Source organism: Jatropha curcas, chromosome 10 (assembly GCF_041381405.1).
Source record: "Jatropha curcas cultivar XTBG-Jc1 chromosome 10, XTBG_Jcur_1.0, whole genome shotgun sequence".
NCBI lineage: Eukaryota > Viridiplantae > Streptophyta > Magnoliopsida > Malpighiales > Euphorbiaceae > Jatropha > Jatropha curcas.
This window is the reverse complement of record NC_143160.1, coordinates 25,437,151-25,509,239: the sequence shown is the minus strand read 5'-3', so window position 1 is coordinate 25,509,239 and position 72,089 is coordinate 25,437,151. Positions and strand designations below refer to the sequence as shown.

The 72,089-nt window shown below is 34.1% G+C and overlaps 1 protein-coding gene and 1 long non-coding RNA gene across 3 annotated transcripts in view; one reads left to right on the top strand and one right to left on the bottom strand.

Annotated features, from left to right (window-relative positions):
* Positions 1 to 19,977: 19,977 nt before the first annotated feature.
* UNG (uracil dna glycosylase) lies at positions 19,978 to 39,869 on the bottom strand. 2 transcript variants are annotated; one of them, XM_012220701.4, is made up of 6 exons: positions 39,469 to 39,861; positions 39,010 to 39,392; positions 35,430 to 35,460; positions 33,323 to 33,458; positions 32,651 to 32,734; positions 19,978 to 20,302 (listed from the first exon to the last, which is right to left on the bottom strand). In XM_012220701.4, the coding sequence occupies exons 1-6, from the start codon at positions 39,749 to 39,751 to the stop codon at positions 20,221 to 20,223; spliced, it is 999 nt and encodes a 332-aa protein (XP_012076091.1). In that variant the 5' UTR covers positions 39,752 to 39,861; the 3' UTR covers positions 19,978 to 20,220. The 2 variants fall into 2 exon arrangements, 1 of the variants encoding a protein (XP_012076091.1); XR_002284751.3 differs by lacking the exon at positions 35,430 to 35,460 and having other exon boundaries at positions 20,249 to 20,302; positions 39,469 to 39,869.
* A 30,500-nt stretch (positions 39,870 to 70,369) lies between these two features.
* Positions 70,370 to 72,089, top strand: part of LOC110010487 (uncharacterized) — a 2,583-nt gene continuing 863 nt past the window's right edge. Inside the window, exon 1 of the long non-coding RNA XR_002285484.3 lies at positions 70,370 to 71,255. This is a non-coding gene — a long non-coding RNA (uncharacterized LOC110010487). The remainder of the gene's footprint in view (positions 71,256 to 72,089) is intronic.

Below are 72,089 nucleotides of genomic sequence, written 5' to 3'. Positions count from 1 at the left end.
TATCTCTAAGTAAACTTCCTTAAAAAGGAATTTGAAAAATGGAGTCACCATAGTTAAGAAGGTTTTCACTTGAATTCTATCTGAAATTCGAGTATGATAACACGTCAATTTTTTTGTAAAAAAATAAATTTATCAAACAAATTATACAAAATAAAAATATAAACAGAAAGTTACTTTATAATTTTTAATTTTATAATTTCTTTTATGGTTTCAAATTGCTAGTTCCAAATCCAAACTACCGATTTTGGTTCCTTTTTTGGTCTATAATCAAAAACTGTTAAATAAAAATTAATTTTAGTTTTGACTAGGAATGGAAGTGAGACGGGTATTTTAGGACACCTGCTCCGCTCCAATCCATTTAATGAGCGTATGAATAGTTATGAATAGTTTTAGATGGATAGGGATAGCGAAATTAATATCCGTAATGGATATGGGTATTAGACTCTGAGTACCCGCTATAATAAATGATTTTGTCCATGGGTACTCGCGGGTACCCTATCAATTTATTAGTAAAACATACTTTTAAATAAATTCGGATTTGAACAGTTTAAAATGTGTAGATACCTTACCCATTTAAGGGTACTTTAAATGGGTTTGAAGTAGATAAGGATAGTAAAATTTTAAACGGATTTGGATACGAGTACTTATATAGATATTTAAACGGGTTTGAGACGAGTATGAGTAGTAAATTTTAAACAAATAAGGTTATGGGTAGTTCAAAATTCGCGGATATCCGTCCTGCTTCCATTCCTAGTCTTGACCAATGTGATTCGATTTAATTTTATTTGAAGAGGAGTAATCTAAGTCTGAAACGGAAAATGAAGGGTGCAATGAGCATTATAATGAAAGGGGTGAGTTCATTAATCCTTCTAAGAAAGAGTATTATGACTAAGTGACGATACGTGAAAAAATATTGGTTGAGAAGAAAATTGGGTTCGATGAGTTCAAGAGTGGGCTTAGACTTAGAAAAATATTTTGATTTTAGCATGAAGCACTTTATGCAATTGGACAATGATGTTTATTTCGGATTGGTTAAGCTTTTTTATGCAAATATGTTGGTGGAGAAGAAAAAGGACAAAGATAGAAAAAAAATTGCTCTATTTTCTATGGATAAAGGATGTGAAGTAGAGATTAATAGCGGCTCAATATATAAATTCACTCATGAATTTTACAACTTTAATCTTGTGGCACCCTGAATTTTATGGATGACCTATCATGAACTTGAATTTTAAATTTTAGTAATATTACACACCTTTCGACATTAACATTAATAATTTTTAGAATTTTGGCTTTTATCTTCAAAATATCATCTTAATATGTAGTTAGCATAACTTTTGCAATAATAATTTGCATAAATTTTAATTTTTTAATGAGTGTGTAATTGATCTAATTTTGAAAGTTGAAGTGCTCAATAAAATAAATTCGAAATTGAAGTATTTAATATGTGTAATTTTATAAGCTAAAGTGTTTGATGTGTCGAAATAAAAGTTGAGGGTGCTATAATATTAAAAATAAGAAAGTTCAAGGGTAAGTTTATTTATTCGGCGAATTAATAAATCTGTACTTCATAGGGTAGCTAGGATACCACAATTGCTTTTGACTCAATTATGAAAGATCATGTAATCTTTAAAGGATTGAAACTTAAAGCTTTTGAGAAAAGTCAATTAGCAGAAGACTATGCAAGTGGAGAATTAGCTAGTACTAGAATGAAAGCATATCTTAGGCTTTTGCATTTGATAGTATAGTTTGTTCGAGCATACTACCAAAATCAGGAACAATTGTAATGAGACCCTAATTCTGTAGCATTTGATGCACAACAATCATATAAGTTTAGCTTCTACAATTTTGAAAAATATTACAAACAACAATAGCATAATGAGTGAAGATATATATAATCTAAGGAAGAATTCCTTTATTAACCATACATCGTTGATTTCTAAGTGCATGAAGCTTTTATTGATTTAGGGGAAGAGCGCAAAAGAATTAAAGCAATTGAGAAAATAAGGGTCAAATATTTGAACTAAAGCAATATAATGAGGACTAAAAATAGGGCATTATTGAAATATGAGAAAGACAATGATGTCACAGAGTGAGGAAGCAAGGATGTGAATAGGACAGTGAAGCATGAAAAGTTTCAAAGCAGGATTTTCAGTTAGATCTGAATACATATATTCTGAAAAAACTGGATGAAATGAATACTTCAGTCTAGACACTGATCACTAAGGTTGATGAAAGATATGCCCAGATTGCTAAAACAAAAAAAAAACAAAAAAAAAAAAAAAATGATGAACGAAATAAAGCACTATTAGAAATCAAATATGCACCTCACTGAAATTTCTGACACACCTGGAAATATGGAAGTAGATAAGAGCCGTGATAAGGTTTTGAAGAAATAAAGTGAAGATAAAAATGGAGAAAAAGAGCAGATTGTGCACAAAAATAATGAGGAAAGGAATGGTGAAGAAAATGCAACTGAAACGAAGCTGCTCATGATGATGAGACACGGGCCCAGATGATGATCCAATATGTGGACAGAGTTTGAAAACTCTGGTTATGTTGAGCTCTTTGAATTGTGCAGGAAACACTTGAAGATGTCAATGCAGAAGATAAGTGAACCTGTGCTAGAGTTGTCCACCTTTTTTATTTATGCCTGTTTATATGCTAGTTTGGTTTTAGTTTGTATCCATTTTAAATTTTTTCATGTTATCCAGTTTAAACAGCATGTCCAGTTTGTGTAACTTTTTGTCCAATTTTTAATTTTAGCGCCAATTTATTCAAACATATAATTAACTATATTAGTTAGTTAAGCACTTTTAAGTAAGTGTATTTGTTAAATATTTTCAATTGCAAATGTTCATATATTTTGATTGTCTATTGTCAATTTTTAATTTTCACCTCTATGAATTGCCTTGGATTATCAAACCAGGTTAATATGAACGATGTGATAACTTTGAAATGCTAAACTGAATTCTTCATAAACATTTAAATTCGGACATATTTGACATTTGAACACTTTTTTTAAACTACATATCCACTTTTTAACAACTTATCCACCATAAAATATCCTCGTATAATGGAAAAAAAAACAAAGCACATATTTATAAAATTGAGATAGTAATCATCAAACAGTGGACATATTTGAAAGTGGATGATGCATTGCCGCTGCTGCTTCCTTTATAATTTCAGTTTCTACCTCAATGATAGTAGGCAACTTTCCATTCCTAATTAAGTTGTTCTTGGATGTGTGTTTGATTCTGTAGTTATTGTCACTATGACACCTTAGGATTTCTATCATGCAAGTTTGTAACGTCAAAAAAACTTTATCCATTCAATTGGGGAGAAAAAAACATGTCTATAAGACTGTTTCAACTAATTGGTCAATGTTTATTAGAGCCTCTTTGTGTTTGATTGAGTCTATTCCTCTGAAAAAACTAAGGTCTAAAAAAATATTTAAATCAGGACTATTTGGTGTTGACAAAGTAAACTTATATTTGGACATAATTGAGATGAAAATTGTGCAAATTCAACATACCACATCTATTTATGGCTTAGCATTATCTTGCTGGATTAAAATGGTGTTTGAACCCCCTAATGGTCAATTTTCTCTAATTGCAGGTACATCTTTCTAATTAGAATAGCACCTTTGGAGGTTGAATGTATTGCTTTGTTTCCATTATACCTGTTGAGCGGTTCTTGCTATTCTTTTTAGCAAGCTCCGCATAAACAAAAGTCCAAATCTTAATCTTACCATTGAAAAAAGTTGTGTATTTGAATTAAACCTTGGTCGAGTGACAACTGCAAAAACATTATCTTTGGAATAAAGCGTTTGCTCTTATATTTGTACAAAGGTTCCTCCTCATCAGGTGCAAGGTAAAACTTTTGTGTTTCTTTACACATATAAAACCATTTTTCATTTGTGAATCACATTTTGCATGTTAAGAATGAGAGTTTGTTGTTAATTGTACCTGCAACGAGCATTGATATATAAATTGAACTTTGCTCTTCTTATTTTCATTCTTCAAAAGTGGCTTGATTGCATTAGAATGTGCTCTAATATTGTCATTTTTTACGAGTCTGTGCACACATGATAATGAATGACCTAGTTTACATGACTATGAATAAATGATGTTTCTTTTACTTAGAGTGATTTATTTTATCCTTTTACAAGGTATTTCAACTCATTTTTTACCTTTATTCCAATGATGTTTCACTCCCAAAGTATCTTCTGACCCATCCCTTGCATTGCGCTTTTGTAGATTGACTTCATAGAAATAGAAAAGATGTCCAATAACTTGTTGAATATTGCATACATTTGACACACCATTTTAGATGTCAGTAACAATATTTCACGAGCATAATTTTTAACTTCTTGAGTAATTTTTTCTCTTCAGAAAAATTATTATTTTGTATTTGTGTTTTGACCAAATAACAACTTTGTCTATGCATTTTAGTCGAATTATTATAACATCTCTAAGGTTTGGTTCCGTCTAATGTTTTAATCCTTTCGTCTCACCTGTTTCTTCCGTCAAAATCACTTAAAAAGATGATAATACCTTGAAATTGTAACAACTGTGGTGATTGTGTAATCAATTAAAAATTTAATTTTAGAAATCATAATGAACATTTTTCTTTTCTTCATTCTTTTTATACTTTGTCCAATGTTTTCAAAAGGGATGTTTGTTTATAGAAAAATTGATATATCACATTATTGTCCAATTTTAATCACAAAACTTATGAAAATACATTCACACGCAATTTCAAGAATCATTATTGTCTAAGAAGCATTATAACAAACACCTTGTAGGCAAATTATAAAATAATCTCCAGTCTTATTGAAAACATCTGAATTAATCACAGAACAAAGTTAGAACCTAATTAAAGGAAGGAACTCTAAGTTGTGATGGACAATTATACTTAATAACCAATTAAGAAAAATTAAACCTTAGCGAGATGGACATTAAAGAATAGAGGTTTCTTGGTGTTGGACTCTTGAATCTAGCTCTTTTTCTGTTGTGCCTGTGCTGTGGTGACCATCTCAATGGTTGTTGCTACGGGTGTTGGTGCAAGTGTAGGTGTTAATGCTTGTACTACTGCCCCCACAAGCATTTTCTCTCTCTCTTTCTCGATTTCTAGTTTCTAATGTCAAGTTTCTATGTTTATAGAGCTGGAAAGTTGAGTTATCAAAGAGAAACGACTGTTGGATTAATAAAAGTAGAGAAGAATGTTATAGCAAATGACTTTAAAGAAGAAATTCAAGTCATAAAGCACTGAACCTTACATACGTAACTAAGGTCCTTATTCTTGTTGAACAATACTATTTTGATTTGGTCCTCGGACGCAGTACCCAAATCAAAGTTTTGCGCTTGTGAACTTTTTTTAACTTAACCTAAAGAATTATTAATGAGTTATCATTAAAACAAATGGGTTTTGCAAAAGGGGCAAACAGGTCTTTGCAATTATTCATGGATTTTCTTCTTTAACTGCATACAACACTGAAGAAGAAAGGTTTCTGAGAGATTTTTCTGCCGATGAGAAATTGCAAGGCCTTACATGCGGATCGTCCTTGATAAGCGAATCTTCCATTGCAGGTGGATATGCAAATCATGGATCTCCTGATGGCCGATAGTAGCTTTTGGCTCTCCTGATCGTCAGATCAAATATATATCAGAATACCCGCCTTTAACTGCTAGAGGTGGATTAGATGAGAGGGTGTTATTTGCTTGCTAGGCTTTAGATGAGGATCGAATAATCCTCTTAGCAGCGGATTCCTAATTAATGGTTATCACTTGGACATCTGGTTTTTCAAGAGTTATCACTTGGACATCTGGTTTTTGCAAGAGGCTAATGGGTCTTTGAAATTATTGATGATAGAGCTATTAGAAAGTGAATTTTAACCTTTTGACTTTTTTTTTTTTTTTTTTTTTTTTTTGAGAAAAGTGGCTCTTTAAATAACAAATATTTTAGGTACATAGGCATCAAATATCATTTTAACATTAATCTCTCACTTTTTATACAATGTTAACGGAGGATTTGATTTAACATAAACGAATGACTAAAATAGTAGATATAATTAAACCTTAAAGACGTCATAATAGTTTCATTGAAATGCACGACCGAAGCCGTTAATTTGGTCAAAATACAAAGAAAAACAATAGTTATTCCCTTATTGTTTCTAGAACACTATTGAAGGGTGTATAATTGGATTGTCTATAGAAGCTAGCTGTTTTAACATAAATAGGTGTTGTGGCCCTGTTGATGAACTTCCACATTCAACGAGGACATGCTTGCAGAAGTAGAGGTCTTTCGCTTATGAGTTGTGGGGAGATGAGAGTATTTTTTTCCAAGGCTAGGGTTTTGGTTGCCTAAGACATGTAGTGGGTAAAGATTTCAGATCTAAGGACACACTGATTTATAAGGGCACATCTACTTCAGTTGTAGGCAAATTTACAAGGACAATGTTGAGATCAAAGTGCATTGGTGGATTCTTCTTAATCTTTGGATGATTGAATTGAAGTTGTGAGATCTTCATTTATATGAGACCGTTTTGTGGAAGTTAAGGGAGCTCTTTATTGTTTCAAAAATTTTGGCCCCAAATTCATTAAAATAGTGCCCAAATTTCTTTCACAAGGCGTAAGAAGAATTTTTGCGAGAATTCAAATTTTTATCCTAATTTTGTTTTTTAATTAGTTTCAAATTTTCAATTTCAATTATTCCTTCCATAATTAACACCTAATTCCATACATTAAGCATCCCTCTTTTTTTTCATGCACGTGTGGATTTGTTTAGAAACTTAGGTATGAATTAATGGTGTCTTACGAACAAATTAGAAAAGAAAAGGGAAAAAAAATTACAGTTAAACTATCTTCTTAATCCTTGTGAAATTTCAATTTCCTCTATTTAAACAGAACAAAGAGAATATCTATTAAAATACTAGTTATGATTATAATAATAGTTAAAAATATAATCATGCTTTGTGTTAAGTTATAATTACATAAAATCATTATGTAATAGAAAAGAAATACAATCTATGTTATAATATATAATAATATTAGATATGATTATAATACTAGCTATTAGAATACTAGTTATTATTATATTATAATTATCATTATTAGTACAAAATAAATCGTGATATTATTAATATTATTTAAAAATTATATAATGATTTTACCGTTATCAATTATAGTAGTTATTTAAATTATCGTTTTACATAAATTTTTATATAATTAGTAGTATCAAATATTTAAGGTATTACATAATTAAACATGTGCAAATGCAATCTAATAATTAGTTTTATAATTATAATAAAATTAATTCATATTAATTATTAATTATTAATTATTTTGAAATTGAGAATTCGTGCTCTTTCCAGGATTAATTATATATATATATATATATATATATATTAGAAGAGTAATAATTATATTTGGATAAAGATAGAAAGAATCCTATCTTATCTGTTAGTTAGAGTTCATTTAGTAATCTAATCTATCAATATATGTATATATTTATATATTATTCTTTTATATTTTATTATTGTGTATTATTATTAATAAATATATTAACTAAAAATTTAATTAATTTATCTAAAATGAATTATTAAATTCATTTTACAATTAGGACAAATGTATGAGTCTATTCACAAACTAGTTTATGAGCCAAATATACGAGTTGGTTTACGATCTTGTTTGCGAGCTTATTGAACGAGCCTGTGCAACGAGTCTATTCTTAAACTTATTCTGCCGAACTCCCTTATACTCAAGTTTGGTTCTTTTATTTTAATGAGCCTAAAATTTTATTCAAATTTGGTGCAATTAAAAATTGAACTTAGACTCAGCCAAGCCTCAAATAGTTTGCAAACGCTTTGGTTCGTTTACAGTCTTATATATTGTGGCTTAATGGGATTTTATATAGGTGTTATTTATTAAATTAATATTTTTAAAAATTTATGGCCACATTTGTGTTTTACTATTTAGTCTGATAGTCATTTAAAATTTTTAAATAAAAGAAAATGTCGCAATTAATATTTTATATGTGGAAAAATATAAGAAATTTTAAGGCAGACTGTTATCATTATGGGCTATTTTGATTTGATGGAATAAATAAATGCAATTTAAGGATATGTGTTTAGAGTCCTATTTATATTTATTTGATCCCTGTAATGGATTTATACATCTTTTATTTTTTTTTTTTTTGGTAAAAAGGAGAGCAAATCTCAAGGGATTTCACACATAATCTAGGATGACGTTGTTAGATTATTTTAATAATCTATGTGGCACATGCAATTAAAAGGCTAGTTCTAATTAAGGTGGCCCAAAATGATAGTTATTGGGTTTAATGGAATGAGGACCGGTTAGGGTTTTCATACCTTTCCTCTGCCTTATAAAATAGATCAAGGAAATCAACAACGTGTGAAAAGAGAGAGTGACGACTACCTGAAACACATAGCGGTGATAGGTTGTTTGAGAGAACATGAAAAGATAACTCTCATTGCTGTTGCTAATTCTCTGACCATTAAGAGAGAACTTACTGACAGAAGGTCAGAGTGAAAAAACATAGATCTACTGTTACGGTGAGAATCGAATTGCTGCAATGAGGTAATCAATAGCTATGGATCAAGGTACACTTCTGTTTATTGTGTAATTTTATTAAGCAAATTCTATGAACAATAAGATCTAGGCTACATCAAAGTATATATAACATGTGGTATCAGAGCCTGTTCTTGTTCTAGGTTTGTTTGATAGATTTTTTATTTGGCTTAATTAATGGAAATTAATTTCATATTATGAAGTTGATTTTAATCTGGTATAAACTAAGCCAAAATTATAGAAATTGAAAAATTTTTTGTTTTCTTTATGCTTCATAAATTATTCTGCTGTGTTCTTTATAAAAGAATGGTCATAGCATCTTATTGTATAATGTCATCAAAGTTTTGAGATCTTAATTCAGTCTCATAAAGTTTAGCATAAATCAATGTTTAATAAATGGAAAACATGTTAGTCACCAAAGTGGCCTTGTTTGGATCAGTTTAGACATTTGATTATGCGGCTTTCAATTGTTCATATTTGTGTGATGCCGTTAAATGACATGAAAATAAAATTGAACAATTGAGATAATTGATTATAACGTTGTGAGGTTACCCAAAGGTAGGCCATTACTTATAATCAATAGCATTAAAGAGAGTTATCATTATACTTGGTAAATATGAATGTATATCCAAAGATAACATGCATATTGTATGGAGCATTATTGAATAATTAAAGAGTAAAAAAGTAATTGGATTCCAGAGAGCAGCACGGGGTGTGCTACAATAAGCACGGGTGTACTATGGACTCCAAAGAGCAGCACGGGGCACGTTGTAATAAGCACGGGTGTGCTGTGGGCTCCAAAGAGTAGCATGAGTGTGCTGAAATGAAGCATGGGCGTGCCCTGAGTTCTAGAGAGAAGCACGAGCGTGCTGTAGTGAAGCACGAGCATGTCACTGCTCTTGACTTGCATAAAGATTCACAAGTTGCTCCGCATCAATGAAAGTCTATTAAAGTATGATATTCTTGGCATCATTATTGTTTAAAGCTATGTATTTAAGTATTACCCAAAGGTGAATTTAAATGCATAATTTAAGATTGTTATTTTTTTTTTTTTGAATCCATTCATATTTTCTCAAAGTATTAATGTATGAGAATATGTATAATTTTGCAACTTCTTCTAATATGTTCGCTATGGGCCTTGGGTTGAGTAAGTTCAATGGATTGAACTATGCTGATTGGTCTGAACAAATCCATTATCAGTTAGGAGTTTTGGACTTGGATCTAGCATTAGTCTCTGAAAAGCCAGCAGCCATTACAGAGACTAGTACTGAAGCTGACAAGTCCCATTATGAGGCTTAGGAGTGGTTTAATAGGCTGAGCTTGAACTTAATGAGGATGACAATGGTTGAAAATGTTAAGCCATCAATGCTCAGAACATACAATGCTAGAGAGTACATGTTGAAAATTAAGGAATACTCCCAATTTGACATAGTTGACCAGTCCATCGTAGGATCCTTGATGAGTGAGCTAATGACCAAGAAGTTTGATTGGTCACAATCCATTCATGATCATGTGACTGGCATGCATAATTTGGTAGCCAAATTGAAATCGATGGGAATGGATGTGAGTGAATCCTTTTTAGTTTAATTTATTATTAACTCACTTCCTCTTGAGTTTGGTCAGTTCCAGGTGAATTAAAACACCCTTAAGGAAAAATGGAATATTCAGGAAATTAAGGCCATGTTGATACAAGAGAAAGGGAGATTAAACAAATTGAAGAACACTCTGTCAATCTCACATTTCATAATGGAGCTAGTAGCAGCAACAACAAATCAGGTAAAAAAGGCAAGAAAAAGGATAAAGGCCAATGAAGATCAATGAGGGCCAAATCCATAAAGAGTTGAGCTACTACTTCTATAGGAATAATGGTCACTTCAAGAAGGATTGTCCTAAAAGGAAGATTTGGTTCGAAAAGAAAGGTATACCTTATGTATTAGTATGTTTTGAATCAAATCTTATTGAAGTGCCTAATAATACCTAGTGGTTAGATTTTGGTGCAACTACTCATGTATCTCACTTATACAGGGATTTCTTTCGATCCAACCTATAAATGAAACCGAAAAGTTCCTATATGTGGGAAATAAAATGAAGGCACGAATAGAGGGAATTGAGACTTATAGATTGATCCTCAACACTGGTTGTTATTTGGATCTTGAAAAGTGTCTCTATGTTCTTGAATGTGCCAGAAATTTGGTTTCTATAAGGAGGTTGGACAATATTGGTTTTAATTTTAAGATTTGTAATGGTGTTTCATTGTACAAAAATAAGTACTATTATGGTTCTGATACTTTGATTGATAGTTTGTATCGTTTTAATCTTGATGTTGAATTTGTTGAATCCCTGTTTAATGTTGAGCACAATATAGGTAATAAACGTAGTGCACATAATGAATGTTCTGCTTTCTTGTGGCATTAAAGGCTAGGTCACATATCTAAAGAAAGGATTTTGAGGTTAGTGAAAAGTGAAATCTTACCTCAATTGGATTTTACTGAATGGGACTTCTGTATAGATTGCATTAAAGGTAAGCAAACTAAGTACACATTAAAGAATTCAGCCATAAGAAGCAATGAATTCTTGATAGTATACGCATTGATATATGTGGTCCTTTTGGTGTTCCCTCTTCGGACGGAGAAAAATATTTTATCACTTTTATCCATGATTTCTCATGGTATGGTTATGTTTATTTGCCGCATCAAAAGTCTCAATCAGTGGATATCCTTGAGATATTCATTAATGAGGTAGAGAGGCAGTTAAATAGAAAAGTTAAAGTTGTGAGATCTGATAGAGGTGGTGAATATATGTTAAATTTAATGAAAATGGACAATGTCCAAGTCCATTTGCAAAGTTCCTTGAAAATCATGGCATTTGTGCGCAATACACAATGCCGAGTACACCTTAACAGAATGGTGTAGCTGAAAAGCGGAATCGTACTCTTATAGAAATGGTTAGGAGTATGTTAAGTAACAGTACTGTACCTTTATTATTATGGATGCATGCATTAAAGACTGCTGCATATTTACTTAATAGGGTTCCTAGTAAGGTAGTTCCTGAGACCCCTTATGAACTGTGGACATGAAGGAAACCTAGTATAAGGCATCTTCATGTTTGGGGTCGCCCAACAGAAGTTAGGATATATAATCCACATAAAAAGAAGCTTGATGCTAGAACTGTTAGTGGATTTTTCATAGGATATCCTGAAAAGTCAAAAGGGTATAGATTTTATTGTCCTAACCATAGTACAAGAATTGTTGAGTCTGGTAATGCTCGGTTTATTGAAAATGGCCAATTTAGTGAAGCACGTAAGGTGGATGTGCAAGAGATTCAGATTCGAAGACCAACTTAGGTGGATTCTCCTAATGTCTCTTCTTCAGTTGTTATTACTCTTGTTGTATCACGGTTTAACAACATGGTTGAACAACAAAACAACATTCCAAACCCATAAAATGACCAAATAAATAATGAACCAGTTAATATGAACAAGTCACGAATGAGCAAGTGGTGCCACCAGAAATAACATTACGGAAGTCAGAAAGGCAAAGAGGGTCAGCTATTTCTAGTGATTATGTGGTGTATTCACTTGAGCATGAATGTGAATTGAGCATTGATAAGGATCTAGTCTCTTTCCAGAAAGCCATGGAATGTGATATTTCTGAAAAGTGGTTTAATGCTATGAAAGAAGAGATGCAATCAATGAGTGATAATCAAGTCTAGGACTTAGTTGAGTTGCCTAAGTGTTCAAAATAAGTTGGTTGTAAATGGGTCTTCAAAACCAAACAGGACTCTAAGGGTAATATTGAAAGATAAAAGGCCCGACTTGTTGCTAAGAGTTACAATCAGAAGAATGGCATTGACTATAAAGAGACCTTTTCTTCAGTTTCCAAAAAGGACTCTTTAAGAATTATTTTGGCTTTGATGGCTCATTATGATCTAAAGATTCATCAAATGGATGTAAAGACAGCCTTTCTTAATGGTGAATTAGAGGAGGAAGTATATATGGACCAACTAGAGGGATTTATGGTCACAGGAAATAAAAATTTGGTGTGTAAGTTAAAGAAGTCAATATATGGACTGAAGCAAGTTTCTCGTCAATGGTATCTTAAGTTCAATAATACCATCACTTCATATGGATTTATAGAAAACACTGTTGATCGGTGTATTTATATGAAGGTCAGTGGGAGCAAGTTCATTATGTTAGTCCTATATGTTGACGACATTCTTCTTGCTGCGAATGATGTTGGGTTGTTAGATGATGTAAAGGATTTTCTCTCTAAGAACTTTGAAATGAAACATATGGGTGAGGCATCCTATGTGATAGGAATAGAAATATTCTATAATAGATCACAAGGATTGTTAGGATTATCTCAAAAAGCTTACATTGATAAGGTATTAGAGAGATTCAGAATGGAAAAATGCTCCGCATGAATAGTTCCATTCAAAAAGGAGATAGGTTTAGCGAAATGCAATGTCCTAAGAATGATTTTGGAACATAAAGAGATGGAGTCTTTTCCCTATGCGTCAGTAGTCGAGAGCTTAATGTATGTTCAAACATGTACTGGACTGGATATTAGTTTCGCCGTAGGAATGTTAGTGCGATATCAAAGTAATCCCGAGATGGACCATTGGAAAGTTGCAAAGAAAATACTTAGGTATTTATAAGGCACTAAGGATCATATACTCACCTATAGAAAGTCCAACGATTTAGAAATTGTGGGATACTCGAATTCAGACTATGCTGATTGTGTGGATTCGAGAAAATCTACATTTGGCTACTTGTTTCTCCCAGCTGGAGGAGCAGTTTCATGGAAAATTGGAAAGCAGTCTGTCATTGCTACTTCCATAATGGAGGCTGAATTTGTGGCATGCTTTGAGGTCACTGTTCACGCATTGTGGTTGTGGAACTTTGTCTTAGGTCTAGGTATTGTCGACAGTATAGCTAGACTGTTGAGAATTTACTGTGATAATTCTGCAGCTGTTTTCTTCTCTAAGAACGATAGATATTCTATGGGTGCAAAGCACTTGGATTTAAAGTACCTATATGTAAAAGAAGAAGCGCAAAAATACAAGGTGTCAATCGAGCATATAGGTACTAATCTGATGATAGTGGATCCACTAACTAAAGGCTTACCGCCCAGAATCTTCATTGGCTATGTTGATAGGATGGGCATTATAGATAAGTCCTTGTTAGCATGATGTTCAAACTTGTATATATATATACACATATGTTTATTTTGCTCATATTATTCTGACACTTAGGAATTCAATTAAAGACGTGTTTTTGCTTATTTATGTGTTATCCACATTATAGATGTATACAGTTTTGGTTTGAGTGAGATAACAATAATGTTGATTGTAACAATGTATTTTTGGTTGAATCATTTCTCGATTAAAGTTCTTATGAATTGAGATGGTCTGTGATGTATGGAAGGAATCACGTTGATTCATAACTGGTGACCACCATAATCCGATCACTTTAATTCTAATTAAGTTAACATGATAAATTCAAAAAATGCACATGGGTCAAGTGGGAGATTGTTAGATTATTTTAATAATCTATGTGGCCCATGTAATTAAAGGGTTGGTTCTAATTAAGGAGGCCCAAAATTTGTTAGATTATTTTAATAATCTATGTGGTCCATGTAAGTAAAGACCTGGTTCTAATTAAGGCAGCCCAAAATGGTGGTTATTGGACTTAATGGAATGAGGACCAGTTAGGGTTTTAATACCCTTCCTCTGCCTTATAAAATAGATCAAGGAAATCAACAGCGTATGAAAAGAGAGAGTGATGGTTACCTCAAACACATAGTGGTGATAAGTTGTTTGAGAGAACGTGAAAAGATAACTCCCGTTGCTAGTGATAGTTCTCTGACCATTAAGAGAGAACTTACAGATAGAAGGCCAGAGTGAAGAAATACAAATCTACTGTTACGGTGAGAATCGAATTGCTGCAACTAGGTAATCAATAGCTATGGACTAAGGTACGCTTCCATTTATTTTGTAATCTTATTAAGCAATTCTATGAACAATAAGATCTAGGTTATATAAAGTATATATAACAGGCGTACACCATACAAATCATGGTTAAGCTAATAAACAAGAACCCGAGGAGGCTCAACCAAAACATGAGAACCCAAATTGAAATTTCTAGCTAATTTTGATAGAAAATTAGCACTATAATTATCCTCTCTAAACATATGATGGATACTACATGTCCAACTTTGTTGCATGAGATTCCTAATGGCAATAACAAGCTGATGAAGAGCACCACTTGACATAAAATGTCCTTTAATAAGCTATACAACCACAACGTTATCACATTCGACAAGGTGAGAAATTTGCAAATGCCAAGCTAACTTCAAACCCTCAAACACTACACATAATTTACCGCAAACTCTCTTATCCAATTATTAGAGACATCATAGATTAATCCACCTACACAAGTAGAATTCCTTACAAGTGATCCATCTGTGTTTAGCTTATAAAATGGAGGAGAGTGAGGAACTCAAGCAACTCAAGTTTCTCTTGTCCCTGGTTCCGAGCTTCTCACACCATGTACCATGAGCTCAGTATGAAGTTTCATTTTAATATCTAGAATTTTAAATAGAGAGAATTATCTATGGGCAAATTTGTTGATTGTTATGGATCTCAATATTAAAGGGAGAGAATAAACAATTGGAGATGCTAATTAGTAGAATATAATTATTATTATCAAGTTTTGATCCTCTCACAAGGCAGTATGAGCTAGAAGGCCAAAAGATTTGTTCTTTTGAAAAATATTGTAAATCAGTTGCGAAAATCCTATTATAATTGAAGTTCTTGAATAATAAACTATTTATGTTAATAAATTTATTGCACACCTGAAGCATGGTAGATCAATCAGTTCCAAGGATAAGATTTGAAAATGAAAAGGAGCAAATATGTTATATGTACAAATTCTAAAAAGAAAAACTCTAAAAGAGTAACTCCAGAAGAGTAACTCCAGTAAATTTCCAAAAGAAACTCAGATACCCGAAATCAGTGAATTCGATGAAAATAATGAGATATCAATGAGTTAAAGAAATCGTCTTTCTTTTTTCCTATATTTGATAGGCGGGGCTTAGCTCTAGCGGGCTGGGCTTTTTGACCCTCAACAGCAGCTTCTTCGAGAACAGCCAATGAGTGCACAAGAGCTGATGTCATGTTAAAAAAAAGATGGAATCGATATATAAATAATACATTTAAATATTCATGCAAAAATGAAATGAAAAAATGGGCTTGAGATATAATCCACAACTTTTTACATATATCCTTTTGCAAAGAACTAGTATTCATTATGAAAAAAAAATTCTTATATGGTGAAGGCAGTTATATTTTGATATTTGATTAGTCTGACAATTTCGATGATTGCCAATTTATATGGCTCATTTGATATAGATATCTATGTGAAAATCCTTGAAGGATTTAAGTTGCTTGAAGCACAAAAATCTAATTCTCGAGCAATTATATAGAATTCTATATGAATTACTTGATAGTGATAGTCCTTGAAGGATTAAAATATACTTGAAGCATGTAAATTGAAACCCTGAACACTTGTTCAAGTAAATTATAAAGATTTCTAGATGGATTATATGTACTAATAAATAGTAATCGCCTTAAAGATATATATGACTAAGCAAATATCATGATATATATATATATATGGTTGAGAAAATATTATGTGATTTATGGTAGAAACAAACATTTGATACGATTCTATCATGTTTCTGCTCTTCTTTGGCAAAGTATTGATATTTGTTTTATATGCTATTCTATTTAAAGGTAAATTGGCCTATTAATTAGTGAATATTAATTAATAGAATATGTTCATAAAACATAATTAATTAAATATAATTTACTATTATTTTGATTTATGGATATTATTAAAACTCCTAAAAAGCTTTCTAAAATTATTAATTCTTCAAAGAAGGAATCTGAGATGAAAGAATTTGAAAATACAAAATTTTGTCTTGTCCTAAAGACTAAATATTTTATAAATGAAATTTTTGTCCATTAAGTAGTACATATAATACAAGGGATTAAAATAATTTATATGGACAAAACTCATCCAATAATTATAAAGATAGTTTTGAGGTCATTTAATAAGATAAAGAACTAATTTCGACCTCTAAAAAAATGATAAAAGACTCTTTGATCATGAAGTACCGTATCTTTGTGCAATAAAGAAAATACTATGTAATGAAGTATCATAGTTCCATACCGAGTTTATATCTTGATGAGCATTATACTTACATGACATTTTCTTTAAACTTATTAGCAAATTGAAGTTCTTCTTAAATATAAAAATTGAGTGAAATTGAAAATGTATTTTAATGAATATGATTTTATATTATACTCATATTAGTTTTGATTGGCTATGAAAATATAGACCACTTATTTGCTTCACCTTTCATTATATGGAAGAATTTCATAATTCATAAAGCAAGCCAGTAATATTTCTAGTTGAAATTGATAATTTGATAGGTTGAAATTGATAAGTTTCATAATATTGTATGAAGATAATATTAAATGTATTATATTTCCTGAAGAACTGATACACTATAAGAAAAGACAAATGTATTTTTGAAAAAGTTCTTTTTAACTCATAATCTACGAAGAAATAAAGATTTTAATATTTAAACATATTCACTCAAGTGATAATTTTGTTGATTTGCCTATCAAACCACTTCCTACAACAAATTTTGAATTTGATAAACTCATGATTTCTAAGTGTTATTTTTATAAAAGTGAATACCCATTGTATTCTCTGTCCCTTTAACTAAAGTTTTTTACCCCTGGATTTTTTTGCTAAAAGTTTTAATGAGACAGTATATTATTACGTATTTTAGAAAAAAAATAATGTACTCTTTTGCTTTTACTAAGATTTTTTTCCCAAAAGATTGTTTTAGTAAAGTTTTAATGAGACATGTTATTTATAATAGATATAAAGGGGAGTCTTATAATAGATATCCAAGGGAGAGCATTATAAATATTATAAAAAAATTACAGTGTGATTTAAAAAATAACTAAACAAAATATTTGATTTAAAAAAATTGTGGAATTAGAAAATATATGATTATATGAATATTTGGCGTAAAAAATTTTATCATTTTTTTAAATTATTTTTTAGTTGTATTTTATTTAAATGAAATATTTCGTTATTTTTTAATTATATTTTGACTTAAATTAATTTTTTTTTTTAAAGTAATAAATTGGTATTTTTGTTCTTTTGTTGTAAGTTAGAGAGTAAATTGTACAAAAAGTTATCTTTGAGCAAAATATTGCTCCCAAATTCGGGTAGATTGAGCTTTATTTTTATTTATAAAGGTTGTATGTATATATTCCGAAAGAGACAATGCCTCTTTCCAAGGGGAGTTTCAAACAACAGTAGCAGTAGCCCGCTCAATTCCAGAAGAAAAAGGCCCTCATCAGTGAGGGCATCTTTTGATATAGAAGTGCTTGATTGTCCCATTTGCTTTGAACCCTTTCACATTTCAGTCTTTCAGGTTTTGCTTTCATCAGCTTATGTCTTTCGACTTTATATAAAGTTTTGTGCAAAGTATCTTAATGTTTGATTAGATAAACATTTTTTCCCATTTTATTTTGGAAATTTTACTCCTTAACTCAAAAGCATTATTCTGGTCAATCCAGAAATTAACCTAAAAATTGTTCAAATTGTAGTTTTTTTGTTGAACGTATTGAAATTCGGTAAAGGTTATTTAAATGTGAAAATTATCTGTCCCTTACAGTTTCTTGGTCCTGATGCTTCCAATGGTGATAATAGAAAGACCTTGGATATCTGCATAGCAACGTACTTGAGTCCTGCAGATATCCCGAAGTAGTACAAGAGAAGTTTGCAGTTGTTAAATGGAGGCTTGTAACCTGGATATGCTCTAGACAATGTCGGGGTTACGAAACTGTTTTGGTTTTTATTCGTTTTGTTGTTGAGTAACATACTAACATATGTAGCTTATAGTTCATTGAGTAAAGCGGAATTCACTGATGTGTTCTGTTTTCTATTTCTCTTCTTCTTCTTCTTCTTATATATTTATTTACCTCTGCAACCTGTGATAGGGAAAATGATGAAAAAAAAAAAACAAAACGATGTTGAAGAATTTGAATTTGATTGAATATGAATTTAACATGATAAATTAGTTGCATCAACCACATCATATTTGATGAATTGCTATCACATTAATCCCAAAGTTCAACACTGCTTATAATTTTCTTTTCTACTACAAGCCTGCAAAGTTTTATCATGGAGAATATGCTAACAACTCTCCCGCTCCACTTTTTACTGCCCAAGGCTTCAATACATTTCGAGTTTCTACAGGAGCTGGTGCTATCTGAGAACATTAGCTGATTTGGATTTGTTAATTATTGTATATTATTGTAGGCATGGCCATCGATTCAAAGTTTTGAATCAAAACCGCCGGTTCAAGGGCCGGTTACATAAATATTAGAATTTAAATTTGAATTGGCCTGAAATCAGCGGTTCCAATTCGGTTCAAATAAGATATTTTCTATTTTTATTTTTAAAATGATAATCACTTAACCTATTTTATACATATCTAAAAGTCTCAATAATATTTTACTACATGATATACTTTACTTAAGATTTTTTTTTTTTTTTTTGAAAATACACTTTACTTTAAAAGTTAAAAATTTGAAAAAAAAAAGTAAAATGATAAAAAAAAAAGAGAAATATTTAGTCTAAAATTATATTGTTTTTAACTTTTTTTCCTTTTAAATTATTTACTGAATTCAAAATTATATTCTTTGAAGTATCTTTCAAAATTTTCTTATAATTTATTTACTTAATAATATTTAGACAAAATAAAGTGATAATTTATTTGATTATTTTGTAAAATTAATTAATTTTATTCTTATATGAGTATAAGCATTCTAAATTTATTTAAAATAAAATTTACCAATTATTTTTAAACTCATATTAATATTTTTGAAAGAAAGATGTAACATTAAAATCTTTTTTTTTTTGAAAAAAAAAAAAATATATCGTAGGAAACTTTAACCGAAACTGCACTGGCAAATCAAGAGCCGGTTCAAGTTTGATATTTTAAAAATTTCGACGCGATTCAATGAACTGTTCAAGTTTGACATTTTAAAAATTTCGACGCGATTCAATGAACCGGCCATGCCTAGATTATTGGTTTCAAATATCATATTAAAAACTTATATTTTGAAAAATGGAATTGATAAAGACAAGTAATGGTATTTGCTTACAAGTCGTAGAAACAAATTAAGAATGAGACCATTTGTTCTGACTAATTCTTGGTTAAACCATTTGTTCTTTAGTAAACTATATTTTTACATTGATAGTATTGGGTTAAATTTATTTACAAGTTGAGTAGATTAATTAATTAATATTAATTAATTATTATTGAGGAGTAGACTGTAATAGTAGGCAACACAAAAATATATGTCAAAGGATGAAATTTCTTAATTCCTAGCAATAAAGGCTAATAACAACGTAACCGAACCGTATGGCAAACAACCTCAAATGCCAGAAAATGAGTGCAAGTGCAGCCCCAAAAAAAACTTGACCTACAAGAACATTCATACACAAAATATGACCCATACTATAAATGAAGACCAGTGGTTAATTGTCCAATGAAGTTAGTTGCCAATCTATTGGAAGATTTCCCATTTTCTCCAAAAGCTTGTTTGTCTGAGAGAAATGCCTGACCATATCACAGTGTAGAATAGTTAATAGATGTGTGAATTGTGAATTTCAATATTTTAACACAAGGAAAACAAAAGGATTTGGATATATAAATATCCATTATTTTAACTACTTCATTGCCAACAAAAAATATATATATATATATATATATATTATGAAGATATCCCACTGAGATGGTGTGATTCTCTATCCATGATAGTCTACATTTTTGAACCCTTGTTTGATGTTTTGACTCGCTAATGACCCAAAAATTTTAAGGGCATTGTAAATTGGAGTTGACTGATTTCTAAAAGCACTAAAAGTTGATATTTAGAGTTAAAGGTTAGATTGATGAATTACAGTATTTATAGTATGAGCATCCTCTTTCATTGACAAGCTTGTTTTTTTATTCAGGCCCAAATCAAATCTACTCATTCGATTCATTGTGCCAACTCAAAATTTGCAATTGCAAGCAAAAGAAGAGTTATATGTTTCAACAAATAAGCTTTATTGAAATTACACTAACATTGTGAGACCTTCAAATTGTTTCAAGTAGTTCAACAGTAACTCGTGAAGGACCAATGCAAGAATCTCATCAATCATCATGAAGAGCACGAAGAAAAATTTGGAAAATCAAAGCTTTTGATTGTTAATATTTCAAAGAAAGTGTATGACAGAGACATCAACCAAGCTAAGGATAAGCATGAAGAATTCAAGGAAACTTTTCCAAAATGAAGACGAAAAAGATATGGAGTCAAAATTGGCAACATGACCAATTTTCTAGTTAGACAACAAATGCAAAGAAGTTGATATTATCGCAGGATAATTGATTTCTTATATAGTGCTGACGAATATAACAAAGGAAAGAATGATTCCGTAACTTAAGTTTCATTGATTTCTTAACTCCAATTGCTTATTCTTCGGCACTGAAAAACAGGATGGGTTTTCTTTTACTAGGAGAGCATGATGTAGTCAAGGAAAGAAATTAGGTTATTTACTTTTGATGTATGAGATTCAGATTTTCATGTAAAACTTTCTAGCGCAGAACGGTTTTACTATTTAGAAGTTAGTTTGCTCCCTATTAAAATAGGCTAAACATTTAGCCAAACTTTTGAGTAAATGAGGACAATAAATAGTCCTTCCCTATAAATACCTATATAACCTAGTTATTTTTCAAGGCTTTTAATAATGGAATTTGATTTCACATTATATATCACATGCACATTTATTAAAAAACATATCAGGCTAGTATTTGAGGAAAAAAGAAAAATATTGAGTATTAAATAGTGTATATCCAAACACAAACAAGTACTCGCACATTTATACAAGTCACTATTATTATTGCAAAAACATAATTTCCTCAAAACCATGGTGGTGAAGCACAAACCCATATCCACCCAAATACCTTTGGGAGGGTGAGCATTCCCTACCGAGTTTGAGAAGTTTGCCAATAAAACCTGATGTGGCAGAGTGAAATTGTGGATACATTGCACTAGTGTCACTCAAATAATCAATATTCCGGTCATAAAAGGTCAATTTATTGCAATTTTGCTAATCTTTAATTTTTTGGGTAGAAGCTAATCTTTAATTTTGTGTCAATTTTTTGGGTAGAAGCTAATCTATTAGGAGTTAGATTCCTCATTAGTTTATGATTTGTATTCCTAAATAGCTAGGTAGCAAAGGAATTCTTTATATATAGACCTATTGTTTTCGTCAAATATCCCCCCAGGACCCGAAAACATCCTTTTTCTGATTTTTGATGAAACAAAATATTTTTATTTTAGATGCGGTGCTGATAAATCGGTCTTATAAACAATTTTGAGTCGCCACCCATTGTTTAGGCAATGGGACCGTTTTTATAAAAATGACTTCATTTTAAACCCAATTTTGTTTTAAGGCCAAATTATTTTAAAAGACTGGTCAGGCGCACCAATGCGATTCTGGGTAAGGGAATTGGGTACATCGGCCCGTTGGAAGCCGACGCCCGAAAAAACCGGCCTCTATTATTAACCTATGATTTCTAATTTATTTTAGTTAGAAAAGCCAAATTATTTGTTTATTTAAACCCAGCCCAAATAAATCGGACTGAGTTCCTATTTGGAAAATTATTTAATCGTCCCAAGCAAATCTAATTATCACATAACAATTATTCAAATTAAAGCAATTAAACCAAATAAATAAAAAACCCGCTCTTGCCTTATGGTTTAAGGCGGGCGACAAACCGAATCAAAAATATTAAATGGAATAAATAAATGACCCGCTCTTGCCTTATGGTTAAAGGCGGGCAACAAACCGAAGAATAAATCAAATAAATAAAAGACCCGCTCTTGCCTTATGGTTCAAGGCGGGTAACAAACCGGATCCAAAAATATATATAAATCAAATCAAAAATTAAATCCATAAACTAATAAAAATAAAGCCATACATAATTTTAATATTTGAATCACATTTTAATTTTTTATTTTTAGTTTAATTTCATTTTTGCATTCAACCAAAAATACTAAAATTCATACAAATAAATATATATAATCACATTTTAGTATTTTAAGCTTAATTAAACTGTGATCTGTTCATAATTGGCCATTTTCATATTTATTGAAGAAATCAAACTTTATTTATATGTAAAATTTATTATTATATATTTTTTTATTTTTTCGGATGAATAGTGCGTGAACAGTGTGTTAATAGTGTGTGTACAGTGCATGAATAGTGCGTGAACAGTATGTGAACAGTGAATTTCTGTAAAATTAAGAACATTTACTGTTCATCGATGAACAATTACTGTTCATTGATGAACAACTATTTATTTTTTTTTTTTTTTAAGAATTGATTTTTACATTATTTCTTGTTTAAATGTGATTTAAGGGCATATAAAATGGCCAAATATAAACAGAATACAATTAAAAAAAAAAGCTTAAATTACTAAAATCACAAAAATATGTAAAAAAAAATAAAATATGTAACAAATACAAAAATATATAAAAGATACAAAAATGTTAAGGGAGTTACCTGATCCTCAGATTGAAGATTGTAAATAGATCAGCTGTCTTTTTAGATCTCCTAGAAGATTTATTTCCAAGGTTTTAAGTGAATTTTCTTTATATTTATTTTTTTTGTTATTTTCTCTCTTTTTATATTTTAATTCACCTAAAATTAATATCTAATAGTAATTTCTCTTCAAAATTAATTCACAAGAATTTTTTGGAGAGAAATTTGAAGATTGTGAAGTGCAGTAGAAATTGTAGTTGTAGATTGTAGTGTGAAAATTGTGAGAGAGAGGGGTATTTATAGAGGTTTGGGGGTACTGTAGCAGTGCAGTACAATACTGTAGCATGAGCACTGTAGCACACAGTACAGGTATTGTAGCATAGTTACTGTAGCACGCAGTTCAAACTACAGACCGCTTTTCTTAAGCATTTTAAGACCGATGAGAGTGACGAGTTCGGATTGCGTGATTTGGAGAGTTTGAGACAAGGGAAGGATGAAGGCTTTTCTGATTACTATAGGAGGTGGAGAACAAAGCTATACAGGGTTCAGACGAGACCAAAGGATAAAGAGTTGATCAGAATCTTTATTAGGAGCCTGTTGCCCTTCTTTAAGGAGAGGATGTTAACCCAACCTTTCACTGATTTTTCTCTAGTTCAAAGCGCTGGTTTGAATATAGAGGAGTTGTACAAGGAGGAAAAGAAGAAGAACAGAGGATTTGGCAATTATCGGACCTCCTATGGTGACAGAAATGTCGGAAGTAGCAATCAGAATCAATCAAGAAGCAGTAATACAGTGGGGGCAGTTAATGAAAGGGTCAGAAGAGAATTCATTGACTTGGGAAGACCCTTGAGTACAGTGCTGAGATCATGTATCAAGAATGGGGTACTTTCAAAGCTGCCAGTCGATCCAACTAAACCTATTCGGGGGAGGTATATGGATCGGAACTGCGACTACCATCAGTGCAATGGGCACTCTACTGATGAATGTTTCAAGCTAAGACATGACATTCAAAACCTGATCGACAGCGGGAAAATAACCAAACCTTCCGAGAGAAACAAACCAAGTACGAAGAACAACTCGCTCCCTCAGTACCAGTACATCTGTCCGCCTCACAAGTCTCAATCGGGTGGATCAGTTAATGCAATCGAAAGTGGATTGCCGGAAGAAGTTGTGTTAGCAGAAGCTGAGTATGAAGAAAGGATGTGCGCAATGCTTAATATATGGGATGATTGCAGTAGCGAAGATGAAGCCGAGAAGCCCGTGAAGATAGAAATTGAGAAGAACATCACTGTAAAAGTGGGCGATGTGCTAGAGGATGAAGACGAGCAGATACAGCTCGCAATCCAAAAGAGTCTAGCTGACCAGGAAGAGCAATGGTATTATAGCAGTGAAGAAGATGTGAATGAGATAGGCATCCAGAGCTTGACTCGAAGTGGACGGGTGTATAATCCTAACAGTAGTGCTCAGATCAAAGGGAAGGAAGTTGCCACTGATAGTGCAAAGGAGAAGACAACAGAAAAGGGCAGAGAAGAGACAAAAGAAAAGAAAAAAGAAGAGGAAGTGGTAAAAGTGCAGAAGAAGACTGTTGAAGTAGGCGAGAGCAGCCAGAACAGGGCACCCAGTGGCTTGACAGCTAATTCAGTGTTGAGCCAGTTGCAAAGGACAAAAGCTGATATTTCTTTATGGGATCTACTAATAGCCTCCAAAGAGCATAGGGAGTCCTTGTTGGAAGCAATGACATTTGTCAGAGTCCCAGCCCGGATCCAGAGTATTGACATGATCAATGTGCTGCAACGAAGAATTGGGGAGATTACCTTTTTCGATTCTGACCTTTCGCCAGAAGGAAGAAACCACTTCAAGCCATTATACATCCAGATTGCCGTTAACGGGCGTGACACCCGGAATGTAATGGTGGATAACGGATCAGCCCTGTGTGTGTGCCCATTGAAGATGCTATCCAAGTTTAAAATCGAAGAGTCAGAACTTGAACCATCAAACATGGTGGTCAAAGCTTATGACAACACCATGCGGAGTGCAAAAGGAACTTTTAGAGCGAAGATATCTACAGGGGCTGTAGAAAGCTGGGTAGATGTGGTTGTGCTTGATATTTTAGCCAATTATGCTCTTTTGTTGGGAAGGCCCTGGCTCCATCCTCTAGGCGCAGTTCCATCTACCCTGCACAGGAAAGTAAAAATTCCATGGGGCACAGATGTGGTGACAGTTAATGCGCAAGAAGACCTGAATGTGGCAACAGTAGAAGGCCTGGAGATGGCAGTACCGTTGTCTGGCTTCCAAGTGGCAGTGGTTGACGCGCCAGTTAATGAGGAGAATAGTGTTGTGAACAGAATGAGTCCTTTTTCAAGGAAAATGATGAAGAAAATGCAGTGGCAGTATGGTAGAGGTTTAGGCCGGGAGCTGTAAGGAAGGTTTGAGCCTCTCTCATCGGCATGCGGACAACAAGATAAGCGTGGATTGGGATATACTGAAAGTAGAAAGAAAGAAAAGTATGAGATCCAGTCTCCAGTCAGAGAATCAGGCCTGAACCAGATTTTCTTTGTCCCTGAGGCTTCAGGAGAATTCGAGAGCAGAGGGAAGATTTATCCTGGGTTAGAGATTTTCATGACAGATTTTGAAGAAAAATTGATCAAATCTCCTGAGCCTTCTTTTGAACAGCTGGTTGAAGGCACCGAATTTATGGTGGGCATGGTGCAACCAAGCAATGGCACTGAGTGGTCGAAGAAGGTATCTGAGTTTGAAGACTTCTTGGGGATTGGGGATGAAGTTGCCAAGATGGTGCAAGAGCGAAAAGCCAAGGCAAGGATCCTCCAGTCGGTATTAGCCGCTGAAGATGCTGAGGAGGCAGAGAGGAAGGTGCTGAAGATGAAGCTAGAAGAGGCCAAAGCAGAAGACGCCCCAGAAACAGAAGAAATACCAGAGGCTGATGAAGTGATCAAGGCAATAAAGAACACTTGTAATGAATGTATTGAGCAGGCAATTAATCCTGTATTTTGCTTCTCTGATGTTTGTTTTGAGAACAATATGGATGATTTTTCTCTTTTATTTCAATCAATGGAACTAAATTTTGATTATTTGTTCTCTTATTTTCCTGATTGTCACATTCATGGCATTGATTATACCACGCGCATATTTGACATAAATGCATTGCATAATTTTGCATTTAATTTAAGCACCACCGAAGATCCTAAAATAATCGAAATCGGATCAGACTTTAAACCTGAACTCAGACAGGATCTTCAAGAATGCATCAGAAGAAATCCAGAGGTATTTGCCTGGAGCTACGCAGACATGCCAGGAATCGACAGGTCAATAGCAGAGCACTTCATTCCTACTGATCCGAGTGTTAAACCGGTAAAGCAGAAAAGGAGAAGGGTCAGACCAGAATGGCAGGATAAGATCAAAGCAGAAGTCCAGAAGCAATTGAATGCAGGGTTCTTGGAAGTAGTACATTATCCGGAATGGTTGGCCAATATAGTCCCTGTGCTGAAGAAAGATGGGAGGATAAGGGTATGTGTTGACTACTGGGATCTGAACAAAGCCTCGCCCAAGGATGACTTTCCACTTCCGCACATAGACGTTTTGATTGACAGCGCTGCTGGAATGGGTTGTTATTCCATCATGGACGGATTCTCCAGATACAACCAAATACTGATGGCCTTAGTTGACAAGCATAAGACTACTTTCACCACAGACTTTGGTACCTTCTGCTATAGAGTAATGCCATTTGGACTGAAGAATGCCGGGGCGACATATCAGAGAATGACTACAACATTATTTCATGATATGATCCATAAAGGGCTAGAAGTGTACGTGGATGACATGGTGATCATGACAAGAACACAGGAAGAGCACGTAGAAATGCTAGAAAAGTTCTTTGCACGGGTCAAGCAGTACAACTTAAGACTCAATCCCAAAAAGTGCGTATTCGGAGTAACGAAAGGGAAGTTGTTAGGTTTTGTTGTAGGACCTAACGAGATTGAGGTAGACCCCGACAAAATAAAAACCATTCAGAATATAGAACCACCAAGAACAGAGCGTCAGGTAAGAAGCTTCTTAGGTAAAATTCAGTACATCAGCAGATTTATTTCGAGGTTATCCATCACTTGTGCTCCAATTTTCAAGCTACTTAAGAAGAATCAGCCTGTTAAATGGAACGAGGACTGCCAGAAAGCCTTGGATCGCATAAAGAAGTATTTGATGAATCCACCAATATTGAGTTCGCCTAGACCAGGAGAACCTCTGATTCTATATTTATCTATAGAGGATGCAGGAGTGGGAGCCATGTTGGTACAGCCGGACGCCGCCGGTGTGGAAAAGGCCATTTACTACATTAGCAAGAAACTACTGCCTATTGAGGAGAAGTACAATCCGGTGGAGAAAACGTGTATGGCAGTAGTATGGTTGATAAAGAAGTTGAGGCCTTACTTTGATTCCTTCAAGGTCACTTTCGTTTCCAAAATTGATCCTATGAAGTATTTGCAGAGAACGCCTACTCTAGAAGGATGGTTGTCCAAGTGGTTAATTCAGATGTCTAGTGTGGATGCAGAGTTTGTAACAAAGAAAACGGTCAAAGGTCGGGTTGTGGCAGAGTTCCTAGCTAAAAACCCAACTACAGATGACGAACCATGGGAATTAGAATTTCCAGATGAGCACTTGCTGTGTGTCGAAACAAGAGCCTGGAAATTATACTTTGATGGATCAGCCAACAGAAATGGAGCTGGAGCTGGTATTGTAATTGAAGCACCTAATGGCGAGGTCATCACAATGTGCAAAAGACTGTTGTTTCCGGTCACTAACAATATGGCTGAGTATGAAGCATGCATCATGGGAATGGAAGCTCTTCTCGCATCCGGTGCTAAGGAAGTCGAGGTGATAGGAGATTCGTTATTGGTTATTGAACATGCAAACGAGAGATGGAAAGTAGAAAAGGAGAGATTGAAGCCCTATGTCGAGTACTTGTTAAAGAAGGCAGCACTTTTCGATAAAATCACCTTCACTCACATAGGAAGAACCTATAACAAAATTCCGGATGCCTTGGCAAACTTAGCATCAGCTTGGCAGGATTTGAGTAAAGTGCCGAAAAAGCCATTCATTACAACCACAGCCAATATCCTGTGCTATCAAGAACATTTTGTGAACCAGGTAGAATCATCCCATATATTAAGCATTGCGCACATCCTTTCTTCATACTCAGCTTCTGCTAACACAACTTCTTCCGGCAATCCACTCTCGATTGCATTAACTGATCCACCCGACTGAGACTTGTGGGGCAGACAGTTGCACTGGTACTGAGGGAGCGGGTTGTTCTTCGTACTTGGTTTGTTTCTCTCGGAAGGTTTGGTTATCTTCCCGATCAGGTTTTGAATGTCATGTCTTAGCTTGAAACATTCATCAGTAGAGTGCCCTTTGCACTGATAGTAGTCGCAGTTCTGATCCATATACCTCCCCCGAATAGGTTTCGTTGGATCGACTGGCAGCTTTGAAAGTACCCCATTCTTGATACATGATCTCAGCACTGTACTCAAGGGTCTTCCCAAGTCAGTGAATTCTCTTCTGACCCTTTCATTAACTGCCCCCACTGTATTACTGCTTCCTGACTGATTCTGATTGCTACTTCCGACATTTCTGTCACCATAGGAGGTCTGATAATTGCCAAACCCCCTGTTCTTCTTCTTTTCCTCCTTGTACAACTCCTCTATATTCAAACCAGCGCTTTGAACTAGAGAAAAATCGATGAGAGGTTGGGTTAACATCCTCTCCTTAAAGAAGGGCAACAGGCTCCTACTAAAGATTCTGATCAACTCTTTATCCTTTGGTCTTGTCTGAACCCTGTATAGCTTTGTTCTCCACTTCCTATAATAATCAGAAAAGCTTTCATCCTTCCCTTGTCTCAAACTCTCCAAATCACGCAACCCGAACTCGTCACTCTCATCGGTCTTAAAGTGCTTAAGAAAAGCGGTCTGTAGTTTGAACTGCGTGCTACAGTAACTATACTACAGTACCTGTACTGCGTGCTACGATGCTCATGCTACAGTACCTGTACTGCGTGCTACAGTACTGTACTACACTGCTACAGTATCCCCAAACCTCTATAAATACCCCTCTCTCACAATTTTCACACTACAATCTACAACTACAATTTCTACTACACTTCACAATCTTCAAATTTCTCTCCAAAAAATTCTTGTGAATTAATTTTGAAGAGAAATTACTATTAAATATTAATTTTAGGTGAATTAAAATATAAAAAGAGAGAAAATAACAAAAAAAATAAATATAAAGAAAATTCACTTAAATCCTTGGAAATAAATCTTCTAGGAGATCTAAAAAGACAGTTGATCCATTTACAATCTTCAATCTGAGGATCAGGTAACTCCCTTAACATTTTTGTATCTTTTATATATTTTTGTATTTGTTACATATTTTATTTTTTTTTACATATTTTTGTGATTTTAGTAATTTAAGCTTCTTTTTTTTTAATTGTATTCTGTTTATATTTGACCATTTTATATGCCCTTAAATCACATTTAAACAAGAAATAATGTAAAAATCACTTAAAAATCAATTCTTAAAAAAATAATAAATAAAATAAATAAATAGTTGTTCATCAATGAACAGTAATTGTTCATCGATGAACAGTAAATGTTCTTAATTTGATCATGCACTATTCACACACTATTCATGCACTGTACACACACTGTTCACACACCATTCACACACTGTTCACGCACTATTCATCCGAAAAAATAAAAAAAAAATATAATAATAAAAATAATAAATTTTACATATAAATAAAGTTTGATTTCTTCAATAAATCTGAAAATGGCCAATTATGAACAGATCACAGTTTAATTAAACTTAAAATACTAAAATGTGATTATATGTATTTATTTGTATGAATTTTATTATTTTTGGTTGAATGCAAAAATGAAATTAAACTAAAAATAAAAAATTAAGATGTGATTCAGATATTAAAATTATGTATGGCTTTATTTTTATTAGTTTATGGATTTAATTTTTGATTTGATTTATATATATTTTTGGATTCGGTTTGTTAATGGATTTAATTTTTTATTTGATTTATATATATTTTTGGATCCGGTTTGTTACCCGCCTTGAACCATAAGGCAAGAGCGAGTCTTTTATTTATTTGATTTATTCTTCGGTTTGTTGCCCACCTTTAACCATAAGGCAAGAGCGGGTCATTTATTTATTCCATTTAATATTTTTTATTCGATTTGTCGCCCGCCTTGAACCATAAGGCAAGAGCGGGTCTTTTATTTATTTGGTTTAATTGCTTTGATTTAATTGCTTTAATTTGAATAATTGTTATGTGATAATTAGATTTGTTTAGGACGATTAAATAATTTTCCAAATAGGAACTCGGTCCGATTTATTTGAGTTGGGTTTAAATAAACAAATAATTTGGCTTTTCTAACTAAAATAAATTAGAAATCATAGGTTTATAATAGAGGCCGGTTTTTTCGGGCGTCTGCTTCCAACGGGCCAACGTACCCAATTCCCTTACCCAGAATCGCATTGGTGCACCTGACCAGTCTTTTAAAATAATTTGGCCTTAAAACAAAATTGGATTTAAAATGAAGTCATTTTTATAAAGACGGTCTCATTGCCTAAACAATGGGTAGCGACTCAAAATTGTTTATAAGACCGATTTATTGGCACCGCATCCAAAATAAAAATATTTTGTTTCATCAAAAATCACAAAAAGGATGTTTTCGGGTCCTCTGGGGGATATTCGACGAAAACAATAGGTCTATATATAAAGAATTCCAATGCTACCTAGCTATTTAGGAATACAAATCATAAACTAATGAGGAATCTAACTCTTAATAGAACTCTATTTACAACTAATCCTTAACACTCCCCCTCAAGTTGGAGCATAGATGTTAATCATGCTCAACTTGTTACAAACTACTACTTTCCGCAATGCACAATACCATACTCAACAACTGTACCCACTTCATTATAGCAATATAGAATCCCAAACCAAATAGTAGCAGCAGAATTAAGACAACACACTTAGGTTGTCGAAACAAATCTCACTGAACCAGAAAACAACTCACAGGGCTGTTTCAAGCTTCCATAATCAATGCCTCAAAGAGGAAACCTAGTAGCACAGATATTCAGAAACGCAGCAAAGGAAAATATGGCAAACGGAGCACACCACTAAAGGCCAAGAACACAATGCAACTCACTGGGGTTACACTGCTCTCGACAAAGGAGAAGGTTCAAAAGCAGAATACCCGTACTTGCAGCAAAGGTGCAGTACTAAACCCTAATGCAAAAAGGAATTACTAGAAAATCACCGAAAATTACCTAAACCAATTGTCATAGCAAAGGAAAAATATGTTTCCTCAGCAAATTAAAGCAACAACAGTAGCAGAGGACTGCTCGACACAGCTGCAACAGAATTACAGCAAACAAACCTATTGAATAAACCCAAGAATGTCGATGCAACTCACTTGGTTGCACGTCTCTCTTCAAGCCAACGTCGAAGAGAGGAACCAGAGTGAAAAAGACCATTGGACATGCGCCAGCACATGAACCAGAGCAGGAAAAAAGAGGTGGCGAGTGGTGGCCATTCGCTTGGAATCCGGCGACCGGATTCTGGGGAGTCGCTGATCGGCGGCTGGAGAATATCCTGGGGTAGGCGGTGAGGCAAAATACTAACCCTAGAAAGGCTTACTAGGGAGGCAGTGGCTTCTCGTAAGGGAAGTTTCAGGAAACTTCTTTTTTTTTTTTTTTTTTTTTTTTTTGAATGGAAGGCTATGATACCATATTGAGAGATTATATTGTAATTGTATTTCTTGTATCTCGTCAATCGATTACATAGGTCTATATATAAAGAATTCTTATGCTACCTAGCTATTTAGGAATACAAATCATAAACTAATGAGAAATCTAACTCCTAATAGAACTCTATTTACAACTAATCCTTAACACCTCAACTAGTTTGGGACTAAAGCTTGATTATTGTTATCAAATGATTTTAAATTCCTCTTCCAAACTTTTTCTACAAAAAGTATTTCAAAATTTTTTTGGACGTATACTTTGCTTTGCATTGATATTAATTTGGCAAGAGCGAATATTTGAAACAAAAGATTCATATAGCTGGCCCCAACTAGTTTGGAACTAAACCTTGGTTGTTGTTGTTTGATTAGGATGGGGATCCATTTGTTGACTTCATTAGTAAGTGGATCCTAAAAGGAATTGAGTGGTATAGAATATGATGCCAGAAATATCTTTTAAATGCCACATCAACAATCCAAGACAACATTCTAATGTCTAACTTCCTGAAAAGTATTCATTCATTGAACAAGAAAAATAAGTAAAGACTCACCTGCAACCAAAGTACCCTCTATTTGCAGATAAACCAGAAGGATGTGCTGCCTTCAGAATGTAATGCTTTGTTCCATCAATTAACCTGTGCAGCTCCATTCTTATAAGCAGATCAAGTACTCGAGCCATTTAAAAAAAAATGCCAAGCATTCTTCTAAATTTATTAAGTGAATAGAACCCAAGTAAATCTGGGTCATAGTGTAATTGATGATATGATCCTAATTTACACTTCTGAATCTTTGCCATCCTGTATTAAATTTCAAATTATTCTGGCTCAAATAATTCCTTAACTTTAGAACCTTCAAAAGAATGGAAAGGCATAACTGAAGATAAGAAATTTGTCAAACATAGTGGAGTATTGTACAACAAGTTAGAAGAAAATGAATTAATCTTGATAGTTGGAATTTGAGTTGAAAAATGACAGTTTCACGGACATTGATGGCTAGGAAAACTTGAATTAAATAATTGAAGTTTTAAATTGCGTAAGTTGTAAGAAAATCAAGGATAAAACATAAGTGGAGTTTTAAAGCACACTGTGGCACAGAAAGATATAACACAATTAGAAAGGATCATACCCTGCAGAAAACTCTTTACAAACAAGCATCACATCATACAGAGAATTGCATAATACTCTCTATATTCAGTTAGTACTGAATATACTGAATGAAAATACCTGGATTTCTCTTGAGCAGAGTTTCCCCAAAGGAGAAAAACAACTCCTTCTTTATTCTGTGAAATTGTTTTGATAACAGAATCTGTAAATTGTTCCCATCCTTTTTTAGCATGAGAGTTTGCTTGATGACTCCTAACTGAACAAAATAAAGACAAGTTAAAAAAGCAACATTCTGTTTTGACTAAAATAAATGAAGAGAAACAAGTGCTTAGAATACATTCTTAAGGTTGAACTGAATTAAAAGACTAGCAGAACAGGTTCATGTGTTAAGTTGTCCACCAATAAGTTTTCAAACAGTAGCACCAAAATGAAATACTATACATGTACATATGAAAATACAGATATTCAAACATATATGAGATAGTAAAAGTACAAGAAAAGAAACATATTTTTAGCCATAGGAAAATTTGACATGCATATAGGGGGCGCTTGTTTTAGCTCTTGGGGGCCAATTGATAGCTGTTTGACCCCAGCCGGCAGGCCAACCAGTTTGTTAATGAAAAGGATCAGCAATTTGTTAGTTTTTTAGTGTCCCTTCAATTTAGATTCTAAAAACTTCATTCCCTGTTAGTTGATAGCTGATTTGATTTTAAACATGCATTGCTCTCACAAAATTTATCAATAAAAAGCCATCATTTTGTTCTGCAAATTAATTTTTACATGATCAATTTGTTTATAATTCATTGAAAATCAGATACAATATGTCGAATATTACTATCTTTATATTTACATTCACAAAAAAAAAAGAATATTTATTACAAACATATACAACAACTAATTACGATTGCTTGAATTAATTTTTTATTATTTTTTTACATGTAATATCAAATAATAAATTTAACAATAAAAGTAGCCAATGCCATCATTTAGAAGAGGTATCATTAACAGGAGAACTCGATTGATTATAAAAATAAATCAAAGGCTTAATTTAGAAATTCAAATAAAATTTGAAGACTTACAATGTAACAGTTTCATACTAATAAAGTAAAGCCACCAAAATGAGGTATCAAAATGTTAAGTCAAGCCCAATGTTTCAAGCTTGCGTCAGTTAATTTTCAAAATGAACTTTATCCCAAATTTTATTTTTGTGCTTTGTCTCAAGTTCATGCAAAATTTGATGAAATAACGAGGTCTAAGCCCAAACAAGAGTTTCTAGTCATTCTTAAGTAATTTGATCAAAATTTTGGCATTGAACTAATATAAACAATTTGTTTAACTCTAACAAACCCCAATGCAAGAGGGTTCAAACCTGGACCGTCAAATGGCTTCAGATTTGTGAATGAAAGTAATTGTTGATTCCTCTTTATATAGAGGCAAATCTCTTCTCATGTTAGTTGAGGTTTAAGAGCTCCAACATTCCAAATCTTTCAGAAAGTCTTCAAGTTAGACTGCCTTTTTGTTCAAATCTCAAGTGAAAGGAAAAAGAATAAGAGAATAAGCTATGAAAAGGTTTATAGGAGGAAGCAGCAGACGACTAAAAGCAATTATTAATATCTTAAACTTTGGTTACGACTTCAACCACCACTCTCCTTTTGCTTTTCTGCTTCAAGCATCACCATCACCATCACCATCACCATCAACTCTACCACTACCTCTTCTTCCACTGAAAAACTCAGTTGATAGATCCAACTCTCAACTATAACTCACCACTTCAAGTTTCACCATTTTTTTTCTCTCTTACATTTAGTTTACTTCTTTTGAATTGATTTAGAACTATTATTATGGCAGATGTGATGCCCATGCCAGTTTTTTTATGGCATATTCTATACCACATGAGCATCAACAGACAAACATTAAGCTGGTCCCGAAATAATAGTGAAGCAATTTACAAGGTACCACAATTTCACAGGAAAAAAAAAAAAAAAAAAAAGACACAGAGAGTGACAAAAACCTTAGGGCTTTTTTGTATTTGTTCCTTTCTTGAAAAAATAAGAAATGATGCACTTTCTCTTGATATTGGTTTATTAAAAGAAAAAGTTTTGACAAATCACATATTGCATTGGTAGGTTTGAGAGTTCTTAAACAGAAGCCAAATTTCTGTCCCACCATGCAAAAAATTGGAAAATTAGCAAGTAATGAACTCATTTACATAATTTAGAAACTTTACCTGTAAGAACAGTATTGAGCAATAGAACACCCTGCAATTTCCAAAAGGAAAAAATAAATACATATGTATCAGAATATTTTCCTTAGAAAGAAACTAAGGTAGAATAGGTGTTACTCTTTTTTAATTTCTCTCTCTACAAGGAATCATACTTATTAAGAGAAAATATTGTAGTTGTATTTCTTGTATCTCATCAATCAATTACATAGGTTTATATATGAGGAATTCCTATGCTACCTAGCTATTTAGGAATACAAATCATAAAATAATTAGGAATATACTTATGAACTAATTAGGAATACGTGTACTATATTGATTTTCCTTAATACTCCCCCTCAAGTTGGAGCATAGATGTTAATCATGCTCAACTTGTTACAAACTACTACTTTCAGCAAAGCAAAATACCATACTCAGCAACTGTACCCACTTCATTATAGCAATAAAGAATCCCAAACCAAATAGTAGTAGCAGAATCAAGACAACACTCTTAGATTGTTGAAACAAATCTCACTGAACCAGAAAACAACTCACAGGGCTGTTTCAAGCTTCCATAATCAATGCCTCAAAGAGGAAGCCCAGTAGCGCAGATATTCAGAAACGCAGCAAAGGAAAATCTGGCAAATGGAGCACACCACTGAAGGCCAAGAACACAATGCAACTCGCTAGGGTTGCACTGCTCTCGACAAAGGAGAAGGTTCAAAAGCAGAATACCCGTAAATGCAGCAAAGGTGCAGTACTAAACCCTAATGCAATAAGGAATCACTAGAAAATCACTGAAAATTACCTAAACCAATTGTCACAGCAAAGGAAAAATATATTTCCTCAGCAAATTAAAGCAACAACAGTTGTAGAAGACTGCTGACACAGCTGCAACAGCATCGCAGCAAACAAATCTATTGAATAAGCCCAAGAATGATGATGCAACTTATTGGGTTTCACATCTCTCTTCAAGTCAATGCCGGAGAGAGGAATCGGAGTGAAAAAGACCACTGGACATGCGCCACCGCGTGAACCAGAGCAAGAAGAAAGAGGTGGCGCGGGGGCCATTCGCTTTGAATCCGGCGACCGGATTCTTGGGAGGCGCTGATAGGCGGCTGGAGAATATCCTGAGGTAGGCGGTGAGGCAAAATATTAACCCTAGAAAGGCTTCCTAGGGTGGCAGTGGCTTCTCGCAAGGGAAGTTTTGGATTTTTTTTTTTTTTTTTCAATTGAAACAACAATGAATGGCAAATTGAAAAGAGGGTAGCATAGTCAGGAAGTTTCTTGTTACTGGCAATCTTTTATGACAGGATAACAAAACAAAAAGATACAGAGTAGAACCAGAAATAAAAGAGATTTACAGGGTAAAGCCAGAAATAAAAATTTTAAGTACAAAAAGCATTATAAAATCACCTTTGGAACTGGCTGCAATTGAGAATCTGAAGACTTGCTAGAAAAAGAAAAATCTCCATCCTTGCCGACTGATATGTACTTTGCCTTAGGAAGGCTGTAAAGGTGAGCTAGAATTCTACAAACTTCATCGCTCCCAGGTTTATCTACATCAAATGCCTTCCACCATGGTGGGTTCTCAGGAAGAGGTACTTGGAACCTGCGGACAGCAGCATATACAACCCCACAAGCCACAACCTCACTCTTGAAACGAACACACAAGGTTGGCACAAACTATCATTTGCGAGATTCCAAGCTTCCTGCCTCAATTCTTCAGGCGCTCCAAGGGGTCGCAAGGTAGTTTGAAATAAATTTGTGAGGTTGTTCAACATGACAAACAAAACCCATCTCTTTCAATATGTGTTCTGCTCAGTTCCACCTTCAACTCTGCAAATTTCTTTGAACTTAGGTCCAAAAACTCCCGGGTTAAATTCTTGCATTCCATTCAGTGAAAAACAATAATGACTTGCCTTGATTTTCTAGGGCTTTCCTGTAGTTTTGACGCAAGCCAACCACAACTGGCTGCAACTTTCTTGACATTGAATCAAGCAAATGATTTCTTGGAATAGAAACGATGGAGTAGTACTTGACCAGTGGCCATAACAGCTTGTGGTAATCTAAGTAAACTACAAATTTCTTGAATCAAATCACAGCCGTAGATTCTGAGGGTAGTTTCAGTGGCTTCATCGATCCCATCTTTTCTCAACGGTGAGTTCTGCAATTGCTCGTCTATAGGAGGTACAGACGTAACTGTATTACATAAGCACAACAGACATTTGCTGCACCTCATGGATAAAGAAGAATGCTCTGACACCCACTACACTGAAGCTGGCTTGGCATAGCTATTTGAAGGTTGTTGCCGGAAATCGTTTGGCTTGACGGAAAACAGAACTAAAATCCTTTGAAGCTCATTATCTTGAACGCATGATAACCAAGTACAACAACAAAGGGAGGAGATAGAGAGAATGAGGTGGCAAAGGAGCTCGTGTCGTCGCTGGGGAGTCCCTTTTCAGTCATCAGTGTTGGCCGGCAGTAAGAGGAGAGAGGAAATCGTGCAAAGAAAGAAAGAGAAACGGAAAGAAAGAGAGGGAGGGTAACTCATACCATGTTAAGAGAAAATATTGTAGTTGTATTTCTTGTATCTCATCAATCGATTACATAGGTTTATATAAAAGGAATTCCTAGGCTACCTGGCTATTTAGGAATACAAATCATAAACTAATTAGGAATATACTTAGGAACTAATTAGGAATACGAGTAGTATATTGATTTTCCTTAACAATACTGTTAATAAATTAATTTTTCAAATCAAAATAGTCTCTTAAAATAGCTAAACCTGGAGGATAAAGAAGACCAGGACATTGCACAATCAATAATAATGTCTGAACGCTTCAGTAAGCCTTCTCGTATGTGTAGGTGAAAGGGAAAGAGTCATATCTGTGAACTTCGAGAAATTCATTTTATCTTTTTTGAAGAGGTTGAATAAAAACATTCATGATCTTGCACAAGAATTACCATCATGGAATCATCATAATCAACGCAAAATAAGATTTCCATGAAAACTATCTATTGACTCTGTTGAGGATCTCTTGGAACTATGGTAACTTTTTTGCATTAAAAAAACTAAATCCACCTTTTTTAACCATTTCAGACAAAATTAAAACTCGCTCAAACAAATGGTGGGTTAAATGTAGTAAAAAACAAGGAAGAACAGCAATGCTTGGGCAGAGAGATCAGTCTTTCTAGTTCGTTCAAGAAACATTCAGTGGGATCAAACCAAATGCATTTCATAAGTGAGCTAAGCATTCCATTTTCTTACTATGACCTTTGAGTTTTTATACAACAGGAAAAATACCATGAAAAAAAAAAAAAAAAAAAAGCCTTTGTATATGAACCGTCATCACATGAGTGGAAGCCTTGTTTATATTTATCAAATTTATGAAATTCAGACTCAAAAACTACAAATGATGACACTTAACTGCGACAGCACTGACAGAATGATGCTAAAGTGTTGAGATAAGGAAATCTAATCAGATAGAGAGTATAACAAAGAACTATCAACAAATGAGAAAAAGAGAGATTATTGAGAACAAAAGTGAGAATAACACAGCATGTAATAAATTTAAACAACAAGGGCAAAGAGATTTAAGTATACCTGAATAGCCCATCGTTCTAGATTTCCATGAGAGGGTATAGCAAAGCCAAGATCTTGTTTAAGTTCCTTAAAAATGTTGACAAGACTTGAAGGCGGTTTGATTCCCTCAGGAACAGAGAATGAAAGGCCCATTGCTTGACCAGGACCATGGTAAGGATCCTGTCCAATGATAACAGCCTTGACACCGTCAAAAGGGGTGGAGTTGAGAGCATTGAATATCAAGTGTTGGGGTGGATATATGGGTACACTGCCATTGCATATCTCATTTTCAAGAAATTTACAAAGAGTCTTCGCATAGGGCTTTTGGAGCTCCCCGGAAAGCGCTTCTAACCAAGTCTCCTCCACTAGTAGTTTCTCCAATTTCACATAACCCACACCTTCGCCTGAGCATATAAAGAAATGAAATCAAGAAACAAGTAAAAACCCTAGAAAATCAAAATAGTTAGATTGAGGGTTTACTTTTGGACTTGGAAACTAATTGTAAACAGAGATTGAGATTTCGCTTCGCCTTTGCACGCAGTTTATTGAACTCAATACGCGATCGTTGAACGGCGGTAAGGGCGGAGGAGGAAGAATCGGTGATGGATTTGGAAGGAATTGGGTTAAATTGATGATTTAGTGGGTTTGAAGGTTCGACAGAGGAGGATACCTTTATGCGCTTTGCAGGTTGTAAGAAATCTCTAAGCGTCTTTGCAGACGCCATTGCTTTCTTCTTGGCGGGTTTTGGCGGGAGGTCGCTCATTCACTGGCTTATACAGCACTTACAGTCTAACCACTGCCCCAAAAATCAAAGTGCGAAGATTAGGCCATATAAATAGATTCCCCCTCAACTTTAACAAAGTAACACTAAATTTTACTGCAGACCAATTATATATTTAATGTTCAAAATGATGCACTAAATTAACACCTTTTCCATACTGGCAACACACATATATATTTAATCTCAGAGCGTGAATGAAATGAAAGTCTACCAACGTGGATAAAGAATAGTGACCTAGACAAAACAGCGTATTTGGGATAAATTTGTTCCCTCCCTTTTTACAACTGCTTTCCCCTCTATTTTTTAACATGTTAAATTAGGGTTTGAGCTAAAAAAAAAGATCCATTCCACGATCTCTGTCTCCCACTCAATGCAAAATTGGGTCTATATGTACACGAGTGAAGAATGATGGAAATCTCAGTTGATTATATGGTTCCCAATTGCTATTGTCATCAAACAGCGGTGTTGAAGGTATTTTGAACTAAGGCAAATCCTGGCAGAAGATTTTATGGTTGTAGAAAATTTAGGATATGTGGAAACTACATTATATTTGTTCTTTTTATTTTTATTTCAATTTATTTTGTATTTTATTGATTTCAAATACTTGGTGAGTGTAATTTCTTTCAATGGCATGATCCACAATGTCAATCATATTCAACACGTGATTTTGGGACTGCTTACAAGAATCAAAAAATATGAGGAACATAAGAAGAGGATGAATGCAATGTGGTGGAAGATGGTTGTTGGGTTCTGCATTTTATTTGTTATTGTAACAATTTGAGAAGTGGTTAGAGGTTGATGATGGATTATTATTGTTGTGGATGAAAAATGGGATATAGATATTTTGGTACTTTTTTAACCCAATAGGAGTTGTAATGTCGGTACGAAAAATACTTATTTTGGTAGTTTATTACTGTGTCGCTCATGTCGAAGTAATTAACAATTAATATATTTTAATTTTCCATCAATGATGAAGCTTGTTCCTGTTCATTTGTTTGTACAATTGTCCAATTGTTTAAGAATTCAACTTGATTGCTTTCAATTTCAATAAGTTAAGCTAATATACGAAAAAATAATTGGAAGCCAAATTGCAATAATTAAAATACATCGCTAACGTTCCAAACTAAGATTTCATTACTGAAAATGATAATTATTCATAATTTCTGGAAAATGGATAACAAAAGTGGATTTCTATTTTGCAGACATAACACAAATTGCTTCTGTTTGGACCCAAAAGACGCCATATATTTTGATATTTCTCAAAATACAGTTATAACTACCAAAACATTTGCTATTACAAAAATAGAAGTAGAAATCCTAGTTTAATTTCCTCTATTGCCACTTTGCTATGTTGGTTTGTTGCTGCCTTGTGAAGCTTGGCTTGAAACATTTGTTCTTCTTCCTATTTGAGGCTGTGAAGTTGACTCTCTTTGTCTCTACATGTCAAGTCTTTGTTGCTGGAGTTGCTTGGCAGTGACAGCATTTTTACCCTTCCATTTCAACCCTGGAGGTTTGAAACCAATCTCACCAGTAACAACTATCTCTCTAGCATATCTCTGGTTGTAGTTGTTGATGAGCCTCCATTATACCCTCTTCCTCCTGCCTCTGCCTATCGGAGCAGTTACAGTCACATTTCCAGGATTGGTGTGATGCATGGCATTACTTGAGAGAAATGAATAGAGAGACTCATATACTTCAATGGAAGCATATATTTCACAGCACAAAACTCAAATACTTAATTTCCATTTCAATACCAAACTTGCAACACAAGTCAGTATCTTTTCCAATGGAAACAAGAGTGGTATATCAAAATAGGAAAAAAAAAAGATTGCCTATTGGAGTGTTGTTAGGGGTCTGGAAGGTGCAGTAGCAGTGCCAATTCCACTTGAAGTTGTTTTGCTTCCACTCCTAGCCATATTTGCATTGCTTTGAGTGCTAGATCGATGACAATCAGTGTTTACTATTCTAGCATTCCTCTTAAATGATCTCAGATTGCTCCTACTTATTGAAAATTTACAATTTCTAATTAATACATAAAATCCAACAGCACAATACAATTGTTTGTCTAAAAATGACATAAAGAACAACTCATGAAAAACAAAAGCCAAATGCCTGCTATAATGTTAATGGGTGGTGCACTGCTAGTGCCTATCGCACTTATATATTCTCTAGCTGCACTTCCAGCCATATCTGAATTGCTGTGACTACTAGATCGATGACAGTAGTGCTTGGTGTTCTAGCATTCCTCTTACTGATCTCAAATTGTTTCTACATGTTCAACATATACAAAACACACTTCAGGCTGTAGCTATTTTGTAGACAATAACTGACATTCAATAACACAACATATTTGCACAAACGAAAAATCTGAGAAGACAATATAATGCCTCATGGAGTGCTGATGGATGGTGCACTAGTGTCTACGCCCAAGCCACTTGACTGCTAGCTAAGATGGGGCTCTGATTGCACTTGTAACTGTGTTCCAATATTTTGCAATTTCTAAAGCAAATAGTTATAAACAATAATTACATTTAAATAACCATTACAAGTATATTAAATTTATTAAGTTGCACCTAGGTTGAACTTGCTCTCTTCTATGGGCAATCTCTTTTGTTGTGTCCTGATCCTTTGCATAAGACACAAGTCATTAACACACCTTTCTTTGATATTTTCCAAATCTTTTTCCTTCATCCTTATCCCTTCTCCTAACTATCTTTTTTCTACTAGGTTTTGCCTTTTTGGGTTCTGGGGTAATATAACAGGGTTTATTGATTCAGGCCATAGCTCCATGCCTCTAACAGGCTGTATGCTATACTTATAGGCTTTCAAGTATTGCTCCTTTCTATACCAAATAACAACATATTTTCAGGATCCAATTTCCTATGAAACATGGAACAAATGGCATGCTGACATGGGATTCCTTTCAATGCCCATGACCTACAAGTACAAAGCATCTTTCTCAAACAAACTGTGTGTTGGTACTCTCCTTTCACAATCTCAAATCCATTATATCCCCATTCCATCTAGGATGGCAATGCATTGAAAGCAACTTATGCATCTCCAGTTTCTCCATAGCCTTAGGGGATATATCACATATCCATGTATTTGCAAACTCCCTCATTACTCTAATTCTTTCCATAACTTGTACTCTAATTTCCTCCATCATAGTTATAATAGAATTTAGCCTAGCACTAAGGATCCAACAATTGAATATTTCATAGATATTTGTTCTCCATAATATCGCACTCAAATTGTTTGCTAAAAAAGGCCCTACACCAAGTGTTATGATTATAATATAACAAGCCATCCACAACTTGTTGTTCTTCTAGTTCACTCATGTCTTTTAATTTGTCCATCAACATCATTTCAAAGGGAGCTCTTGCTACCTCCCAAAACTTCTTCTCTCCTCACCCTTCCATTTCTTATTCCAATTAGTCCATATATGTCTAGCACACATTCTTTGTTGTACCTCTGGCAACTCTGTCCAATTGCTTTGTCTAGTCCCTAACAATACAAGGTAAGAAAATAACATTATAAGTGCAAACAAAATATTTAGATAGAAAAAAAAAGAATTGAAATAGCTAAACGTTACCTTTTGCATATCTATCATCACTATTTAACCTAAACCAGTGGTGATACCAAGTCCTGCTTCAAAGTAGATATGAACCATAATCTTTTTTTTTTTGTATTTTCCACATCCACTAAAGCCCATGTTATAGGAAACATTTGATTGTTTCTATTTTTGGAGACAACCATTAGTTATTGGCCACCATATGGTCCCTTAAGGAAACAACCATCTACACCAAATATTGAGCTACACCTTTAAGAAAACCTTGTTTGTAAGCATGTAAACGTATATAAAATCTCTTAAATGATTGCAACCCCTCTTCAATCCTTCTGCACTTTGCAAAGCATGTGAAACCTGGGTTGGACCTACTAATTTTATCTGCATAATCATGTAGTCTAGCAAATTCCACATTATAATCACCTATGATAGCTCCCAAAGCTTTAATCTTAGCTCTCCTAGCAATGGTCTTATCGATAAAAAGGTTAAATTATTCTTTACATAAATCTTATATCTCTTTTATCTTTATACCAGGTTGAGAATAAATCCTCTCTTTAAAATGTCTATCAATGAAACTAGAGTTAGCTAATTTGTTCCTATTAGTTCTAAAACACCTGTAGGGTTGTAGGTCTTTATAATGAAATTTTTTGTACTACTTTCCTTGATTCCAAAAAGCAACCAAAGACAGCCCTGCCTACATTTAGCCCTAAACCTATATGTCTCATTTGGTCTAATATTTAGATCTACACCCCTGACCACCCTATACTTAGCATATGATTTCCTAAATAGGTCCACAGACTTAAATCTCATACCAAGTTCCCAATATGGAACATGTGTTGTAGGCTCATAATGGATTTTTCTTTCTTTCCTATTATAATCACCACTCCTTCCTCATCATCAGTAATCTCTCTTGAATCAGGATCAAAAGAATCTACATAAGGTTCCACCCCTAGTTACCCCTTTGAATTTATTGTTTACACTATCTTCTCTCGTAAACCCAAAGTCAGTACCATCTTTACCTTGAGGAACATCTTCAATGTCCTCTTCCACCCTAGCTCTAGATCTTCTTCTATAATTTATAATAGTTTCTCTTGTAGCCCTTAATTCTTCATCAACGTCACTTAATTCTACATCCACATCTTCAACATCATCTTCATCAACTTTAGGCTCAAAGTCACTATCTTCCTTAGAACTAAACTCTTCCCTATTTTCATCTGCAGAATTGCTACTCTCAACCTCCCCTTCATTTACATTGGCCCCAGCAACATTTGCACTTACCCTTTTCCCACCTGGATTTTATCTTTCCTCATTTGCACTTTCCCCACTTAGGTTTTATGTCTCCTCATTTGCCCCTCCTAGGTTTTGATCTCTCACATTTGTCCCTCCTAGATTTTCCCCTACCACATTTGCCCCTACACCACCCATATCCAATAAATATACTCCCTCAACAACCTCAAGTATCTCAATTACATGCTCAATGAATAATTCTAGTGTACCTCCATTCTATAAATGGTCTAACTCAATTAATACAACATAATTATTACTAAAGAGAGAATATACCTCAGTTTTTCCAACAATGTACACTCTAGCAAACAGTTAACTTATTATGTCATACCCCATTTCTTTAGCTCTTCTTAGCAAACCCACATGAGAAATCCAATCACAGTTAACATTTTCTTCAATAGTGACAATCCTACCAACATACCTCAGATTATCTCATCTGAGGATCTTGCACAAAATGACCAGCATGGAACCAACAAAGATTTATAATCTTGTCAGCCATTCTGCAAAAATTAAATATACATTTAGTACTCTCATTTTTTTAAAGATATTAACTTATCACGTGAGGGAATAGGGACAGGGACAATGCAATAAAATTAAAAGTATAACTTTTTTAACAAATGGCAACCATCTCAAAAAATGTACATGTTCATTTTCAAAAACCCTACTCTCATTGTACAAATAACGAAAAAACCATACATGCAACCATCACTTTATAAAGGAAGAGAAAATACTATAACCATAGAAAAAACGTAACCCATTGCTTCATTATAGTTTTTTCGAAAATTGAAAAATAAAGAAATAGTTCCAAAAACACATATTTAAAGAAAGAGAGGTTCAATACTTACTTCTGGAAGCCAGCTTCCAGTTCTCCTTCAGTTGGGTATTCTCCCCCTTTCAAACGCTATGCTTTCTTCAATGTCCTTCACAATATTATGCCTTCTCTTTTTTCAAAGGACAAAAACAAGAAAACCTAATATTTTTCCCTTATCTAATAACCCAAAATCAATGATTTGCTGTGACTGAGAGATTTTTCTTTTTGATCTTCTCTTTCTTTCATTTTTTTTTCCTTTTGAATTTGTGATATATGAACAATCATTTTTAGTTTTTTCTTTAATATTATTTTTTTAAAAATTGTTGATGTGTAAATGTAGTTGGGTCCCATTTTTATTTAGGAATCCTACTCAGCGTGATTTAAATGCACGCGCTTATCAATCGGTAGCCAGCATGGAAAATGTGTTAATTTGGTGCATAATTTTGAACATCAAGTGCATCATTGTTCCCCCGCAAAGTTGAGGGTGCCATAGGGTTATTTTATTAAAAGTTCAGGGGACAATGTATGTATTTGGTCGCAAAGGTTATGATTATTACTTCGTTTAAGGTGAAGTAATTAGTTTTCTTAAACTATACTCTGAACATTTCTTCTTTTTACAAAAATTAATATTTCTTTACAAAAATTAAAAAAAAAATTGAAACACATTGTTTTTCTAAAACTACATAATAGAATACCTAAATTACCCCTTTTAAAACTGAACATTTTCCATTTAATTTTACTACAAAATAAATGCTAATTTTATCTTATTCTAAAGCACCATCATTGGAGTAGTACTACCTCCATTCCATAATACTTGTCACATTTGAAAAATAGTTTATTCCAAAATACTTATTACATTTGTGGTTTCAAGGAGTAATACATATTTTTTTTCTATGTTTACCCTTTGTATATGACCAATAATTATTAATTCAATTTAATATTTTTCTTAGAGAATTAATATTAAATTAAGGGTAATATATTCAATTTACTAAATAATTTGTTACAACTTAGACAAATTTAATTGTTTCTTAAGGAACGTGAAATTCCAAATATGATAAGTATTATGGAACAGAAGTAGTACTTCCTTTTCATTTTTCATACCTTAATATGGTAGAAAAATTTTTAGTTATGTGTGCTGTCAACATTTTAATTTACCCACAATTAAAGTAATGATAAAAAAGATAAACATAACAATAAAAATTTCACCTAATAAATATAGATAAAATTTAAAAAGTTATTAATATACTCTCAAAATCCTAAATGAGCACTTAAAAATAAGGTAAAATGCCCATTTATTTCTAATCAAGTGGAACGGAAGCAGTAACACAATCAAAGATAATTTTACCAAATTATTTTTTATCTCAAAATCAAGAGCAACTTGCAAAGATAACTATTGTTTCTAATATGAATAAGGGTAACATTGTAAAAAAATATTATTTATTACTCTCTTCTTTTAACTTTAATTTATTACTTCTTAAAATGCTCAAAACGTTTACATTTTAGAACAAAGTAATCACCACAACTTATTTTGGGAATGAAGGAATATTATTTTATCACCTCACTGATCATATATAATTATAAAATATAAATAAATATAACATATAAATATATTAAAGGATATTATATTTCTGATTAAACTTTAACTAATAGATATCCTAGGATTTCCACTATCCTTATCTGAATATAATTATTCATTTCCTAATATATACATCCCCAATTAATACTACCATGGGTCTAATTTACAATTTCTCAATACTCAATTTCTAAGAACATAGCAATTGGTGAGGTGAGCGTGGAACACACCTTCAATCCCTGATAATTTCAACCCCGTCCATCCTAAAATACTATGGCTATCGAATTGATTGAACACCCTACCATGGAGAGTCAGGACAGCAACCATGGTGAGGCGACTGAACGGACCATCATACACCCTCCAGCGACCACCGATTCTCTAGTAGCGGCTGCCCTAGCCCAAGCATAACCGCAAAATTTACCACTGTGCTAAAATGCCTTCTTGAAACCCCTCGTCAAGGTGGCAAACTGATGCCTACAGGTGAACTAATGGGCCAGTGTCACAAAGAGCACGGTGCACCTCCACCATCACCTGAGCGGAAAAGTCACCTAGCATCTGAGCAACTTTATGAAGTGAGTCATAGGCGAACCTTAGGATGGCCACTCCTTATACATAGGAACTGAGCCATACACAGCCTATTATGAATACTGTCAATCTCCGAAATGTTATCAAAGAACTAGTTAGGGAGTGTAAGGAAATAGAAGAAGTAGGAGAATATGGTTTTTGACAGAATTCACCTTTATCAGCCCATATCTTGGGCGCTGCTTCCCCCCAAAAGTTTAAAATTTTGACTTTTCGATCTTATGATGGATCTATTGACTCTTGCAGCCACCTGGCGATCTTTTGAACTATGCTGTACTTTCGAACTATGATGTACCTTCAAACCAACTCTGAAGACCTTATGTGAAAGATGTTCCCTATCATGCTAAAAGGAGTAGCTCAAGAGTGGTATCAGACCTTTAAAATGGGATCCATCTAATCATTCTCACAACTAGCTACAGTGCTTAAAGCTCGATTCATAATGAGTGTGCCATTCATGAAAATCTGATCTGACCTAGTAGATCTAAAAAGGGAGGATGGAGAGACCTTGGATGGAGGGACCTTGAGACAATACATCTCTCGGTTCAAAAGAATGGCTATGCAAGTAGAGAACTTAAATGATGAAGTGGCCATCAATGCTATGGCGAAGAACTGCAAATACAACAAACGGTTTGAGCATCTAAGTATAAATCATCCCTTCTCTTTTGCTGAACTCGTGGCCCGAGCCCACAAGTATCCAAAGTTAGACGAGGCTTATGAAGCTCAATATAGGAGATCGATTAAGGAAGAGCAATCCGAACATAGAAGACACCCCCTTCTCCAATAAAGAGACGATCGCCCAGAAGAAGATCACCTTTTCGATACCCACAAGCTAGTTATGCTATTAGAACACTTATTCGAGAGATGATAGATCCTAGCAAGACTGAGAGTTCACTCCTTTGAACAGGTTGCGCTCGAAAATATTATCTTGGGTAAGAGACCATGGACTAGAAAGATAAAGGAAGACACCCGGGTCATCGAGACAAGAGCAAGTATTATGAATTTCATAGAGATGTTGGTCATACGACCGAAGCCTGTTGGCAATTAAAGAAAGAGATGGAACGCCTTATACAGAGAGGTGAACTGAAAGAATTTGTGGGAAGGGTTCGAGAGGAAACTGAAGAGAAGGAAAAATAGGCGAGACAATCCAATACCTTAGGCACAATTCACACCATGTTTGGTGGTTCCTCAGGAGGTGATAGCAACTCAGTTAGGAAAAGGAGATCCCAAGAAGTCTATTTTATCTTGCCTCAACAAATACTGAACACTAGACCACCTATATTGTTCTCCAGGCAGATGGTGAGCAATTGCAAACCCCACGCAATGATGCTCTAGTAATAGAGGGAGTTTTGAAAAACTTCTTAAAGAATCCTAGTGGATGATGGTAGTGCGATCAATTTATTGACCATGGAGGTCTTTAAAGCCCTGAAGTTAGATCAGGCAAAGCTAAAACCTATCCGAACCCCTCTAGTTGGCTTATAAGGAAGGCAAGTCCAAGTAGTCAGATCTATAGATATAACCGTAGAGCTCAGAACCAATGGTACCTCGAGGAGATTCAAGTTAGAGTTCATGGTAGCGGACATCCATTTTTCATATAATGCCATATTAGGAAGGCCCGCCCTATACGAGTTAGAAGCAGTTACGTGCATCAGGTACATCACTCTAAAATTTTACTTTGATAATGATGAAGTTGTTGCTGTGAGGGGGAATCAGAAGATAGCTCGGGAAGCATACATGGTACCTCTGAAAGGGATATTCGCTCTACCCATTATGTGGATGCCAGATGAGGAAACAAACACAATGCAAGATGAGCATCAACCTTTTGACATACCCAGAAATACCTCAGTTTCAAGCCCAACACCTGTGGGTGAACTGATCAAATGGGAAGTAGGGTCAGGGAAACATTTAACCTTGGGAGCCGAGCTACCCACGAAAATACAAAGTTGTGTGAAAGAGGTATTGCAAGATAATCTCAGCAGCTTCGCTTGAATTATTGGAGATATAGTTGGGATCAATCCCAACATCATATCCCATAAGCTTAGCATTGATCCGAACTACAAGCTTGTTAAACAAAAGAGGCGAAATCATGGACCTGAAAGGCAACTAGCCATAGCAGCTAAAGTGGACAAATTGTGCAAGCCGGGTTTATAAGAGAAGTCAACTATCCAAATTGGTTGGCGAGTGGTTATGGTACCTAAGTCCAATGGAAAGTGGAGGTTCTGTGCAGACTTCACCGACCTGAACAAGGCATGCCCCAGGGACTCCTACCCTTTGCCTAACATAGACCAACTAGTGGACTCAATAGTTGGCTATGATTGTTAGTGTATATATTCTTATCTAGTTGTTATTTCATATACAATTAGTCATTATCATCTAAGTTGATATACTTTTATAGCAGTCATTCTTATCTTTCTTATTATTGTTACCATGAACTGTATATAAAAGGCATCGCCTTATACGTTTGAATATATAATAATACTTTTCATTCTCTCTTGCTCTTACTTAAGTTTACATGGTATCAAAGCTAAAAATGCCTTAAAGTCCAAAACTCTCAATGGCTCTCGTTCCTATTTCTTCTTCTGTTGCTACCCCTTCTCTTACCTCTTCTCATTCCTTTTCTATTAAATTAAACTTTACAAACTATCTGTTATATAAAACACAGTTAAACCTACTCTTAATTATCAAGGTTTACATGGTTTCGGTCCTCAAGGAAATCAGAATTTTGGTAATGGTCAAACTAATCGGAATTTCGCTCCTCAAGGAAATCAAAATTTTGGCAACCAAAATTCCTATGGCACTTCTTCCTCACATGCTATGGCTGATTATTGTTCTGCTGCTCCACCAATTGCATGGTTTCCTTATACATCAACAAATTACCATATAACTCTGGATCTCCATTCCTTGAGTACTGCAAATGAGTATACAAGGGATAGATAAGTTATATGTTGGTAATGGACAAGGCTTGCAAATTTCTCAAACCGGTAATAGCATTCTACCTTCTCCCCATGGTAATTTTTGTTTGAAAAATATTTGTGTGTTCCTTAAATTCAAAAGCATCTCTTATCTATTCAAAAATTTTCTACTAAAAATTCTTGTTTCTTTGAATTTTGACCTAAATATTTTTTGATAAAGGACTAACAAACTCGGAGAACATTGATGCACGACAAGTGAAGATGGGGTTTATACCTTGCGGCCAGCCACCAAGAGAGCATTCACAACCATTGTTGTCCCTTCTATTAATGATTGGCATTACCGTTTAGGTCACCCCAACATTCAAAAATTGTCTTCTTTGGTCAAAAATAAAAATATTTTAGTTTCTAATTCAGTCCTTAGTCCTTATTCTAGTTGTCGTTTAAGAAAGTTGTCTCATGTGTCATTAGCTTCAGTTGAGCATGCAAGTTCTTGTCCATTTGATATTATTTTTTCTGATGTTTGGGAACTAGCCCCTATTCAATCTAGTTTAGGTCATAAATATTTTGTAATTTTTGTTGATCACTTCACACGTTTTACATGGATTTATTTTTTAAAAAATAAAAGTGATGTTTATTCTACCTTTTTGCTCTTTGAAAAATTTATTAAAAGACAATTTACTGTGAAAATTCGGGCATTCATTCTGATTGTAAATTGCATTCATATTTCAAACTCAAGGCTTTCAACATCGCTTTGCTTGCCCATACACGCATGAGCAAAATGGTACTGTTGAACGAAAAATCTGTCACCTTATTGACACATCTCTCACTCTTCTTGCCCATAATCATTTGCCATTAAAATATTGGAACTACTCTTTAGAACAAAGTGCCATCCTCATCAATGTTCTTCCATCTAATGTTCTTCAAAATAAATCACCTTTTCAAAAACTATTTAATAAAGATCCAAATTATTTGGCTTTTAAACCTTTTGGATGTGCTGCGTTTCCCTTGTTACGACCTTACAACAATCACAGTTTTTCTTTTCATTCTATTCAATGTGTTTACCTTGGACAAAGTCCTTTGCATTCTGCATATAGATGTCTAAACCCTAAAAGTGGCTGAATTTATTTGGCAAAACATGTGAAATTTCATTCCAAAATTTTTCCATATCATAATGCTACATCATCGATAAAAGAGACAACCACCTCTCCTTCATTGACTGTGACTTATGGTTCCAATCTTCACAAGGATCTTGCACATGTTTCGGGTAAGCCTTTACTCCCACACTAACTCTTTCACCTTGTTTTAATTCTACTTCATCTTTATCTCTAATCCAATCTCAATCCCTTCTTCCACAAGACATAGTACAACCACTTGATTTGTCATCCCCATCTCCTTCTCCCTCTCCTATCTTATCTCGGTAGCCTTTCTCTAAATCACCAACACCACCCGACCTTCATCTAGTTGTGGAAAATCTACAATAGCCTATAAATCAATGCACTCATTCTATGACCCTACGACCCTCAACTATGTCTTGTAGACAAACCCATTTTTCTCTTGCTTCTGTTTTAGTGGAAACCAAAAATATTTTTCAAGTAAAAGAATATAAGGAGTGGTGCGATGCTATGCAATGTGAGTTAACTACCTTAATGCAAAATCACACATGGTTCTTGGTTCATCGACCTTCCAACACAAATATAATTAGTAATAAATGGATATTTTGGATTAAAAGAAAAGTTGATGGATCTATAGAGCGGTACAAAGCTCGCATGGTTGCAAAGGGATATACTTAGTAGTCTGGGATCAGTTACTTTGAAACTTTCTCTCCAGTTGTCAAATTTACTACTGTACGTATGGTATTATCTCTCGCTAGGGTGCACTCTTGGGAATTTAGGCAATTGGACATTTCCAACACCTTTCTTCATGGTTATCTAGACATTGATCTATACATGGATCAACCTTATGGCTTTATTGATCCATATTTTCCACATCATGTTTGCAAACTCAACCGTTCTCTGTATGGTCTTAAACAGGCACCGAGAGCTTGGTTTCAAAGGCTGTCCGAGTTTCTTCTTAGCATTGGTTTTACGTTTTCATAAGCGAATCATTCTCTCTTTATCCTCAATGAAGATACCATTAAGATTTATGTTCTTGTTTATGTAGATGACATCCTTGTCACACGTTCACATTCAGGAAAAATGCAATGGTTTCTTGCACAAAATTCAGAGTGTTTTTCCTATTCGTGACTTGGGTGCTCTCAATTATTGCCTTGGCATTGAGGTTAAGTAAATTAAAGATGGTTTGATTCTCTCTCAAAGTAAATATATTGATGAGTTGCTTTAAGAAACACAAATGCATGACTCCAAGGGTTGTTTTACACCTATGGTGACATCTCCCAATCTCAGCAAATACATGGGTGAGTTACTTCCCTCTAAAGATCAATATAGGCAAGTTATTGGTGCCTTACAATGCATAACCTTGACCAGACCTGATATTTATTTCAATGTTAACAAACTTGCCCAATTTATGCATTATGCAACTGATGTTCATTGGCAAGCTTGCAAAAGAATCCTTTGCTATCTTCGTGTCACTTCTAGGCATGGCCTATTAATATCTAGAAATTCGACTCTACAACTACAATTCTATTCTGACAGTGATTGGGTAGGCTACTCCGATGACCGACGTTCAACCAATGGCTATTTAATTTATTTGGGTAGCAATTTAATCTCTTGGTCTTCCAAAAGGCAACCTACTGTTGATTGTTCTTCCATAGAAAGCGAGTATAAGGCCCTCGCAAATACCATGGTTGAGGTGATGCGGATATGTACTCTTCTTCGTGAACTTGACTTCTCTCCATCCACTTCTGCTATTTTATGTTGTGATAGTGTTAGTGCTATCTATTTGTGTTCAACCCAGTGTTTTATGCTTGCACAAAACACATCGAAATTGATTCCATTTTATTCGTGATCAAATTCGAAAAAGTCTTCTTCATATTCATTTTATAAAGATTCAGGATCAAATTGCAGACATCTTGACAAAACCATCGGGGCAATCAAAATTTGTGTTTCTTCATGACGAGCTTCGCCTTCGTGGTTTTGTAGACTCAGCTTGAGGGGTGTGTTAGTCTATATATTCTTAACTAGTTGTTATTTCATATACAGTTAATCATTCTCCTCTAAGTTGATATACTTGTATAGCTGTCATTCTTATCTTTCTTATTATTGTTACCATGAACTATATATAAAGGGCATTGCCTTACACGTTTGAATATACAATAATACTTTTCATTCTCTCTTGTTCTTACTTAAGTTTACAATGAGGTATATAGTTTTGTGGATGCAACTGCTGGATATCACCAAATAAGAATGAATGAGTTAGATGAGGAGACGAGGAACTTCATTACAGACAAGGGGATTTACTGCTATCAGGTATTGCCCTTCGATCTTAAGAATGCAGGAGCTACATACTACAGGCCAGTGAATAACATGTTCCAAAACCAAATCGGAAGTACAGTGGAAGTTTATATGGATGATATAATCATCAAAAGTACCTAGGCTAAAAACCATCCCAAAGACTTAGAGGAAACATTCGAAGTCCTGAATAAGTTCAATATGAAACTAAACCCAGATTAGTGTACATTTGTGGTGAAGCAGGCAAGTTCCTGGGCTTCATGATATCGTAAAGGGGAATTGAGTCAACCCTGAGAAGATCAAAGCAATCTTGGAGATGTAAGCGCCAACTAACATCCATGAAGTCCAACAGTTAAATGGCCGAATCACATCTTTGGGGCGTTTCATCTCATGCTTAGCTAAGAGATGCATGCCTTTTTACCAAACCCTAAAATAATTAAAGGGTTTTCAGTGGGACGACAATTGTCAGCTCGCCTTTGAAAAGATAAAAGAGTTCCTATCTTCAACTCTTCTCCTAAGTAGACCCAAAAAGGATGAACCTTTGTACTTGTACCTAGCTGCTACCGCAAGCACAGTCACATCAGTCCTAGTTAGAGAAGAGGGTGGCGGGTAGTACCCCATCTATTATAACAACAATGTCCTCTGAGGTGTCGAGCTGCGATATCCTAGCATTGAAAAGCTGGCTTTCGCCATCCTTACATCAACGAACAAGTTAAGTCATTACTTCCAATCTCATGTTATATTTGTTTGAACTAACTATCCTTTGAAAAAGATTTTATACCGAGCAAAAACTTTTGAAAGGTTACTGGAGTGGTCAATCAGATTGGGAGAATCTGACATCAAGTATACATCTCGTGCTGCCATGAGAGCACAAGTACTTGTAGACTTTATTGTTAAATTCTCTAAAGAACAGAAAGAGGGCGAACTGGAAGCTTATGTTATGCACCCCACAACAACACTGGCAATTACACACTGATGGGGCCTTGGGATGTTTGGGAGCTCCTACGAGAACCATACTGTAAGGGCCAAGGAAGATAAAAGTGTAGTTGTTATGCACCTGGACTTTACAACAACTAATAATGGTGCTGAGTATGAGGGTCTAATCGCCGAACTCAAGCTAACCATTAAAGTACAAACGCTTGCACTTCATATCTTCCTAGACTCACAACTTGTAGTCAACTAAACAACATGCACATTAATCACTAAAGAGGTGAACTTAACCAAATATCACTCTCTAGCGTTATCCCTCTTACATAAGCTAGAAGAGGAAAGTAGCACCTAGAAGATAAGCCAGATAGATCGAGCAGACAACAAGGAAGTAGATACTATAGCACGAAGAGAAGTAATGGTCGAACATCAGAGCCAGCCAAGTTATGAACTGAACGAAGTCCTCATGTGTCAACCTAGTAGCAACTCGATGAGTCTGATTATAGACTTTATACAGAATCATGTCTAACCCGAAAATAGGGAAGAAGCGATCAAACTTTGTAGAAAACCTGTAAACTATGCACTTGAGAATGGAGAACTCTACAAGAGATCAAAATCACACCCTTCGGCGAAGTGCCTAACTACAGAAGATGGCAACTACTTTATAAGGGAGACCCATAAAGGTGTTTGTGGAGCGCATGAAGACTCGGAGGCAATGCTAATGAAAATACTACTCTTAGGATACTACTTGCCAATAATGAAGAAAGACGTTCGCCAATATATTCGCCATTGTATCACTTACTAAAAATATGATTGTGTACCCAAAAAACCCTCTTCAGAGCTATAACCTTTAGATTCAGCTTGGCCTTTTGCACAATGGGGGATAGAGATCTTAGGACCTTTTCATGTAACAACTCGGTAAAGAAAATTTATAATAGTAGTAATTGATCACTTCTCCAAGTGGGTAGAAGCCGAAGCCCTCAGCACCATTACTCCATCTCAGATCATTAGCTTCTTCAAGAACGATGTCATATTCAGGCATGACATACCCCATAAGATGGTTACTGATAATGGTAAATAGTTCTACTCAGAAGCCTTTAGATCTTTTTGTAATGACTGGTGTATTGGATTCCACTTCACTTCGGTAGCCCATCCTCAAACTAATGGCCACTGAAGTTACAAATAGAACCATATTACAAGGGCTAAAGAAGAGGCTAGATCTAACTGGGCAGAAGAGTTAAATAGTGTACTGTGGGCATACAGAACCACACCTCGGCAAGCAACAAATCAAACCCCCTCTTCCCTTGTATATGGGACCGAAGTAGTAGTACCAGTAAAGATAGGCATCCCCAGCAAAAGAACAACCGAACATGAAGAGCTCAGAAGCAATGAGAGCTTGAAAATCAACTTGGACTTAGCGAAAGAGCTTAGAGAAGATGCTGCAATCTGAGCTGAGGTATGCAGGCCGAGGGTGCAAAGGTACTTCAATAGGGGAGACAAAGCAGGCAATTCAAAAAAGGAGATAAGGTATAGCGAAAAGCAGAGATAATAAAAGGCTTGACGGATGTAGGCAAACCAGGACAAAACTAGGAAGGCCCATACGAAATCACAAAGCAGCTAAATCCAAGTACATACAAACTCAAAAAGATCAATGGAACCGAGCTACCTCGAACGTGGAATGCATACAACTTAAAGAAAGCATATTGTATTTCCACTCAATAAAGTGTAAAGTAGCGTTAGGATGAAATAATAAAGAAGATCTCAGGTTTTTTCACTTAATATCTCATGCTTCATAAATGTTAGAAAGACATGATATATTAAGTTTTTCCTGAAAGATCTTACTTAACAAAATGTTTCAGCACTCTTTTACTTACTTTGCTCACCATAAGTAGTCCATTAGTTTGGACTTAAGTGGTCCTCTAGTTCGGACTTAAGCAGTCCATCAACAGTCGTCCAGTTTGGACTCAAATAATCTATCGGTTCGAACTCAAGCGGTCCCCTAGTTTGAACTTAGCAAAACTCAGACTTATAAAGTCGATCAAGTTTAGATTTAAATAATTTACCAGTCCATACTCCAAACAATTCATCAGCTCAAATTCTAACAAACTATCAAGTTTGGATTTAAACATCCAATAGTTTTATAGAAAGGAGAGAATTCAAAAAGTCACTAGTACAAGGATCTCCTCACAGCAACCTATAGCCTTAACACAAATCATACTTAGAAATAATGCGAACATCAACACATTAACAAAAGTACTTGGGAATTGAAAGTACAACAAATAAAGTCAAATCACCAAGGAAGATAAACGTGAAATTTTTTATTAATAAAATTAGAAAGTAGTACAAAAATATCTCCCTACATAAAACTTACGTACAAAAAATGTTCTCCTAAAAACTAGTTAGTCTCATACCCTAAAGGCAAATCCCTAGTAGGGTCTCACCCTTCAGAAGAAATAGCATGAATATCTAATGAAACTTCAGTATCCATTTGTTGAGATTGCGAACCATCCACAAATTCTCAAACCTTTGGATCCTGCAACAAGAGATCGCCCCCAGCCTCGTCAATATCCCTTTCTTCCTCATCATTAGGGTACACTTGGTTCACCCAGCTTCAGTCTTTCTCTAACTTTCGAACCTTTAATTCAGCTATAATTTTTGTTTAGAGGCTCAAATAAGCCTTGGCCAAGTCTTCCTCCATCAAACCCTCTTGATCTCGCAGCTCTTTAGTTCGTCCTTAGCTCCTGATTTTGACCTTCAAAAAGTTTAATTTTCTCAGCTTGAGCCTGGCTCTCCCCTCGAAGTCTTTCCAGCCCAACACCTTGTGCCTCAATCTCTGCCTTGAACCAAGCCTCTTAGTCCTTTATCTCGACATCCATACTCTTCAACGCTTCTTTCAACTCCACTTTCTTCACTTCCATAGTAGTATAAACCCCTCTTAACTTAGTTATGCGAGCATAACTAAGATTATTAGCGTTCAAAGCTTGAAAAAGACACTAGTTAGCAAAGTCCCTCCTAGCCAAATTATCCATGCACCCATAATGGTTAATATCTGTGGGGAAAAGATAGTGCCGAGACATCTCGCGATTAGGCCCATTATTTTAAAGGCTACAGTTCGATCCATACTCTTTTAGAAAGTAGGCTCAGATGTCCAAGGTTTCAGCCATCTAGGCAAGAAGCCGCCGGGGGGGGGGGAGAGCTAGAACTGACACTTCTCGAAGTCTTTTTCTACTAGGCTCGGTAGAAGGACTCTCGAAAGTGTGCTCAGTATGGGCAGAATCAGTAGTAGCACCAACATCAACTGGCTGAGGGTCAAGTACCACTAAAGGCACCCTTAAGTTTGAACTCTCTGCTTTGGCTTTCTTCTTCATCACCTCAGCTACCTTTGCCATTTTAGTACCCTTTACTTTCTTAGGAGCCATTCCTACACAAAAAATAAAGAAAAAGAAAATTAAGAAATGTCAGTACAATGAAGCACCACTTATGCGAATAAGAGAGAAGCTTACTAGAAGGTGAAGTAAAGGGTCTCATGGGCCCACTAGGTGAATAAACCGGATAACCTTCGGCGATTAATTACCGCAACTTTATTGATCTCAACCCCCCAGCTTTTATTAGCTCTACACACGCCGATCCTTGGGGTACGCGAATTTGGAAGGTGGGGCATAGGGTCAGCTGGCCAATTACTTGGTATTCCGAACCCACCTGAGTGCCAAACTATAAAATACTTATGTTTCCAATTATTTAAGAAGAAATTTTCGATTGTTTGGAAAAGATGTTGCAGTTGTTCTTCGCCTGAAGAAAGTAATGATCTTCGTTCACTCGATCATACAAGTTATAAAACTCTCGCACCCTGGAGCTGTCAAAACGGTTCCATCACGACGAGCTAGCTCCACTATGCCACACGAGAGCCTCAAGCCATAAGGATGAAGCTGACTGATAGTAATATCATAGTCATTAAAAATGACTTCAGTGGCTCAGATAAGGGAAGGTGAACTCCAGATATGAAGTCTTCCTCATATAACATGATCGATTCGCTATCTAAAGGCCTATTTACCCTCATATACTTTGAGCGCTGAACCAGTTTATACTATGGTGCAAGACCATACATGGAACATATGTCCAAGAGCTCGCCCTCATCTATGTCAAAAGGAACATCGGCAACCCTGATGTTTTCTTTCCTACCTTTTGCTTCGCCTACCCCAGAATTAACAACTTCAGCATTCTCATCCTTAGACTGATCAACTAAAATTTGAACGTCCTCATCACTACATGAACCCATGATCCCCAACAGCAAAGAAAAATGCAGAAAATAAGTAACTTACTTGAACAAAGAAAGCTAAAGAGAGACAGAAAGAGGAATGAGGTTGTAGAGAGTGAAGCTCGGATAGTCAAAAAATGAAGAGCAGAGCAAATGATCAAGGAAGATGACCATATATATAGAAGGGCGAGACACTGAAGAGTCACGCATATTTAATAAAGGGACTTTCGGACTACCCTTTGGCAAACGAAACCAATGCCTCGTTTCTTGCAAAAAGAGTTGTTTCTCGATGACATAAATGAACAAATGACACCCTATGGAAAAGACACTATAAAAATAAATAATAAATGCACCTAATCACACTTTTGGACATAAAGGACCAAAAACTAAGAGGGATTACTGATAATATATAATAATAAAATATAGATAAATATAATATATAAATATATCAAAGGATATTAGATTCTTGAATAAACTCTAATTAATAGATATCCTAGGATTTCCACTGTCCTTGTCCGAATATAATTATTCCTCTCCTAATATATTAGAGCATGAAGGTAATGATGCAACATTTTTTTCACTCTAATTAATATCATTTTTGCATTTAGTAAACTCTAAATTTTTTTATTAAATGGAGTTACAAACTAATGGAATCTAATAGAGGTTCTTTGAAAGAAAATCAAATCCATTTGCATTAAAGATAAATATTATTTTTTTTTTTATTAAGTAATAAAGTTACGAAGCTATAAATTTTCAAAAAAAAAAAAAGTTACAAAGCTATAATTAATAAACATTAAATTAAATAATGGAGTTATAATAATGTATTAACTTATGAAACATAATTTCAATTCATTAAAATTTTGCATTATAATTAAATCTTTTTGTACCTCGTTTAATTATAAAAATTAATAAATTAATAAGCATTTGAATTGAATATAAATTCCAAAAGGAAAAAAATAATGATATCAAAATTTTTTTAATGAAAACAATAATATCAGTTGAATTATGATTGTGGCATAAATATTTTAGTTATTGCCTGAAAATCTGAAAAAAAGGCCGTATAATTTCATCTTTCATTATTTAATCAAAATATATAAGTAAATTATCTGAATTAAATCAACAAAAACATAAATAGCAATAACTTTCTGAAAAAAATTATTGCAATTTAAATTGATTAAAAAAAAATATAAAACTATACAATTGCATCGCATGAGTATATGCCTACTATATATATATTAGGCATGTTTTCCTCAGGAGGAACCGAGTATAATTGCTTAAATTTGGCAATGTCTATAGGCTAAATCATTAAAAAAAAAAAAAGAAAAATTTAAATTCTGTGGTAATTTTAATTTTATCATAAATTCAACTTTCTTCTTCTAATATCCTGAATTTTAACTTTATTTAAAATAACACTCTAATTTTGAATTGTACTCAATTAATAAATAAAATATTATTTTTATGGAATCCACGCTATTTTTAATGGTCAGGTTAACCAAACACTCATCGTTTAATACCCTAACTTAACCTTGTCCCTTAAATCAGACTTCTTTCCCACCACCACAACTATTTACAAATAAATAATTATTTATAATTACTTATATAAATATTAAAGAAATAATATATTCATCTAAAAATAAAATACTTTTTATTTATTTATATAATATTGACAACAATTAATGATTCCTAAAAATAAAATGACATCATGTTGACGCGTGTTTTTTATGCCCCGCCTGATCCAATGATGATACGAGGATGAATGGGTCAATACCATCTAGAAGTCTTTTAATCCAAGGATTTAAATAAAAATAATAATAATAAACAAATAAATAAATAAAAGTAAAAAATAAAAATAAAAATAAAATTACATCACAGCAGCTGTGTGATGCAGCTGTGCAGCATAAAAATATATAATTAAAAAAAAAAAAGGGAAAAACGCGTAGCTACAGTAGCTGTGCTACTGTAGCACGCGTTCCCCTAACTTAAAAAATAAAAAAAAAATAAAAAAAAAAGAGGAAAAACGCGTAGCTACAGTAGCTGTGCTACTGTAGCACGCGTTCCCCTAACTTAAAAAATAAAATAAAATAAAATAAAATAAAAGAGGAAAAACGCGTAGCTACAGTAGCTGTGCTACTGTAGCACGCGTTCCCCTAAAAAAAAATAAAATAAAAATAAAAAAAAAAAAAATCTGCTACAGTGCAATGCTACAGTGTTTTGTACTACACTGCTACAGTGCAATGCTACAGCACTGCTACAGTGCTTTTGTACTACACTGCTACAGTGCTTTGTACTACACTGCTACAGTGTCCCAACCTCTATAAATAACCCTCTCTCTCACAATTTTCACATACTACAATCTACACCACACTTCTACACTACACAATCTACAATCTATAATTTCTATTACACTTCATAATATTTAAATTTCTTTTCAAAAATTCTTATGAATTAATTTTGAAAAGAGATTGCTATTAGATATTAATTTTAGGTGAATTAAAAATATAAAAAAGAGAAAATAGCAAAAATAAATATAAAGAAAACTCACTTAAATCCTTGGATTTAAAGCTTTTAGGAGATTAAAAAGACTTTTGATCCATTCATAATCCTCAATCTGAGTATCAGGTAATTTTCTTAACATTTTTTTTATATATTCTTGTATTTTTATTATTTTTATGCTTTTAGTAATTTATATTTCTTTAAATTATAGTCTATTTATATTTGGTCATTTTATATTTTCCTAAGTTATATTTAAGTTGTATTCTTTTTACGCACTGTTTATTACTATTCATCATACTGATTATATATTTATCTGTATGAATTTTATTATTTTTTTTGGTTGAATGCAAAAATGAAATTAAAATTAAAATTAAATAATTAAAATATGAGTTAAATATTGAGTAATAATTATGAATGGTTTTATTTTTATTAGTTTATGGACTTAATTTTTCATTCGATTTATATATTTTTAGATCCGGTTTAATTATGTGTTTATTTATTTGGACTTTACAATTTATGTTTAAAATAAAAAAAATTAAATTAAATTTGTAGATTTATTAATAATTTGCATATTCAGAAAATAAAAATAATTATAATGCTTAGAATTAAGTTTGTAAATTTATTTATGTTTAAAATTAATTTACATGTTTATTAATAATAATTTGTATATTTAGTGTTAAATAATAATTATGTGTGATTTTATTTTTGTAATTTTTGTATTTAATTTTGAATCGGTTTATATAATTTTTGGATTCGGTTTGTCGCCCGCCTTGAACCATAAGGCAAGAGCGGGTTATTTATTTATTCCATTTAATATTTTTGATTTGGTTTGTCGCCCGCCTTGAACCATAAGGCAAGAGCGGGTCTTTTATTTATTTGGTTGAATTGCTTTGATTTAATTGGTTTAAATTGAATAATTGTTATGTGATAATTAGATTTGTTTGGGACGATTAAATAATTTTCCAAATAGGAACTCGGTTCGATTTATTTGGGTTGGGTTTCCAAATAGGGACGCTATACAAGATTTGATAGATAGTGGGAAGATCACTAAGCCTAATGAGCGTAATAAGCCGAGCACATGGAATAATCCTCTGCCACAGTATCAGTATAACTATCCACCTCATGAGTCCCCAACAGGTGGATCAATTAATGCAGTTGGAAGCAGTTTGCCTAAAGAGCTTATATTGGCAGAGGCAGGATTGGAAGAGAGGATGTGTGCTAAAAATTCGGGATGACTGCAACGAAAGATGCAGAGGAAGCTGAGGAAGATGCTGAAAATGTCAAAGCGCACAAAGGTGAAAGAAAAAGCTGCTCCAAAGACCGAGGATGCTCCCGGTGCCGACGAAGTAGCTATATTGAACAAGCTCTTAACCGTGTTTTGTTTTTATTTTTCTGAATATTGCTTTGGGAACAATCTGGATGGATTTCATTTACTATTTTAATCAATGGGAGTGAATTTTGATTACTTGTTTTCTTACTTCTCCTGATTGTTATGTTCATGGCGTTGATTATACCACACGCATATTTGGCATAAATGTATTGCATCATTTTGCATTTAACCTAAGCACCACCAAAAATCTCAAAAATAATCAAAATCGAATCAGACTTTAAGCTTGAGCTCAAAAATGATCTCCACGAATGTCTTAAGAGGACTGCAGATGTTTTCGTCTGGAGTTATGCTGATAAGCCAATTGCAGGGCATGTCATCCCTACCAATCCGAATATCAAGCCAGTAAAGCGGAAAGGAAGACGGGTCAGACCAGAGTGGCAAGATAAGATGAAGGCTAAAGTTCAGAAGCAGTTAGATGCAAATTTCTTGAAGGTAGTCCATTACCCTGAGTGATTAGCAAACATAGTCCCTATGCTCAAAAAGGATAGGAGACTAAGAACCTGTGTAGACTACAGCCTCGCCTAAAGATGGCTTCCCTCTTCCACCTATAGATATTCTGATCGACAGTGCTACAAGAATAGGATGTCAGTCTAAAAAAAATTATTAAATCCTTTTTATTCGTTGACTGCCAAACAAGTGGTTAGATTTATCGAGCGGAACATTTTCTATCGCTATGGTGCTCCCCATCATATAGTTACAGACAATGGTTTCCAATTCCAAGCAGATATCATCTCGGAGGGAAATTCAGACCCAACTGACATGGACCGTTCAGAATTCAGAAGCTGTTGGCCAAGTATGCCGTTAAATTGGTCACTACGGAAGGAAAGCTTTTTACTCGGACCATTAGCCAAGACCAGATGAAAAGGTTCTACGTCTGAGATGATGATTTCGATTAATTAAGAAAATGGGCTAGGTTGAAAACCCAAAAGGGCGACCTAGGCAAGAAATAAGCTCGCTAGGTTGAAAACCCGTAAAGGGCGGCCTAGGCAAAAGTTAGAGTTTAAAAAAAAATAAATAATAATAATAATAAAAAAAAAGAGAAAAAAGAAAAAAAAAGAGAGAGAAATTTTGAGATTAAGGCATGGTGCTTAGTTTAAATGTGAAATCTATGCCATGCATTCGTGACATACTTGCGACTGGTTGCTCAATGCCATCAACCTGACCAGAAGGAGAATAAGCGACTGAGTAGTCAGAATGAACGACCATTGCATTAAAATAGTTTCTCTTTACTTCTGCATAATGTTGAAAGAAGTAAGAGCAATAAAGAGCTTGGTTCCCACAATTCTTCCTTCCCTTTTGTTTCTGGGGCATGATCATCGACTACAAGATTTTTCTCTTTGCCCATATGGTCAGCATTGGCTCATTCGTTTCGAAGATTTTTGGCTGTTAATCCTACCCGGGTATTGGATACTCCTAGACAACGATCAAAAGGTCAAAGGCTATTTTCTCGGTGGTTTCCTTGGAAGGATCAGTAAAAAAAAAGAAGAGAGAAAAGACCATGAATAAAAATCTCCAGCCCTTAAATAGGTTCATGCATACATGAGGAAGTTGCATATTTTATTTCTTTTTGAATGTTGCATGTAATAGAATGGTCACCCCATTTCTTTTTTTCAAAAATGTAAATCTTTTTTGTTTCTGTGGTTTTGGTGAGCGTTCATTTTGTTTTATTATCTTTTGTCCATTTTGGAATAAAGTAGATGGGCATTTATGCCTGCATTAACAAGGCGGACCGCTCTTGCGAATGAGTGGTATGCCTCCTTTTGTTCTTGTGGTTTTTTCTGTGCAGGAATAAAGCAAAAAAAAAAAAAAAAAAGAATAAAAAAAGAGAAGAGGGTAGCGGTGGAAACATCCGGAGATGCAGCACATGGACAAGTGGCATCCTAACAAAGCGGAATAAAGTAAAGTCCCAAAAAAAAAAAAAATCAAATCAAAATAAATCAATTTGGAGTCGGTGTGCGGCTCGCCACACAGGGGGCAAAATCATCAAATTCACCAAATTACCCTCAAGTCCACCGGTGATGATTTCTCAAAGCCGTTTGATCCTTAGCCAAGCAGTGATGATTGATGGTGTTGTTGCGAAGCTAATCAGGCCAATTTCAATTCTCCCACCGAACAATGATTAGTGATGGTGTATTGCGAAGCTGATCAAGACATTCTCCATATCAAACACTCCAAAGCCGATTACACGGAGCTGAGGAGGTGGACAAAGTCGATTACACTGCGCTTTGGACACAATCAAACACTCCAAAGCCGATTACACGGAGCTGAGGAGGTGGACAAAGTCGATTACACTGCGCTTTGGACACAATCAAACACTCCAAAGCTGATTACACCGAGCTGAGGAAGTAAACACCCAAGCCGACTATGCCGTGCTTTGGTCTCTTTTCAAACTCTCTGAAGCCGACTACGCCGAGCTGAGGAAGTAAACAACCAAGCCGACTATGCCGTGCTTTGGTCTGTTTTCAAACTCTCTGAAGCCGACTACGCCGAGCTGAGGAAGTAAACAACCAAGCCGACTATGCCGTGCTTTGGTCTCCAATCAAACACTCCAAAGCTGATTACACCGAGCTGAGGAAGTAAACACCCAAGCCGACTATGCCGTGCTTTGGTCTCTTTTCAAACTCTCTGAAGCCGACTACGCCGAGCTGAGGAAGTAAACAACCAAGCCGACTATGTCGTGCTTTGGTCTCCAATCAAACACTCCAAAGCTGATTACACAGAGCTGAGGAAGTAAACAACCAAGCCGACTATGCCGTGCTTTGGTCTCTTTTCAAACTCTCTGAAGCCGACTACGCCGAGCTGAGGAAGTAAACAACCAAGCCGACTATGCCGTGCTTTGGTCTCTTTTCAAACTCTCTGAAGCCGACTACGCCGAGCTGAGGAAGTAAACAACCAAGCCGACTATGCCGTGCTTTGGTCTCTTTTCAAACTCTCTTAAGCCGACTACGCCGAGCGGAGGAAGTAAACAACAAAGCCGACTATGCCGTGCTTTGGTCTGTTTTCAAACTCTCTGAAGCCGACTACGCCGAGCTGAGGAAGTAAACAACCAAGCCGACTATGCTGTGCTTTGGTCTCTTTTCAAACTCTCTGAAGCCGACTACGCCGAGCGGAGGAAGTGAACAACCAAGCCGACTACACCGTGCTTTGGTCTCTTTTCAAACTCTTTGAAGCCGACTACGCCGAGCTGAGGAAGTAAACAACCAAGCCGACTACGCCGTGCTTTGGTCTCTTTTCAAACATTCTCTGAAGCCGACTATGCCGAGCTGAGGAAGTAAACAACCAAGCCGACTACGCCGTGCTTTGGTCTCTTTTCAAACATTCTCAGAAGCCGACTATGCCGAGCTGAAGAGAAATTGCTCTTTCTTTTGAAAATGTTTTCAAGTCAATTCAACAAAACCTTGAAACTGGAGCCTTCAGGCCGATCAAACCGAGCCTCGGAGGTATCTTCAAAGCCAATCAAACCGAGCTTTGGAGAGATCACAAATTCGACAAAATCCTCTAAAGCCAATCAAACCGAACTTTGGAGATGATCACAGATTCAACGGGAGCCGACAAAGCCGATCAAACTGAGCTAAGGAGGTGACCAGATGATCAAGTCCAACCAAAATCCTTCAAGCCAATCCGACCGAGCTTCGGAGGTGTCTTCAAAGCCAATCAAACCGAGTTTTGAAGATGATTACCAGATTGAAGGCGCGTCAGTGGACCACTTTAGATTAATTGTTTATACAATTAATGATAAAGTGTGGGGGTAAACTGTTGACGCGTGTTTTTTATGCCCCGCCTGATCCAATGATGATACGAGGATGAATGGGTCAATACCATCTAGAAGTCTTTTAATCCAAAGATTTAAACAAAAATAATAATAATAAACAAATAAATAAATAAAAGTAAAAAATAAAAATAAAAATAAAATTGCATCACAGCTGCATCACAGCAGCTGTGTGATGCAGCTGTGCAGCATAAAAATATATAATTAAAAAAAAAAAAAAGAAAGGGGAAAAACGCGTAGCTACAGTAGCTGTGCTACTGTAGCACGCGTTCCCCTAACTTAAAAAATAAAATAAAATAAAATAAAATAAAAGAGGAAAAACGCGTAGCTACAGTAGCTGTGCTACTGTAGCACGCGTTCCCCTAAAAAAAATAAATAAAAATAAAAATAAAAATAAAAAAATCTGCTACAGTGCAATGCTACAGTGTTTTGTACTACACTGCTACAGTGCAATGCTACAGCACTGCTACAGTGCTTTTGTACTACACTGCTACAGTGCTTTGTACTACACTGCTACAGTGTCCCAACCTCTATAAATAACCCTCTCTCACAATTTTCACACACTACAATCTACACCACACTTCTACACTACACAATCTACAATCTATAATTTCTATTACACTTCATAATATTTAAATTTCTTTTCAAAAATTCTTATGAATTAATTTTGAAAAGAGATTGCTATTAGATATTAATTTTAGGTGAATTAAAAATTTAAAAAAGAGAAAATAGCAAAAATAAATATAAAGAAAACTCACTTAAATCCTTGGATTTAAAGCTTCTAGGAGATTAAAAAGACTTTTGATCCATTCATAATCCTCAATCTAAGTATCAGGTAATTTTCTTAATATTTTTTTTACATATTCTTGTATTTTTATTATTTTTATGCTTTTAGTAATTTATATTTCTTTAAATTATAGTCTATTTATATTTGGTCATTTTATATTTTCCTAAGTTATATTTAAGTTGTATTCTTTTTACGCACTGTTTATTACTATTCATCATACTGATTATATATTTATCTGTATGAATTTTATTATTTTTTTTGGTTGAATGCAAAAATGAAATTAAAATTAAAATTAAAAAATTAAAATATGAGTTAAATATTGAGTAATAATTATGAATGGTTTTATTTTTATTAGTTTATGGACTTAATTTTTCATTCGATTTATATATTTTTAGATCCGGTTTAATTATGTGTTTATTTATTTGGACTTTACAATTTATGTTTAAAATAAAAAAAATTAAATTAAATTTGTAGATTTATTAATAATTTGCATATTCAGAAAATAAAAATAATTATAATGCTTAGAATTAAGTTTGTAAATTTATTTATGTTTAAAATTAATTTACATGTTTATTAATAATAATTTGTATATTTAGTGTTAAATAATAATTATGTGTGATTTTATTTTTGTAATTTTTGTATTTAATTTTGAATCGGTTTATATAATTTTTGGATTTGGTTTGTCGCCCGCCTTGAACCATAAGGCAAGAGCGGGTTATTTATTTATTCCATTTAATATTTTTGATTTGGTTTGTCGCCCGCCTTGAACCATAAGGCAAGAGCGGGTCTTTTATTTATTTGGTTGAATTGCTTTGATTTAATTGGTTTAAATTGAATAATTGTTATGTGATAATTAGATTTGTTTGGGACGATTAAATAATTTTCCAAATAGGAACTCGGTTCGATTTATTTGGGTTGGGTTTAAATAAATAAATAATTTGGCTTTTCTAACTAAAATAAATTAGAAATCATAGGTTAATAATAGAGGCCGGTTTTCCGGGCGTCGGCTTCCAACGGGCCGGCGTACCCAATTCCCTTACCCAGAATCACATTGGTGTGCCTGACCAGTATTTTAAAATAATTTGGCCTTAAAACAAAATTGGGTTTAAAATGAAGTCATTTTTATAAAAACGGTCCCATTGCCTAAACAATGGGTGGCGACTCAAAATTGTTTATAAGACCGATTTATCGGCACCATATCCAAATAAAAAATATTTTATCCAAAAACCACAAAAAGGATGTTTTCGGGTCCTTCGGGGGGGATTTTCGACGAAAACACATCATAAAGAATAAAACCTATTTTTATAAGAAATCTAATTTAAATATAATTTCAATACACCCTAAGTAAAATTTCATACTTAAAAAATGGCAAAATAAAAACCTAGACTAATATTCTATGCTTATAACTAACTTAAATTTATTATTTTACTTGGCTTTTTGTGATTTTAAATTCCAAATCAATATTAGATAGATATTTACAATATTTTAGTAAATATTGTGATTTTGCAATATTTACAATATTTACAAAATAAACATAAGAAAATCCAAATCATAAATAAATTGAGAGAGAGAACTTTATTTATTATTTTGCAAATTGAAATGAAACATACTTTAAAACTGCATTCAGAGAGTGTAGGTCCAAAAAAATAACTTTAATAACTTTAGCTTTTCCATAACAAAAATCAACTATATATATTTTCAAATTATAAAAATGAATTATACATTTATTTAGTTAAAGTTTATATAATTTATTTGTAAACTCATAAATTTCAATTTAAAAACATTGTAATAACTATAAGACCTAAATCTTTTTTTTTTTTTTTTTATGAAGCCAACTTTGTTTTATCAAAAGTAGATAATTAGCTAAAAATAATTTAATTATTGGTAAATCAAACTTCTAGATAATATAGAAAAGGACAATCATCCAATTTTAGAAATTAATAATTGTAGAAAAGCTATAATTATTTTTTACTTTTCTCTATGTCTATAGAGTGTAAATAAGTTAAGTAAAAAAAAAAAAAGTAAGTAACAAGTGTAATTTTCAATAAATAATTTTACATATTTTAATTTAAAAGAAAAAAGTTTAAAATTAAAAAAAAAATATGGAATCCATACATAGCATGGTATATAGATAGTTAGTAGTAAAGTGAGTAATTACAGAATGAAAAATTGGGTTAATTTTACCGTTATACTTAAATTATAAGAGTAATCGCTTTGTCTTATCTAAAATTTAATTTGTCACATAAATATATATCAATTTTAGTTTAGATAAAAAAATAAAAATTACTTTCTAACCAGCTGATTGGCTAACGTAGTACACGATCAACTTTTTTATCTTTCCGCACATCAGCTTTTGTTTTCTGTCTCCCTCCTTTCTTCTCTCTCCTGCACTCACTTTTATCTTTTCAAATGTAAAATGAAATTATTACTTTAATATGGAACCCACTTGATAATATTTATTTTCAAGTTAAATTTTTGACTTGAGATTGAGAACTCTAAGCACAAAATAGCACATCATGTCAACTAAAGGCACCATTCAACCACAATAATCTTTCTCCTAAAAAAAAAAAAAAATCCATCCCAAAACGGCAACAAAGCAATTCCTTTTTTAAAAAAATTTCCAACTATTAGCTTGCATATGCTATTATATGAAACATCCTGTAATTTTATTTTAAAAATTTTTTAAATATTAGTTAAATAAAAAATCTAAATTTTTGACCACATGGGCTACAAATAATTTCATTCCGAGCCCGAATTCGTAAAATCAGACTTAAACCAATATGTTATCAGAATTCTCGAATCAAGAACCCTCTAAATTATTTATTTAAATATAAAATATTACCACAAATTAATTTAATTATCCACAAACCAAAAATATTACAATTATTAATATTCAACCATCAAAATTTATTAAAGAAGCTTTGTTGTACTAAGTGGAGATTCTAGAACTAACTAAACAACTCAAAAATCAAATCAACCAGACTTGAACCTCTCAAAACCATAAGAAAACTGAGTATAAAATGATTTAAAACATAGGAGAATCCTCTAAAAGCAGATTCAAACTGAACCCATATGATTTGGACCAAATCAAATGTTTATACCAATCAAATGAGGAGAGAGAAAGCAAAAAAAAAAAAAAAAAAAAGAAGCTTCCTACTCCTCTACCTATCGGTGACAGTCCCCTCCCTCTCTTCTTCCCGTTTTTCGACCAAATGGCCATTGTTTCCGGTGAGTGAGGGCTCTAAACTCTAGAGCCCAACGAGATGAACACGCCTGTGGCCATTGTTCATGCAATAAAGGCCTCGATCGAGAGAAACTGTGAGCAAGAGTTTTGATATCGTAGCGACGCATTTTTCGACGATTCCCACCGTTATTGGCGAAGACAACCTTTAAGGAGGCTTTCGATCAACTCTCCATCACCTTACGATCATTTTCTCTTCATAATTTTTGGCATCTAACTCTATCTCCTGAATCCGCCATGAACCGGCAAAAGAGACTATCGAGGTGATTTTCGGCTAAAGGGCTTCTCTTCTTTGCAAATTCACGCCAGATATGGACTCCAAGAGAAAATTCGAGCAATCTGGTGTTCTTTTCTGTCGAAATTGAGTTTTTTTCCACCATGCACAGTAGCCGGCAGTCTGCTGACCAGCCGGTGACACCCTGACGAGGCTTCCTAGGGATAGAATTTTCCCCCTTTCGTGGTAATCACGAATCTGCAATCCGATTTTTAATCGGTAAGCCACACTGTTTTCTTGTAAAAATTCAATTAGAGTTGATTAATCCAAGTTAGTCAAGAATTAGAACTTAGTAAGTTAAATTAGAGTAGTATAAGGCATGTTTAAGAAATCTGGATTGAAAGTGCCTAATGAATAATAGAGAATTTTATTGAAAATATGGTTTACAAGTTTGTTAAGTAGAAAATAGAATTCTTAGAATTTAAAGTTATTAACTAGTTAAAATAGGAATGATATATAAATGCTGAGTTTGAATGCGTTGCGTAGGCGATATTGGTTAATTAGTTATGAATTAAATTACATTAGAAGTAAAGACTAAACTAAAGGCGGAAGGGTTTAGATTGAATTGTTTTTCCCGATGGATGGGCTGTGCGTACTGGGTTGATATTTGTGATGTACAAAACATGGATAGTCCAATTTAGAAGGGATTGTTGCTGAATTTTCAATAAAATGATTACTAAAGAACTAGCTTAATTATAACACTAGTGGAAAACAACTACTCAAATTATTAGTATTCCACTACTATTATTATCGTTATTACTATTGTTATATTATTATTATTATTTGATATTATTATAATACATTAAATTTACCGGAGAACACTTTAAAATAAAGTTATAAACTAGGACAAATAGATAAATAAGAGTACAGTAACTATATAGTTTGATAAGTTAAGAAAATTGGCTTTGGCCATCGTAATTAGCAAATGAATGAGAACAAAATTTTAGAATTAGTATTCTTGCTTAGAATACTAATGAAATAGTCCTATTAAGGACAATTTGGAACTGTGAGTATTGTTGGATAACTTATTTTGCCCATTACATATGCATGCAT

Excerpts from the sequence above, each read along its gene's own strand:
- UNG (XM_012220701.4), bottom strand. The coding sequence starts at position 39,751 with ATGAGCGACCTCCCGCCAAAACCCGCCAAGAAGAAAGCAATGGCGTCT. Across the intron at positions 39,393-39,468 it reads ATTAGTTTCCAAGTCCAAAA|GCGAAGGTGTGGGTTATGTG; the intron begins GTAAACCCTCAA and ends TTATATGCTCAG. Across the intron at positions 32,735-33,322 it reads TCTGCTCAAGAGAAATCCAG|GTTAATTGATGGAACAAAGC; the intron begins GTATTTTCATTC and ends GGAGCTGCACAG.